The 68691-nt window shown below is 43.7% G+C and overlaps 2 protein-coding genes and 1 pseudogene across 2 annotated transcripts; all 3 read right to left on the bottom strand.

Moving 5' to 3' along the window:
- Nucleotides 1-30424: 30424 nt before the first annotated feature.
- On the bottom strand, nt 30425-31400 carry LOC111950979 (claudin-4-like; annotated as a pseudogene).
- Nucleotides 31401-44173: 12773 nt separating this feature from the next.
- On the bottom strand, nt 44174-45057 carry LOC111950817 (claudin-like protein ZF-A89). Its single transcript, XM_023968717.2, has one exon. It carries the CDS (start codon nt 44954-44956, stop codon nt 44336-44338), a length of 621 nt encoding a protein of 206 aa, XP_023824485.1. The 5' UTR covers nt 44957-45057; the 3' UTR covers nt 44174-44335.
- A 2313-nt stretch (nt 45058-47370) lies between these two features.
- LOC111950793 (claudin-like protein ZF-A89) lies at nt 47371-58488 on the bottom strand. Its single transcript, XM_023968680.2, has 2 exons — nt 57840-58488; nt 47371-48173 (listed from the first exon to the last, which is right to left on the bottom strand). Exons 1-2 carry the CDS (start codon nt 58313-58315, stop codon nt 47531-47533), a joined length of 1119 nt encoding a protein of 372 aa, XP_023824448.2. The 5' UTR covers nt 58316-58488; the 3' UTR covers nt 47371-47530.
- Nucleotides 58489-68691: the final 10203 nt, after the last annotated feature.

The raw sequence follows: 68691 nt of genomic DNA, 5'->3' as shown, positions 1-68691 counted from the left end.
CCTCCCCCCTCCACACCACTGCCACTCTCTGTTGTCATCTATGCATAGTCACTTTAATTAACTCTACATCACTTTAGTTAACTCTACCTCAACTAACCGGTGCCCCCGCACATTGACTCTGTACCGGCACCCCCCTGTATATATTGTTATTTTTTACTGCTGTTACTTTTATTTCTTATTCTTATCCGTATTTTTTGAAACTGCACTGTCGGTTAGGGGCTCGTAAGCATTTCACTGTAAGGTGTTGTATTCGGCACATCTGACTAATAAAATTTGATTTGATTTGTCTATCTGTGTGTGTGAGTGAACATGCAGCACATATGCGTAGGGGTGCAACTTTCACTGTGGACGGGGGGGACATGACCCCCCCATTCTTAAATTGCATTTTTGTCCCCCCCAGTTTTATCATTGCACTGTGATACAAAAAGTGGCTACAGTGTGCTTTAGGACCATGCGGACACCACAGAGTGGTCGGGAGGCAGATTTGCGGATTCAGGCGGCTGGATTTAGGTCCGCGTGAACACCACAGAGCGTGTCAACAGAGGCAGCTGTACTTTTCCTCTGTTGTAAAAGTAAGTAAAGGAGGAACTGGCTACTATTTATTTGACTGATGTAGCTGGCAGGGTAACTGATCTTCGACTTAACAGAAAAAAGTAGTTATTCCCAGTCCTAAGCTAGTAGTGTAATTGACATGTAACGGTAGCTATTGTTTCATCTCCTCTCGACTGAAGTTCTGTCTGAAGTCGAGAGGGGATGCTAGCTAGTAGCTACTATAGCCAGTTCAACTCTAGCTATCTGTCAGGTAGCAGTATCTAACAGCTGTTGTGTGAATGAAAATATTTTTTTGCCTTTGTTTTGTCCCATTTCAACAGAAGTGTCACGGTCGTCTTGAGGTGAGAGAGAGGACCAAGGCGCAGCGTATGCAAAATACATCTTCCTTTATTTTACTACGAAGATGAACACGAAACACTTATACAAACTATACAAAAACAACAAACGACCGTGAAGCTACAAACGCAAGTGCACACACAAACTACTTACGTTCAACATAGACAATTCCCCACAAACAGCTAAAGCCTATGGTTGCCTTAAATTGGCTCCCAATCAGAGACAACAATAACAGCTGTCTCTAATTGAGACCAAATTCAGGCAACCATAGACTTTCCTAGATCACTACACTCAACCATAGACACAGCTAGACTACTATACTAAACATAAACCCAACTACTCTAATAAACCCCTAAACCTTACAACCACCCTAGACACTACAAAAACCACATACATTCCCCATGTCACACCCTGACCTAACCAAAATAATTAAGAAAACAAAGAATACTAAGGCCAGGGCGTGACATAACCCCCCTTTAAGGTGCGAACTCCGGGCGCACCAGCACAAAGTTCTAGGGGAGGGTCTGGGTGGGCGTCCGTCCACGGCGGCGGCTCCGGCACTGGTCGTGGTCCCCACCCCCAATAGTCACTACCGCTTTCGTAGCCTCCTCCAAATGGCCACCCTCCACATTACCCACTGGATTAAGGGGCAGCACGGCTAAGGGCAGCACCGACTAAGGGGCAGCAGCCGGACTAAGGGCAGCAGGCTAAGGGCAAGCACGGACTAAGGGGCAGCACCGGACTAAGGGCAGCACCCAGGAACTAAGGGGCAGCACCAGGATAAGGGGCAGCACCAGGATTAAGGGGCAGCACGAGGATAAGGGGCAGCTCCGGACTGAGGACGGCAGCTCGCGGACTGAGGGACGGATCCTGGCTGGATGACGGCTCTGGCGGATCCTGGCTGGACGGCTCTGGCGGATCCTGGCTGGACGGCTCATGGCTGGCTGACGGATCTGGCTGCTCATGGCTGGCTGACGATTGGCTGCTCATGTGCTGCAGAGCTGGCTGCTATGGCTGGCTGACCGGATCTGGCTGCTCATGGCGGCTGACGGATCTGGCTGCTCATGGCTGGCTGACGGATCTGACGCTCATGGCTGGCTGACGCTTCTGGACGCTCATGGCTGGCTGACGGCTCGTGGACGCTCATGGCTGGCTGACGGCTCTGGACGCTCATGGCTGGCTCTGACGGCTCTGGACGCTCATGGCTGGCTGGGCGGCTCTGGCAGATCCTGTCTGGTTGGCGCTCTGGCAGATCCTGTCTGGTTGGCGGCTCTGGCAGATCCTGCTGGTTGGCGGCTCTGGCAGATTCCTGTCTGGTTGGCGGCTCTGGCAGATCCTGTCTGGTTGGCGCTCTGGCAGATCCTGTCTGGTTGGCGGGCTCTGGCAGATCCTGTCTGGTTGGCGGCAGATCTGGTCTGGCAGATCCTGTCTGGTTGGCGGCTCTGGCAGATCCTGTCTGACGAATGGCTCTAGCGGCTCCTGACTGACTAACGGCTCTGACGGCTCGGGACAGACGGCGGCTCTAATGGCTCGGGACAGACGGATGGCTCAGACGGCGCTGGGCAGACGGATGGCTCAGATGGCGCTGGGGAGCGGACGGCTCAGATGCGCTGGGGAGACGGACGGTCAGATGGCGCTGGGAGGGGACGGCTCAGATGGCGCTGGGGAGACGGACGGCTCAGATGGCGCTGGGGAGACGGACGGCTCAGATGGCGCTGGGGAGACGGATGGCTCAGATGGCACTGGGGAGACGGATGGCTCTGGCCGGATGAGGCGCACTGTAGGCCTGGTGCGTGGTGCCGGAATGGAGGCACGGGCTAAGGACACGCACCTTCAGGCTATGTCGGGAAACAACAACAGGGCACACTGAACTCTCAAAGCGTACTATAGGCCTGGTGCGTGGTACCGGCACTGGGTGGTACCGGCTGAGGGCACGAACATCAGGCGAGTACGGGGAGAAGGAACAGGGCATACTGGACCCTGGGGACGCACATTAGGCCTAGTGCGTGGTGCCGGAACTGGTGGTACCGGGCTGGGGACACGCATCTCGGGCTAGTGCGGGGAGGAGGAACAGGGCATACTGGACCTGGAGACGCACATTAGGCCTAGTGCGTGGTGCCGGAACTGGTGGTACCGGGCTGGGGACACGCATCTCAGGGCTAGTGCGGGGAGAAGGAACAGGGCATACTGGACCCTGGGGATGCACATTAGGCTAGTGCGTGGTGCCGGAACTGGTGGTACCGGGCTGGGGCACGCATCTCAGGGCTAGTGCGGGGAGCAGCAACAGGACACACAGGACTCTGGGAACACACAGGAAGCTTGGTGCGTGGTACCGACTGGAGACACGCACCATAGGGCTAGTACGTGGAGGAGAACAGGGCACACGGGCATCTTCGAGGCGCACTATAGGCCTGGTGCGTGGTTACCGGTATGGTGTTACCAGGTGAGGCACGCACCTCAGGAAGAGTGCGGGGGAAGGAACAGTGCGTACAGGGCTCAGGAGACGCACAGGAGGCTTCCCAACCTTACCTGGTTGTATGCTCCCCCATATCAACATCTCTCTCTCTTCGCTCTCCTCCAATAACACCAACAACTCCTCAAATGTCTCATAATCTCCCATCCTTTCACTTTCCTCCAATCTGTCCAATAACTCCTCCACATTCTCCGACTCATACCTTTGTTTAGCCAACTGCTCCTGATGGTAAGCACGGGGAACTGGCTCAATTCTCCCACTTGACCCAGCCACACTCCCCGTGTGCCCTCCCCCAAGAAATTTTTGGGGGAGCCTCTCGGGCTTCCAGCCACTCTGCCTTGATTTACGCTGCTTGGTCCCATGTTGGTGGGGAATTCTGTCACGGTCATCTTGAGGTGAGAGAGAGGACCAAGGCGCAGCGTATGCAAAATACATCTTCCTTTATTTTACTACGAAGATGAACACGCCACGAAACACTTATACAAACTATACAAAAACAACAAACGACCGTGAAGCTACAAACGCAAGTGCACACACAAACTACTTACGTTCAACATAGACAATTCCCCACAAACAGCTAAAGCCTATGGTTGCCTTAAATATGGCTCCCAATCAGAGACAACAATAACCAGCTGTCTCTAATTGAGACCCAATTCAGGCAACCATAGACTTTCCTAGATACCTACACTCAACCATAGACACAGCTAGACTACTATACTAAACATAAACCCAACTACTCTAATAAACCCCCTAAACCTTACAACCACCCTAGACACTACAAAAACCACATACATTCCCCATGTCACACCCTGACCTAACCAAAATAATTAAGAAAACAAAGAATACTAAGGCCAGGGCGTGACAAGAAGTAAATTAACTTAGCTAGTTTTTGACTGTTGATGTAGCTACAATTAGAGCTATCCAAAAGTTGGCTAACATTAGCTAGCTAGCTCATTAACTTTAGCTATTATTCTTGCCTCAATCACACGAGACCTGAATAAAACAATGAAACCAACGGCCAAACGATTGAAGACCAATATTCTGACGTTTTTTGACAGCAATTTGAGTTTTTATTAGAGTCAGTATAGCAATGTAACGTTATTGATCTGTCCGTTTATCTAGGTAATTCCCTACTTTTCACACGGTATGCAAAGCTCTACATGCTTCACTGTCATGGTGCACAGTCAGTACACAACACTATGCTCATCATGTCTTAGCAGGATCAGATGGTTATAGGTGTCCCAGCAGGGTCAGACAGCCAGGGAAGACCAGTCTACAGAGATCAGGTGAATTTTGTAGTATATCATAACAATCATTGAATGGATACAAAGATCCATCTTGAGTTGATGGGTAGATCTACAGTAGGTACAGGGCAGCATCTTAAGGTTACAGTCTGGGATCTGGGAATAATGGTAATTTCAATTATTGAACCATTGATTCTATTCTTGGTTAATATAATGTATAAATGCACACCAAGGTAATTCTTTGTCATGCCTCATCTGAGCAAGATCAGATGGTGACATGGGTCTCAGCAGGGTCAGGTAGCCAAGGAAGACCAGTTTGTGAGGTGAACTTTACCTGATTAGGCATATTGAAGTAGGACTAGTCTACCTGGCCTGCGTGCAAATTAAGGCCTATAAATGTGCCCATTTGGGATGTCTGATAGTATTTTTGATTGTCTTAATTAACTCACCACCACTAATGAGCCGTGTAGCTTCTTAAAAAAGAATACTCACCTGAAACAGCAAGTAAACAAATTCTGTTTTTGGAATCAACTGAGAATGATAATAGTTCTTCAAAGTATTTGAACAATATTTCCAGCTCTCTCCCTTTCGATAACCACTCGGCATGAAAGGGGAAAATGTTATGCTCTGTGGAAAAGCCCAGTGGAAACATCATAAAATAACTGATTACTTCTTATCTCTTGCACAAATAGCCTACAGCTGTGTCTGTCCCGGGCACACTGGCCCGGGAAACTGAGGGCCCAGAATATTTTATACAATGTTTCAAGTTTGCTAGCGGGAGTTTCTGGGCAACCCAGTTGATAGTTGATACAATGTTTCAAGTTCGTGGCAGACAGGCCATGCATAGCCAACGTGATTTATAGGATATTTATTTTTATCAGGATATTTTCTGCCTGCAGGCTGCAATGTTTTTATATGTTGGCTTTATGTAGGATATTTTTACATACTTGACAATGGCAATAAAAGTTACTTTTGGATTTGTATGATTTTCATTAGGATTTAGATAGGCTGTAGACTAACCACAGACAATGATTTTGAGATACAAAGACTATTATAAATGAAATGTAACTATTTCATGAAAATGTGCAACGAAAATCATAACTGGCATGCAGGTTGGTAGAAATTGTAAGATAAATTGGTACTCCAAATGGACAAGGTTGCCGATCCCTGGTGTAGCCTATTACCGGCAACTTCAGGAGCTTAACAGAATCTGTGAAGGCCAGCAGTAGCGGTTAGGCTATCTTGATCTCTGGATCCCTCTTGAGTCATTTGTGTGCTTAATTAGTTAATCAGCCTGCTCAAAGCATCAGACAAGTTCAGCACATTTAGTTGATTTTATTAAAACACATAGGGTTTGTCTATATGTGGAAAAATACACGTTTTAAAATGTTAACCAATCGATTGGTCGAAAGAAAAGACTACTCTTGGTCGACAAAGACTTTTTATTGTCAGGTACAGCAATAGTAGAAATGCAGGAAATTAGCTTTAGATGCCCAATACACACAATAATGTGCAGCTGGGCATGTTTATACATGACTCTAAGCATGATGGGATGTTAATTGCTGAATTTACTCAGGAACCACACCTTTGTGGAAGCATGTGCTTTTAATATAGGGAAGAGTGCAGTAAGTCAAGCCATTTTTTTTACAAAGATATCTACATATATTTCAGGATGTTGTGTATCCATGGAAATACTTAGAATTCATGTAAACATTACAGTTTTGAAAACAGACCTTGTCCAAAAAAGTGGTCTCTTGGCACAACTTACCCCAGGGATGGAGTAAGTTGAGCCGTGGGACAAATTCTGCCTACAAATTTCTGTACTGATTTAAGTATTACCACTCCCTTTTTAAAACCATGTATATCTTTATTTCCCAAACACATTTCGACACAATCACATTTTAACACAGGCTTAACACTTAACAAACACTTTGTACTTTTTTCACTTTTAACATAGGCCAGGCCCTGTTGTTACCTCATATACCAGCGACACTGCTTTGCATTACGCCTTGGAAGAAAACACTTCAATTTGCTTAACTTGCCATTGGCTCGAACATTGGCTCAACGTACCCCATGGCCATTAGCTCCACTTACTCCAAGGCAATGTTTTAAAACTATATTAGCCCTCAAAGCTACAAGGATGCACATTCATGCTAGATTTAGGACCTCATATTGAAACTTATAGTGACCCCAGAACAATCTTAAAAGTATCTACTTAGGTTTCATGATGCTTGTATATAAACCAAACACAATAAATGAATTTGACTTCGTTTTTTGGATCTAACACTTTTTCCATGTGGTTTCTTCCTTCACAGACCTATTGAAATGATGACCTCTTCCTAAATATTTGGTCAAATTGTTAATTTTGGGTATGGTTTCCTTGAAACAAGGATGGCTCAACTTTACTGAAGTGTTTCCTTTATTTTGGCAGTTATCTGTACATGCATGAGCATGTACGAATGCACACACACACAGGCACTGACACACATGCTTAAGTACAGGCAGGCATACATGCACACATACACAGGCAGAGACTCATTGTTAGACAGACAATTTGATCTCTCTCGTTCTCTCTCTCATTTTCTCGTCTCACACACACACACACACACACACACACACACACACACACACAACCACACACACACACACACACACACACACACACACACACACACACACACACACACACACACACACACACACACACACACACACACACACACACACTGACCTCCTAGCTCCTCAGTGGATATACTGGTGATTTGGAAGGCTTCGCTCCCTCAGACAGTGTCCGGCTCAGGAGACTTCCAGTGTAGAGCAGTGTAGACCTGACGTGGTGGAACGGCGTCTTCTCTCTGCAGAACACACGCATACAGTTTGAATGCTGAGGGTCTGTGTACCCATATAGGTGTGTGAAAGAGAGTGAACCCATCCATCTTTCTCTACCTCTCTTTCCCTCTACTCCTCCCCTTCTCCCTCCCTCTCCCTTAAGGGCGACAGGTAGCCTAGCAGTTAGAGAGTTGGGCACACACACACACACACACACACACAAACAACCAGGCGTTGTCACGCATGCTTAAGTACATGCAACCCACTCTGACAGTCATACATGCACACAGGCCCACATACACAGGCAGACTCATTGTCAGACACACAATATTCTTTCCCTCGTTCTCTCTCACACAGTATTCTCACAGACAATTTCACACTCTCACTCTCACACTTAGATTAGGGCACACACACAAACATACAAACAGTAACACAGAGCCTCTTCATGCATCAGCATCCTAGTGGCCACTGTGTCTCGGTGGGGATATGTGCATTCTTAATGACTTCCTGCTCTGGCTGATAGTGCTATTCACACTGGGCCAGAGGGGCAGCCATCTTCAGTTCAATACACGTTATCATTATCATGCAGCATAAAGTACAGAGGGTACACACACACATGAGACATGGGTATTTGAAATCTTTCATATACTTTGAGCGTATGCGCTAGCTTTCTAGTGCCTAGATTGCCAGAGTGGCGGATTTACAGTTTTAGGATCATTGTATTGGTCCATTAAAGCAGGCAAGCTCACTCAAGCAGAAGATTAAGTATTTTAAGTGATTTACTGCTGCTTATTACTGACATAATGCTCTCTGGTTCTGCTTCACTGTAGTCTGGCTCTGTTTCTCTCCCTTCTAGCAGAGGAAACAAGTTATCACTACTCAATAAGGTCGATGTTCGCATCCCTGCGGAAATTACATTAGCATAATACAAAAATATGTCAGTTAAAGCTAGACACATCTGTTTTATACAATTGGATGCGTCTCTATCCACCACATCCGCCTATGTCGTACTTCTGCATCCGCGGTGAAAAGTGACAGAACTAGAGTGTGTTTGTCAGACCATGAGACATCCCGAAAATCGGTCTTCTCACAAAATCATCTGTAGAGTCCTATAAAACTATTATGACCCCTCTATGGAAAGATGAGACTCTCATGAACCCATACATGTACATGTTTTGCTCTAGGACGCCCAAAGGCCTCACAAGACTCATCTGATGGTCCCCCGGTACCAGTTTAAAAATTGAATGATATACTGAACAAAGTATTCCCGAAGAAAAAATACAGTTCATATAAGGAAATCAGTCAATTTAAATAAATAAATTAGGCCCTAATCTATATATTTCACATGACTGGGCAGGGGTGCAGCCATGGGTGGACCTGGGAGGGCATAGCCCACCCACTTGGGAGCCAGGCCCACCCACTGGGGAGCCAGGCCCAGCCAATCAGAATGAGTTTTTTTCCCCACAAAATGATTTTATTACAAAAATAAAAACTTCTCAGTTTGATCAGCTGTCCGGGTGGATGGTCTCAGACAATGCCGCAGTTGAAGAAGCCAGATGTGGAGATCCTGGGCTAGCGTGGTTACATGTGGTCTGCGATTGTGAGGCCGGTTGGACGTACTGCCAAATTCTCTGAAACAACGTTGGAGGCGTCGTATGGTAGAAAAATTAACATAAAATGATCTGGCAACACCTGTGGTGGACATTCCTGCAGTCAGCATGCCAATTGCACGCTCCCTCAAAACTTCAGACATCTGTGGCATTGTGTTGTGTAACAAATCTACATATTTTATTGTACCCAGTACAAGGTGCACCTGTGTAATGATCATGCTGTTTAAAATCAGCTTCTCGATCTGCTACATTTGTCAGGTGGATGGTTTACCTTGGCAAAGAAGAAATGCTCAGTAACCAGGGATGTAAAAAAAATTGTGCACAATTTTATTTCAGCTCATGATACATTGGACTAACACTTTACATGTTGCATTTATATTTTGTTCAGCATACAGTGCATTCGGAAAGTATTCAGACCTCTTCACTTTTTCTAAATGTTGTTACGTAACAGCCTTATTCTAAAATTGATTATATTATTAATTTTATCTCCATCCACACACACAATACCCCATAATGACAAAGTGAAAACAGAAAAATTATTTACATGCTACGAGCTCATGTGCACACTGTTTCCATTGATCATCCTTGAGATGTTTCTACAACTTGATCCACCTGTAGTAAATTCAATTGATTGGACATGATTTGGAAAGGCACACACCTGTCTACAGTGGGGCAAAAAAGTATTTAGTCAGACACCAATTGTGCAAGTTCTCCCACTTAAAAAGATGAGAGAGGCCTGTAATTTCCATCATAGGTACACTTCAACTATGACAGACAAAATGAGAATTTTTTTTCCAGAAAATCACATTGTAGGATTTTTTATGAATTTATTTGCAAATTATGGTGGAAAATAAGTATTTGGTCACCTACAAACAAGCAAGATTTCTGGCTCTCACAGACCTGTAACTTCTTCTTTAAGAGGCTCCTCTGTCCTCCACTCGTTACCTGTATTAATGGCACCTGTTTGAACTTGTTATCAGTATAAAAGACACCTGTCCACAACCTCAAACAGTCACACTCCAAACTCCACTATGGCCAAGACCAAAGAGCTGTCAAAGGACACCAGAAACAAAATTGTAGACCTGCACCAGGCTGGGAAGACTGAATCTGCAATAGGTAAGCAGCTTGGTTTGAAGAAATCAACTGTGGGAGCAATTCTTAGGAAATGGAAGACATACAAGACCACTGATAATCTCCCTCGATCTGGGGCTCCACGCAAGATCTCACCCCGTGGGGTCAAAATGATCACAAGAACGGCAAAAATCCCAGAACCACACGGGGGGACCTAGTGAATGACCTGCAGAGAGCTGGGACCAAAAGTAACAAAGCCTACCATCAGCAAGGGCATTGAAGATGAAACGTGGCTGGGTCTTTCAGCATGACAATGATCCCAAACACACCGCCCGGGCAACGAAGGAGTGGCTTCGTAAGAAGCATTTCAAGGTCCTGGAGTGGCCTAGCCAGTCTCCAGATCACGCTGACCTGTGCCTGTTCAACTTTTGAATCGGATTTGACGCCATATGCCCACTGCCATTGAGGCTGCTAGCGATGTCTCTGATTCACACAGTAGGTGGCGGTAATGAACCAATGTCGGATGCCAACCGCCATAAAACCCAACCATAGAAGGCTGCTAGCTAACTAGGGGACACCAGTAAACAGTTTCCTTGGCACCCGCCTGCGGAGCACTGTTTTCCCGCAGTTCTGTTGATGTTACGGCGAGGGAAGTAGCTTGTTAGTGTAGCCAACTCTCGCGTAGCACTACCAGGTAGTGATTACCCTCGTCATAGCGTTAAAATAACTGCGGGAAAGCAGTGTTTTGCAGGGCGAAGGTCACTGTCAGTGTACATAACTAATTTAATGTAATTCTACACACAGGCTTTGCACAAAGTGCTTAAAATACTTGAATTTGGCAGTCTGAAATTCAATTACTGGAATACCTTAAAAATCTGACATTTTCTCAAGTTAGTACTTGAAAAGTACTTTAATTAAAATGAGAGAACAGATAATGATCAAATATGTTCATGAAAAATAAACAGATATAGGTCTTGCAAATTAATTTCCAGGCAGACTACCCTTACGAAAAAAGAATGCAGTCAGAGTGCAGCATAACTGCAGTTAAAGTGCAGTCTAATTGCAGTACGTTGCAAATACTGTGTCCAAAATGTTTTTTTTACTACAGTTACAGTGCAGTGTAACTGCAGTTCATTTATTCTGCAATTACTGTGTCCAAAATACCACAGTGGACTGCAGTTACTGCACTTTTACTGCTGTTTCAAAAGCACAATCTTTTCAATCTTCCACCCACACTGCCACTCAGCCAGGCAGGTACAGAACGTCACGTTGATAGCTAAAATGCCGGCAATCAATGCTGCCTTTTGTGGCAACATGAAAATGGGACCAACACTTTACATGTTGCGTTTTATATTTTTGTTCAGTATTTACCCACCTTCCCCCCCACTACATCACTGGACTCAACCTAACCCACCCCGTGTAAGGTGCAATAAAATGCGTCAGACTTTGCAAGCGTGGGTGAATCCGCCATGAAGAGCCACATGAAGGGGAAAGACGCAATGCTGGCGCCAGTTCTACATTGTGTGACTGTTTCTCTGCAACAACCTCCAGAGATTTTTACCAAACGCCTCATTCACGGGGCGCCTGCGATATTCCACTTTATCAAGCGGTAGCCGTGCTCCTGCCATTCTGGTGGCAGTTCTTTGCGCTGAGAGTCGGGAAGCAAGTACAGGGAGTGAGTGTTTTAATAAAAAACAAACAAACAGGAAACACTAACGACGCACCGACATGAAACCGAGTCAAAACACCTGAGGAAAGAACCAAGAGGAGTGACAGATATAGGGAAGATAATCAAGGAGGTCGCTGGCGCGCTTGACGATGGAGACAGGTGTGCGGAATAATCAGCAGCCTGATGACCTAGAGGCCGGAGAGGGAGTATACGTGACCGTTCTCATCCCGTTTTTCTCACAGAGCCCACCCGCCCTTCTCACGACGCTAAGCTGCAGTCGAAAGCAAGATACTTTTTCGTAGCTATGGAGTAGTAGATTCCCAAATGCCAAATAAAAACAGTAATTGAACTGGAATTGTGTAGTAATGCGAATAGGAAATGTGTGTTCACCAGTAGTCATGTCCCCAAACTCTGCTCTTCACTACTCAAATGACAAAATCATCAGTATTGACTTACCACTCATGTATATGTAGTAATTAAGTAGAAACAATTATTGAGTAGAACTTTTAAGGCAGTGATGAATACACATTTTTTCTTAATGAGGTTGTGGCAATATACCGGCCATTTGGTGGCAACTAGAAACAAGTGCATAATATACATTTTTACAAATTGATGGTCCTAAAATAAATATGAGTGCTTGAAAAAGTACTTGAAAGTCCTTGAATTTGAGTTGCCACTGTCTGTATGAGCCCTGCACAAATTTTGCCATAGGGTGGAGAGAAATGTTTGCCGTTTTTAATATGATATCTGAGTGAGACTGATTAACAAACTCAATGGGGTTCCCCGGCCAGTAATTCGACCATGATAACAAGTTTAGATTGCTAAATCAATTTAGTGGCCAGTTGTCTAAAAATGTTAGCTGACATGGGCTAATTGACTGACATAACAAGAGTAAAACTGCTGATCCCTCACCAAATTTCGAAGTTGCACCTTGTTTAATTTAATGTGTCTAGATTCTCACAAGGTTTGGGAATGTGCCAAGGGGAAATGCCCTCCAGGACGGCAAAGAATCAATAACTCAATAACCCAAAATATAGTATTTTCAGCTGTTTGAAGTTGGTGTACAAAACTTAAAGTAAAAGATGCAAAAAACAAAACATAAAAACTGGAAGCATAGAAATAGCACACAGAACAGATCTACAGCTTTTTAGATTTGCTTTCAATGAGAATGACATGTCTATAACTCACATTTCTATGTGCATTTTGTCAGGTTGGCCAAAATGTTACATATTGTAACTTTAACTGGTTCAGGTGGAATGAGATCTCAACTATGGCATGATATGATTAATGTAAGTTAAGCAGAAACCTGGAATACAATATACATTGAAATAAACATGTGCCCCCGAAAAGTGTGTGGTGGAGGCACACACACTTTCAGGGACACATTTACACCAGTGTTGCATTGTATACGGAAACTTTCATACTATTGGGATACCACAATTTGACAAAATGTTAATCTTGAGATTTTTCTAGCCATTTTATCAGTTACAGCAAAGTTGCAGCAGGCGTCAGTGACTGCACCCTGTGTTCTGTCTAAAACGTGCATCCTTGTGTTTGTACATCTTGTGTGTTTTGTTACTTAAAATATTTATTTGAACATTATCATGCCTCTGTGTTTCTTCGTCACAAATAGGAAAGACAAGTTTAAGCATGGTGATTGTTTCCCTTTTGCTGTATCTCCCCAGGTGCTCAAGTGTCAAATGATCATTTCAGTCATCCCAACAACATTTGCACATTTGGATATGTTGAGTGATTATTTCAAATTAACTTAAACAGTATTTCACTTGATTTAGATAGTAACCGTCTGTAGATATGCATTGGGACTAGTGTTAGTGTATGCACTGAACATGCTCATCAGTTGATACAGTGGCACGAAAAAGTATGTGAACCCTTTGGAATTACCTGGATTTCTGCATAAATTGGTCATAAAATGTGATCTTATCTTCATCTAAGTCACAACAATAGACAAACGGTCTGCTTAAACTAATAACACACCAACAATTATACTTTTTCATGTCTTTATTGAACACCGTGTAAACATTCACAGTGCAAAAAGTATGTGAACCCTTGGATTTAATAACTGGTTGACCATCGTTTTGCAGCAATAGCCTCAACCAATCGTTTTCTGTAGTTGCGGATCAACAGTCAGGAGGTATTTTGGACCATTCCTCTTTACAAAACTGTTTCAGTTCAGCAATATTCTTAGGATGTCTCGTGTGAACCACTCTCGAGGTCATGCCACAGCATCTCAAATCAGGTTGAGGTCAGGACTCTGACTGGGCCACTCCAGAAGGTGTATTTTCTCGTTGATTTACTTCTTTGTTTTGGGTCCTTGTGCTGTTACATCACCCAACTTCTGTTGAGCTTCAATTTGCGGACAGATAGCCTTACATTATCCTGCAAAATGTCTTGATAAACTTGGGAATTCATTTTTACAGTGAGGATAGCAAGCTGTCCAGGCCCTGAGGCAGCAAAGCAGCCCCAAACCATGAGGCTCCCTCCACCATACTTTACAGTTGGGGGAGGTTTTGATGTTGGTGTGCTGGGCCTTTTTTTTCTCCACACATAGTGTTGTGTGTTCCTTCTAAACAACTCAACTTTAGTTTAATCTGTCCCCAGAATATTTTGCCAGTAGCGATGTGGAACATCCAGGTGCTCTTTTGCGAACTTCAAACGTGCAGCAAGGTTTTTTTTAACAGCAGTGGCTTCTTCCGTGGTGTCCTCCCATGAACACCATTCTTGTTTAGTGTTTTACGTATCGTAGACTTGTCAACAGAGATGTTACATGTTCCAGAGATTTCTGTAAGTATTTAGCTGACACTCTTGGATTCTTCTTAACCTCACTGAGCATTCTGCGCTGTGCTCTTGCAGTCATCTTTGCAGGATGGCCACTCCTAGGGAGAGTAGCAACAGTACTGAACTTTCTCCATTTATAGACAATTTGTCTTACCGTGGACTGATGAACATCAAGGCTTTTAGAGATACTTTTGTAACCCTTTCCAGCTTTATGCAAGTCAACAATTGTCACGCGGGACTAGGTGGGTGAAGGAATCAGACGCAGAGAGTTCCACTTGGGAAAAGTGCTCCTTTTACTATTGCACACAAAAAATGATTAAAGTTTCCCAAACATACAGGGCGCAGAGAATAACTTGACAACCCAAAACACAGGGTGCCAAGTAAATAGCTAAATAATATACCTCTACCTAAAAACACACACGTAACATAAAGACAATCCCGCACAAAACAAGGGTGGGTCTACCTACTAAATATAGGGAAGGCTCATTAACCGAAAACAGAAACACAGGTGAAACTAATAAGACAAAACAAACAGACAAACGAAAAAGGGATCGGTGGCGGCTAGTAGGACGGTGACTGGGTGGCGCTCCCGCAGCGCGCCACCACCGGCCTCGAGGACAACCCGGAGGGCGAGGCGCCGAGCGATCCGGGTGGAGGCGGTGGAAGTCTCTCAGTAGAGAAGGATCCAAAATGTCCCCCACCGGAACCCAGCATCTCTCCTCCGGACCGTACCCCTCCCAGTCCACGAGGTACTGTAGGCCCCTCACCCGGCGTCTCGAGTCCAGAATGCCACGTACTGTATACGCCGGTGACCCCTCGATATCCAGAGGGGGCGGAGGGACCTCAGGCACCTCACCTTCTTGCAGGGGACCAGCCACCACCGGCCTGAGGAGAGACACATGAAACGAGGGGTTAATACGGTAATACCTAGGAAGTTGTAATCTATAATACACCTCGTTTATTCTCCTCAGGACTTTAAACGGCCCCACACACTGCGGCTCCAGCTTCCGACAGTGCAGGCGGAGGGGCAGGTTTCGGGTCGAGAGCCAGACCCTGTCCCCCGATGTGAACACGGGGGCCTCACGGCGGTGCTGGTCAGCGCTCCTCTTCTGCCGTTGTCCCGCTAACCTTAGCGATTCCTGGACGGTTTTCCAGGTGTCCTTGGAGCGCTGTACCCATTCCTCTACCGCAGGAGCCTCGGTCTGGCTCTGATGCCATGGGGCCATGACCGGCTGGTAACCTAACACACACTCAAAAGGGGACATGTTCGTTGAGAAGTGGCGGAGGGAGTTCTGAGCGAGCTCAGCCCAAGGAACATACATCACCCACTCACCAGGCCGGTCCCGGCAATTTGACCGCAGAAACCTGCCCACATCCTGGTTTACGCGCTCCACCTGCCCATTACTCTCGGGGTGAAAACCCAAGGTCAAGCTGACCGAGACCCCCAGTCTCTCCATAAACGCCCTCCAAACTCTGGACGTGAATTGGGGGCCCCGATCAGAAACGATGGCACCCCATAGTGCCGGAAGACATGGGTAAACAAGGCCTCCACAGTCTGCAGGGCTGTAGGGAGACCGGGCAACGGGATGAGACGGCAGGACTTAGAAAACCGATCCACAACGACCAGGATCGTAGTACTTCCCTGGGACGGGGGAAGATCGGTAAGAAAGTCCACCGATAAATGTGTCCACGGCTGTTGTGGAACGGGGAGGGGCTGTAACTTCCCTCTAGGCAAGTGCCGAGGAGCCTTGCTCTGAGCGCACACCGAGCAGGAGGAGACATAAAATCTAACGTCTTTAGCCAACGTGGGCAACCAGTATCTCCCTCTAAGACTCCGCACTGTCCTCTCGATGCCAGGATGACCCGAGGAGGGGAGAGTATGAGCCCAACGGATTAGCTTATCCCAGACCCCCCCCGGCACGTACTGAACCCCCGCTGGACAGTTAGGGGGGGTCTGCTCTAACCGTGAGGCTCTCTATCTCCGCGTCCACCTCCCATACCACCGGTGCCACGAGACATGAAGGTGGAATGATGGGAGTTGGCTCAACGGACCGCTCCTCGGTATCATAGAGGCGGGACAGCGCGTCGGCTTTAGTGTTTTGGGAGCCTGGCCGGTATGAGATGGTGAACTGAAACCGGGTGAAAAACATGGCCCATCTAGCCTGACGCGGATTTAGTCTCCTCGCTGCCCGGATGTACTCGAGATTACGATGGTCAGTCAAGATGAGAAAAGGGTGTTTCGCCTCCTCAAGCCAATGTCTCCACACCATCAGAGCCTTGACTACAGCTAACAACTCCCGGTCCCCCACGTCATAGTTTCGCTCCGCCGGACCGAGCTTCCTCGAAAAGAAGGCACAAGGGCAGAGCTTGGGTGGTACGCCCGAGCGCTGGGACAGCACGGCCCCGACCCCCGCCTCGGACGCGTCCACCTCCACTATGAACGCTAAAGAGGGGTCCGGATGCGCCAACACGGGCGCATTGGTGAACAGCTCCTTCAGACGACTGAAAGCTCTGTCCGCCTCTGCTGACCAACGCAAGCGCACCGGTCCTCCCTTCAGCAGTGAGGTAATGGGAGCAGCCAACGGACCAAAACCCCGGATAAACCTCCGGTAGTAATTGGCAAACCCTAAAAACCGCTGCACCTCTTTCACCGTGGTCGGAGTCGGCCAATTACGCACGGCTGTAACGCGGTCATCCTCCATCACCACCCCGGAGGTGGAAATACGATAACCCAGGAAGGAAACGGCCTGTTTGAAGAACTCACATTTCTCCACCTTGCAATACAGGTCATGCTCCAGCAGTCGCCCAAGTACCTTACGCACCAGAGACACATGCGCCGCGCGTGTGGCAGAGTAGATCAAGATGTCATCGATGTACACTACCACTTCCTGCCCGAGCAGGTCTCGGAGAATCTCATCTACGAAGGATTGAAAGACAGCTGGAGCATTTTTCAACCCATATGGCATGACGCGGTACTCATAATGGCCAGATGTAGTACTAAATGCGGTTTTCCACTCATCTCCTCCCCGGATACGCACCAGATTATACGCACTCCTCAGGTCCAGTTTTGTGAAGAAGCGCGCCCCGTGAAATGATTCCACCGCCGTTGTGATGAGAGGTAGTGGGTAACTAAACCCCACTGTGATGGAATTTAGACCTCGATAATCAATGCACGGGCGTAAAACGCCATCCTTCTTCTTCACAAAAAAAGAAGCTTGAGGAGACAGGTGATGCGGAGGGCCGAATGTATCCCTGTCCCAGTGATTCAGTAACATATGTCTCCATAGCTACTGTCTCCTCCTGGGACAAAGGATACACGTGACTCCTAGGAAGTGCAGCGTTCTCCAGGAGGTTTATCGCGCAGTCCCCTCTACGACGGGGTGGTAATTGGGTCGCCTTCTTTTTACTGAAGGCGATAGCCAAATCGGCATATTCAGAGGGAATGCGCACGGTGGAAACCTGGTCTGGACTCTCCACCGTAGTCGCACCAACGGCAACTCCTATACACCTGCCTGAACACTCCTCTCACCAGCCCTTAAGAGCCCACTGTCGCCAGGAAATCACCGGGTTGTGCTGAGCTAGCCAGGGAATTCCCAACACCACTGGAAACGCAGGTGAGTCGATAAGGAACAGACTAATCTGCTCCTTATGACTACCCTGCGTTACCATGTCCAGTGGTACCATGGCCTCCCTGACCATTCCTGACCCTAATGGTCGGCCATCTAAGGAGTGCACGGGGAAAGGTAGGTCTAACGACACAAGGGGAATCCCTAGCCTTAACGCGAGCCCCTGATCTATGAAATTCCCAGCTGCGCCTGAATCGACTAGCGCCTTATGCTGTAGAGAGGGAGAAAACCTCTTTCCCCGGGTTAACACATACATATGACCGACAGGAAGCTCTGGGTAAGTCTGGTGCTGACTCACCTGGGGTGATCGAGTAGTGCTCCGCCTGCCCTCCCGACTCCCAGACGAGTTCCTCCAGCACCGGTCGGCCGTGTGCCCTCGCCGACCACAACTGGTGCAGGAGGACACTCCTCCTCCGGTCCCCCTTGATGCTGTCCCCCCTAACTCCATAGGGATAGGAGCAGGAGGGCTAGGAGGTGGAAACGACAGGACCTGTTCCGAACGTCCGCGGGCAGCCAGCAGGTTGTCGAGACGGATGGCCATGTCAATAAGTTCGTCCAGCGTGAGTGTGGTGTCCCGACACGCTAGCTCCCTGCGGACGTCCTCCCTAAGGCTACATCGGAAATGGTCTATTAAGGCCCTGTCGTTCCACCCTGCTCCTGCAGCCAAGGTCCTGAACTCCAGGGCAAAGTCCTGTACGCTCCTCGTCTCCTGACGCAGGTGGAACAGCCGTTCACCTCAGGGTAATGATCCCTCGCCGAGTCTGGGCCATTCCACACTGCGTTGGCCCACTCGAGAGCTCGTCCAGTCAGACAGGAGACGAGGGCGCTCACGATCTCCTCTCCGGAGGGAGTAGGACGAACGGTCGCCAGGTAAAGTTCCAGTTGGAGAAGGAAACCCTGACACCCAGCCGCCGTTCCATCATACTCCCGTGGGAGCGCCAGCCGAAGAGCCCCGGAACCGGATGCGGTAGCAGGAACAGGAGGTGCTGGAGGAGGGGGTGCTGGAGATGAGGTGGGAAGGCCACTCCTCTCCCATCGATCCATCCTCTCCATCATTTGGTCCATAGATGAACCAATCCTGTGGAGAACACTGGTATGATGGAGGACCCTTTCCTCCATCGATGGGAGAGGAGATGCGGCTGCTCCTGCTGATTCCATGTTCGGGTGCGGGATTCTGTCACGCGGGACTAGGTGGGTGAAGGAATCAGACGCAGAGMGTTCCACTTGGGAAAAGTGCTCCTTTTACTATTGCACACAAAAAATGATAAGCCCAAACATACAGGGCGCAGAGAATAACTTGACAACCCAAAACACAGGGTGCCAAGTAAATAGCTAAATAATATACCTCTACCTAAAACACACACACGTAACATAAAGACAATCCCGCACAAAACAAGGGTGGGTCTACCTACTAAATATAGGGAAGCTCATTAACCGAAAACAACAGAACACAGGTGAAACTAATAAGACAAAACAAACAGACAAACGAAAAAGGGATCGGTGGCGGCTAGTAGGACGGTGACGASGACCGCCGAGCACCGCCCGAACAGGCAGGGGAGCCAACTACGGCGGAAGTCGTGACAACAATTCTTAAGCTTAGGTCTTCTGCAATCTCTTTTCTTTGAGGCATGGTTCACATCAGGCAATGTTTCTTATGAATAGCAAACTCAAATTTTGTGAGTGTTTTTTTTTTTATAGGGCAGGGCAGCTCTAACCAACATCTCCAATCTCGTCTCATTGATTGTACTCCAGGTTAGCTGACTCCTGATTCCATTTAGCTTTTGGAGAAGTCATTAGCCTAGGGGTTCACATACTTTTTTCAACCTACACTGTGAATGTTTAAATTATGTATTCAATATAGACAAGAGAAATACAATAATTTGTGTGTATTAGTTTAAGCACACTGTGTTTGCCTATTGTTGTGACTTAGATGAAGATCAGATCAAATTTGATGTCCAATTTATGCAGAAATCCAGGTAATTCCATAGGGTTCACATACTTTTTCTTACCACTGTATATATTTGAATGTGAAATAGATAGTCAGTAGACAGCCAACTAAGCTCAACTTGTGTTTCACTTAATTTGGATACTCACAAAGCATATCTACAGTTACTAGAATTACAACACAAAAGCTCATATGTTGTTACTGATTTGCAGTTGAGAAGCTGCTGAAAGTCTCCTGATTGTTTGTTGATAATCTATAGATGGACTTCAGTGGCGGTTGGTGACATTCAAAATTAGGGAGCTCCCATAAAAAATGTATGAGCGTGGCCGTATTTCTATTACAGCAGATTGGATGACTGTCATTCATATTCCATTCACCCAGCTCAATATAACATCGATAGGTTTAGGCTACTACATGATACTCGAATTTGCACATTGACACATTCAATTCCGACTTGCACACTCTTGCCTGCATCTAGCTGATCTGGGGTTAAATCGTTAGTCCAAACAATTGCAAAACATTCCGTTTTGAAACTAAAACAAGAGTTTCTACACCTGATGAACACAGCACTAGGTTTTTTCTCCACCTGTGTTTCTGAAAGGATGTGGACTGTGGTGTGCAGGGATGACAGAGGCTCACCTTGTAGGACACTGTTACTGATTACTACCGAGATGTGGTGGTCTCTCAGGCGTTTATACACTGAGTATACCAAACATTAGGAATACCCCCCACCTTTTGCCCTCAGAACAGCCTCAATTCGTCAGGGCAAGTTGAATCCTTCCCATAGTTGTGTCAAGTTGGCTGGGGCTCCTTTGGGTGGTGGACCATTCTTGATACACACGGGAAACTGTTGTGTGTGTGAAAAACCCAGCAATGTTGCAGTTCTTGACACAAACTGGTGCACGTGGCACCTACTACCATAACCTGTTCAAATACACTTACAGTACCAGTCAAACGTTTGGACTCACCTATTCATTCAAGGGTTTCTTTAATATTGCTATTTTCTACAATGTAAAATAATAGTGAAGACATCAAAACTATATGGAATCATGTAGTAACCCAAATATTTTAAAAAATCTATCAAAATGTATTTTCTATTTTAGATTCTTCAAAGTAGCCACCCTTTTCTTTGATGACAGCTTTGCACACTCTTGTCATTCTCTCATCCAGCTTCATGAGGAATGCTTTTCCAACCGTCTCGAAGGAGTTCCCACATATGCTGAGCACTGGTTGGCTGCTTTTCCTTCACTCTGCAGTCCAACTCATCCCAAACCATCTCAATTGGGTTTAGGTCGGGTGATTGTGGAGACCAGGTCATCTGATGCAGCACTCCATCACTCTCATTGGTCAAATAGCCCTTACACAGCTGGGAGGTGTGTTTTGGGTCATTGTCGTGTTGAAAAACAAATGATAGTCCCATTAAGCGCAAACCAGATAGGATAGGGTATCGCTGCAGAATGCTGTGGTAGCAATGCTGGTTAAGTGTGCCTTGAATTCTAAATACATCACAGACAGTGTCACCAGCAAAGCACCATCACACCTCCTCCATGCTTCACGGTGGGAACCACACATACAGAGAACATCCGTCCACAAAGACACGGTGGTTGGAACCAAAAATCGCAAATTAGGACTCATCAGACCAAAGGACAGATTTCCACCAGTCTAATGTCCATTGCTCGTGTTTCTTGGCCCAAGCAAGTCTCTTCTTCTTATTAGTGTCCTTTGGTAGTGTTTTGTTTGCAGCAATTTGACCATGAAGGCCCGATTCACGTAATCTCCTCTGAACTGTTGATGTTGAAATATGTCCGTTGCTTGAATTCTGTGAAGCATTTATTTGGGCTGCAATTTCTGAGGCTGGTAACTCTAATGAACTTATCCTCTGCAGCAGAGGTAACTCTGGGTCTTCCTTTCCTGTGGCGGTCCTCATGAGAGACAATTTCATCATAGCGCTTGATGGTTTTGGTGACTGCACTTGAGGAAACTTTCAAAGTTCTTGAAATTTTCCACATTGACTGACCTTCATGTCTTAAAGTAATGATGGACTGTCGTTTCTCTTTGCTTATTTGAGCTGTTCTTGCCATAATATGGACTTGGACTTTTACCAAATAGGGCTATCAAATCAAAGTTTATTTGTCACGTGCGCTGAATACAACAGGTGTTGTATTCACTTTACAGTGAAATGCTTACTTACAGGCTCTAACCAATAGTGCAAAAAAGGTATTAGGTGAACAATAGGTAGGTAAAGAAATAAAACAACAGTAAAAAGCAGGCTATATACAGTAGCGAGGCTATAGAAGTAGCAAGGCTACATACAGACACCGGTTAGTCAGGCTGATTGAGGTAGTATGTACATGTAGATATGGTTAAAGTGACTATGCATATATGATGAACAGAGAGTAGCAGTAGCGTAAAAGAGGAGTTGGCGGGTGGTGGCCGGGACACAATGTAGATAGCCCGGTTAGCCAATGTGCGGGAGCACTGGTTGGTCGGCCCAATTGAGGTAGTATGTACATGAATGTATAGTTAAAGTGACTATGCATATATGATAAACAGAGCGTAGCAGCAGCGTAAAAAGAGGGGTTGGGGGGGGGAGGGGGGGCACACAATGCAAATAGTCCGGTGAGCCATTTGATTACCTGTTCAGGAGTCTTATGGCTTGGGAGTAAAAACTATTGAGAAGCCTTTTTGTCCTTGACTTGGCACTCCGGTACCGCTTGCCATGCAGGTAGTAGAGAGACCAGTCTATGACTGAGGTGGCTGGGGTCTTTGACAGTTTTTAGGGCCTTCCTCTGACACCACCTGGTGTAGAGGTCCTGGATGGCAGGCAGCTTAGCTCCAGTGATGTACAGGGCCGTACGCACTACCCTCTGTAGTGCCTTGCGGTCGGAGGCCGAGCAATTGCCGTACCAGGCAGTGATGCAACCAGTCAGGATGCTCTCGATGTTGCAGCTGTAGAACCTTTTGAGGATCTCAGGACCCATGCCAAATCTTTTTTGTTTCCTGAGGGGGAATAGGCTTTGTCGTGCCCTCTTCACGACTGTTTTGGTGTGTTTGGACCATTCTAGTTTGTTGCTGATGTGGACACCAAGGAACTTGAAGCTCTCGACCTGCTCCACTACAGCCCCGTCGATGAGAATGGGTGCGTGCTCGGTCCTCCTTTTCCTGTATTCCACAATAATCTCCTTAGTCTTGGTTACGTTGAGGGATAGGTTGTTATTCTGGCACCACCCGGCCAGGTCTCTGACTTCCTCCCTATAGGGTGTCTCGTCGTTGTCGGTGATCAGGCCTACCACTATCTTCTGTATACCACCCCTACCTTGTCACAACACAACTGATTGCCTCAAATGCATTAAGAAGGAAAGAAATTCCACTAATTAACTTTTAACAAGGCACACCTGTTAATTGAAATGCATGGTACAGAGAATGCCAAGAGTGTGCAAAGCTGTCATCAAGGTAAAGGGTGGCTACTGAAGAATCTCAAATATAAAATATATTTTGATTTAACACTTTTTTTGGGTTACTACATGATTCCATGTGTTTAATTTCATAGTTTTGATGTCTTCACTATTATTCTGCAATGTAGAAAATTGTAAAACGTAAGTGAAACCCTAAAATGAGTAGGTGTGTCCAGACTATTGACTGGTAGTGTACATTTTCTGTCATGCCCATTCACCCACTAAATGGCTTTAGTTTTTAAGAAGGCTTAAAAATCCTTCTTTAACCTGTCTCCTCCCCTTGATCTAAAATTATTTGTGTGCTTAATGTTTTGTATACTCAGTGTAGCTGCCGAAGCATCACCCAGGTGGTTGCTACACATTCGTGGTGGATGTTCCAGCCTACCTACAGAGGAGTAGCTGTGAACTTCAGACAGCTTTCTGATGAAAACTCAGGCCTGCTTGTCTGACTGATGGCTCTTCCTGGCTGTACCTCTTTGAATATGCAGATTCAAAGAGTAGTCTGAAATTTGCTTTCTAATGATCATGAAAAGATCATGATCTTTAGAAAGCAAATTACACTCCTGTTGGAGTATGTGTATTTCTCCAAAACTCAGTTGCCCTGAGTCTGCACAGAACTACCAGGACCTAGGATCAATGGAGACACTCAAGCTTTTTAATCCTGTATCTTTCGACACATTCACGAAAATAGTCATGGCCTCTAAACCTTCCAGCTGCCTACTGGACCCTATTCAAACTAAACTACTGAAAGAGCTACTTCCTGTGCTCCCGATCCTCCAGATGTGTACCAAACTCACTAAAAGTGACAGTAATAAAGCCTCTCCTGAAAAATAAAAAGCTGTTGCGCAGCCTGCCTGAAGACAAATAATGTATACGAAATGCTCCTGTCTGGTTTTAGACCCCATCATATTACTGAGACTGTACTCGTGAAGGTGGTAAATGACCTTTTAATGGCATCAGACCAAGCTAATGGAGAAAGCTAATCCATGCTTTTTTCACTTCTACTGACTACTACTGCAATAGTCTCCTCTTCAGCTATCCGGATAAAGCACTAAATAAACTTCAGGTAGTGCAAAATACGGTGCTGTAATCTTGACTAGAACCAAAAAATGCTATCATATTACTCCAGTGCTAGCCTCTCTAGCTTCCTGTTAAGGCTAGGGCTGATTTCAAGGTTTTACTGATAACCTACAAAGCATTACATGGACTTGCTCCTACCTAGCTCTCCGATTTGGTACTGCCGTCCATACCTACAGGTACGCTACGGTCACAACATGCAGGCCTCCTTATTGTCCCTAGAATTTCCAAGCAAACAGCTGGAGGAAGGGCTTTCTGCTATAGAGCTCCATTTTTATGGAATGGTCTGCCTAGCCATATGAGAGAAGCAGACTCTTTCTCGACCTTTAAGTCTTTACTGAAGACTCATCTCTTCAGTAGGTCCTATGGTTGAGTGTAGTCTGGCCCAGGGGTGCGAAGGTGAACGGCAAGGCACTGGAGTGACGTACCCCCCCCTGCTGTCTGCCTGGCCGGCTCCCCTCTCTCAACTGGGATACTCTGCCTCTGACCCTGTCACGGGGGCTGAATCACTGGCTTACTAGTGGTCTTCCATGCCGTTCCTAGGAGGGGTGCGTCACGTCGTAACAGGCATTTTTTGCTATACTCGACTTGAGTGGGATGAGTCGCTGATGTGATCTTCCTGTCTGGTTTTGCTCCCCCTAGGGGTGGTGCGGTGGAGGAGATCTTCGTGAACGTTTGAACATCATGAAGAACGATCTGGCCTTAATGGCTATGTACTCTTATAATCTCCACCCGGCACAGCCAGAAGAGGACTGGCCACTCCTCAGAGCCTGGTTCCTCTCTAGGTTTCTTCCTAGGTTCCTGCCTTTCTAGGGAGTTTTTTCTAGCCATCATTTGGGTTTCTAGCTTGCTCTTTTGGGTTTTAGGCTTCATAAATGTAGGTTTATAAGCTTTATAAATGTGGAAGACCATCTCCTATGAGGGAGAGAGAGGGTCGAATACTGCAGGTCCGGGACAAAGGTTGAACGTCTGGTGAACAGGTCAGGGTTCCATAGCCGCAGACAGAACAGTTGAAACTGGAGCAGCATGACAAGGTAGCACATACTGTATTACCTATGTGGAAAAGTCTCATGGAGTTGGTGGAATCACCCTTTAATTCATGTCCACTTGTGTAGCTGGGCCAGAGTGCTTTAATTAGGTCAGGTGGAAATGTCAGACAGATTTCAACTCATTAAAGGAGGAAATCGCCAGCGCCCGACCTCGCTGCTTTCTCTCTCAAACTGCATCTAATCCAGACATTGTGTGCGTCCACAAATCAACGGTAAATGCACCTAATCTGTTATCTTCAACTGAACTATCTGTTGCGCTCAGGAGTGCAGGCTATCAGTTATTGTTTATAGTTACTACCACGGAGCGCACGCTCCAAGCTGCGCGCCAAACCTATTGTGTTATATCAATAGACAATGATCACCGCCCTACAGATCTTCACTGGACAAATATGGTTAAAATGTAACAGAATTATATGTACGTATGGAGAGAAACCGGGAAATATGAAACGTAATTATTATTTGCTAAATTGATAATCCTGAGAAAACTATTGAGATCATAGATCGAATAATTGATAATTGATTTATTTATTTGCATGATCATTATTATGATGAACGGTTATGATCCTAAATGACTCAATCATGCTTCATATTGAATTCATATTGAACTGAATTGAATTTTACTTTTGTGATTATGAATTTGATTTGATACATGTTATTTTGTTTCTTTTGTAATGCAGCACAGAAAACTATCCAGTAAATATACTACTTTATGGTTAAAAGAATTCCTCCGCCATTCCTCTGTCACCTGACCCGTGACTACCTGTTCACCTTCACTATTGTCAGACATCCTACCTGTCCGGCTACATACACAGATTCCAATAATCTTCAGCCTCAATTACCTCAACTACCTCGTACTCCTGCACATTGACTCTGTACTGGTACTCCTTGTATATAGCCTCGTTATTGTTATTTTATTGTTTCTTTTTTCTTTAGCAAATATTTGTCCTACTTTTTAACTCTGCATTGTTGGGAATGGGCTCGTAATTAAGCATTTCAGGCTAAAGTCCACCCCTGTTGTATTCAGTGCATGTGACCAATCAAGTTTGTGTGTGTTCCACCACTAGATGGCAGTAGAGAATAGGATAACAGACAAGTACATGGTTGTCTTTGTAGGATATTCAAAGATCTATGGTCTTTAATTTGACAGAGATCTGATGAATTCCATTCTAAAACACATATTTTTGCTAACATATACAGATACTATTGTTCTATGTCAATTCTACTATAAAGTTACTAGTACAACCAAAAGAGGTGCAGCATTAAGCTGCAGCTCATACCCCGATACTCACTCTCCAATAATAGAATCTGACATCATAATCTGCAGTAGAACCTACAGTAAAAGTCTAATAATATGAAGGTAACTAACATAAAAATGTTTGTTAATTGGTTCTCATGTGGTGTTAAGTATATAAACAGTTAAATGTATGTTGTCAATTACGTAAACCTCCCATAAGATGGCGCTGACAGAGATTGTCGCCTCACTTCAGGTCCTTAGAAAACTATGCCGTTATTTGTTTTTTTTATGTACTATTTCTTACATTGTTAGCCCAGAAAATCTCAAGTGTTATTACATACAGCCGAGAAGAACTATCGGATATAAAAGCAATGACAACTTACCAACATTATAACCAGGAATACGTCTTTCCTGAAGCGGATCCTTTGTTCGGACCTCCACCCTGGACATGGGATCTTATCTCAGAGGCCGACCCAAAACAACACGGTCGCCGCAGGAGAGGCAGACGGAGCGGCCTACTGATCAAACTCAGAAGGCGAGCACACCATCCACCGCTTCCTAGCATATTACTCACCAATGTCCAATCTCTAGATAACAAGGTGGACGAAATTAGGGCACGAGTTGCCTTCCAGAGAGACATCAGAGATTGTAACATTCCCTGTTTCACGGAAATATAGCTCACTCGGGATACGTTGTCAGAGTCGATACAGCCACCCGGTTTCTTCACGCATCTCTCTGGTAAGAAGAAGGGTGGGGGTGTATGCTTTATGATTAACGACTCATGGAGTAATCACAACATCATACAGGAACTCAAGTCCTTTTATTCACCTGACCTAGAATTCCTTACAATCAAATGCCGATCGCATTATCTTCCAAGAGAATTCTCTTCGATTATAGTCACAGCCGTGTATATCCCTCCTCAAGCAGATACCTCGTTGGCCCTGAAAGAACTTCACTGGACTCTATACCTCAGGAAGGAGGCTGAAGAAATTTGGCTTGTCATCTAAAACACTCACAAACTTTTACAGATGCACAATCATGAGCATCCTGTCGGGCTGTATCACCGCCTGGTACGGCAATTGCACCGCCCTCAACCGCAAGGCTCTCCAGAGGGTGGTGCGGTCTGCACAACGCATCACCGGGGACAAACTACCTGCCCTCCAGGACACCTACAGCACCCGATATCACAGGAAGGACAAAAAGATCATCAAGGACAACAACCACCCGAGCCACTGCCTGTTCACCCCGCTATCATCCAGAAGGCGAGGTCAGTACAGGTGCATCAGGTGCATCAGACTGAAAAACAGCTTTATCTCAAGGCCATTAGACTGTTAAACAGCCATCACTAACATAGAGAGGCTGCTGCCAACATACAGACTCAAATATCTGGCCACTTAAATAAATGAACTTAATAAAGGTATCACTAGTCACTTTAAATAATGCCACTTTAATAATATTTACATATCCTACATTACTCATCTCATATBTTTATACTGTATTCTATACCATCTACTGCATCTTGCCTATGCCGCAAACCATCGCTCATCCATATATTTACATGTACATATTCTATTCATCCCTTTACATTTGTGTGTATTTGTGTGTATAAGGTAGTTGTTGTGAATGTGTTAGATTACTTGCTAGATATTACTGCATAGTTTGAACTAGAAGCACAAGCATTTCGCTACACTCGCATTAACTTCTGCTAACCATGTGTATGTGACCAAATGTATTTTATTTTATTTGTTTGGATGTGACCATTCATAAAGGCACTAGCCTAGCGTAACATTTTTTCAAGCGTGATGAGCAGCTGTTTTTCAAAAACAATAGATGCTGTTCAAATYTGACATTTAGAGAAGTAGATCATGTTAAGTCATTTAGAGCTTGTGTTTGTAGCATCTGACCCTTAGAATGCTCATGTGGCAGAGTTGATACCCGCTTTTATAAACACAGGGTCGCTACAATACATAGTATAAGCATGTATTTGGTGTTTCTCTTCCACATCACAATGCAAACCATTGGTGTGAGCTCASCCTTAGCTCACTCTCTGTCAAACTGGTTTGTTCCGGACGAGGCTTTCCATAGCATAGCTGTGCCCGGAGTCACACAGTGTGGGGGGGATTCCTRGAATAGAGGAAGGACTACAGCAGAAGCAGCTATCGAGCCTGGTCCATGATCTGTTTGTGCTGTCTTGCAAACTCCTATGGCAAGACAACACAAAGAGATCAGGGACCAGGCTAGATAGCTATATAAAAGTCTTATTTCCAACAATAAAATAAACTCTATTTTTTTTTGCTTCGAAAATAAGCTGCCAGTTGAGGACTTGTGAGGCATCTGTTTCTCAAACTCTTGCATGGAATAGCCTTCATTTTTCAGAACAAGAATAGACTGACAAGTTTCAGAAGAGAGTTATTTGTTCCTGGCCATTTTGAGCCTGTAATCGAACACACAAATGCTGATGCTCCAGATACTCAACTAATCTAAAGAAGGCCAGTTTTATTGCTTCTCTAATCAGTACAACAGTTTTCAGCTGTGCTAACATAATTGCAAAAGGGTTTTCTAATGATCAATTAGCAACATTAAAATKATAAACTTTGATTAGCTAACACGACGTGCCATTGGAACACAGGAGTGATTGTTGCTGATAATGGGCCTCTGTACGCCTATGTAGATGGTCAATAAAAAATCTGCCGTTTCCAGCTACAATAGTCATTTACAACATTAACAATATCCACAATATATTTCTGATAAATTTGATGTTATTTTAATGGACAAAAATGAGCGACCCCAAACTGTTGAACGGTAGTGTATGTATTATGTTCATTAAGTAACATGCTACAAAGCTGTTTTCCTCCCCACACTGCTAAATGGAGCCAAAACATGGACCATCTACACTAAGCACCTGAAAGTACGAGAATAACACCATCAAAGATCCTTATGGAAAATCCTGAGGATCAKTTGGGAGGACAGACGCAGCATATGTGACAGACCCAACATAAACAGCTTCACCACTACCATAATGCAACACCATCTCCGATGGACAGGCCATGTCATCTTGATGCCCAACTCTCACCTCCCGAAATAGATCATGCACTACCAGTTAAAGGAAGGTCAGCTACAAAGACAACATCAAAATATACCTGAAGAAATTCGACATCACCTCTAACAACGGGGAAGACATTGCACTAAATAGAGGGAGCTGCACTACACAAAAAAGATCTCCACCGTACTGTAGAGGACAAGAGGCAGATATGCAAGAAGAGACTCAACACCTGGAAATCTCAACCACCTACCATAACCACCACCCCTGCCCACACTGCACCAAAATATGTGAGCTCCCGGATCGGCCTCTAAAGCCATCACAAATAGAAGACCCTATAGAGGACAATCATACTTGACTTGAGTGATGATGGTGTGTGTGTGTGTGTTTGTTCTCAGATAAAGATCTTTGTTGGSTTTTAGGATGCTTCCCCTCTGTGTTGAGGCTTGTCTGATTCTGCTAGAGACTCCAGTCTCTTCAGCTAAGACTTTGAAGACGCTCCCTCGCTCTCCTCGGACATGGCAGATTCCAGTCTCAGCTGAAACTTTGAAGACAGTGCTTAACTCCCCWCAGACCCCGRYCTGTAGTCCTGCTCYAGCACAGCCAGCCCCTCATCCTCCTCCCAGGGAGGCCTGGTTTTCCACACTCCCCTGGGCTGAGACTTTGCAGACGCTGCCTGGCTGCTGTGGTACCTGGTTGTGGCCGGGCCATTGGACTGGGACTTTGCTGACGGTCCACTGCTGCGCTGGAAGGCTGCTGCCTGGCTCGACGCGGCCCTGTTGGAGGAGCGGACCACCAGGTAGTGGATGGAGGGGCTCTTCTTGTCGTGGTCCTGGAGGGGGCAGGAGGAGCTGATGAACAGCCCCCCTCCCAGGATGAGCAGGATGGATGCCCCCCAGCCAATGTAGAGACACGCCCCAATCTCCCTCCGCTGTGCAATGGTGGTGGAGCTGTAGAACCACTGCCCTAGYGGCCCAGGACGTGGGGATCAGGCACAGAACCCCCGTGGCAATCAACACCGTGCCCGCAGCTACGGCAACCTGGCCTTTGACCCCTCCCGCTTGCTCGTCCAGAAACCGGGTGCACTTCCACCCGACAAAGGCTAGTAGGAGCCCGCTGGCGCCCGTCGCGATGGCAAGGACGCTAAGCACTCTTGCGGYTTGGAGGTCAGGGCTCAGGGACAGGAGGGAGTCATAGGGCTTACACTGGATCTGTCCAGTACTCTCGGCCACACAGCTCATCCATATACCCTCCCAGATAGTCTGAGAGGTGACGATGGTGGCGCCCATGAAGGCTGTGACCCTCCACATGGGCAAGGCGCAGGTCATGATGACCCCCACCCAGCCCAGCAGGCTCAGGGCGCTGGCCAATATCTGTATCCCCAAAGAGGCCATGATGGAGGAGGCAGAGGAGAGGACACACTGGCTCCCTAGTTGGTTGCTGTTTGTCAGTCAGAATACTTAGTCTGATGTTCACCCCCCCTCTGTCTCTCTGAGTACTTAAACACACTTCTATTGACTCTCTCGTTGGAGCCTTCAGGGTCTTTGTATGTCTAGCGTGAGTCCTGAAGTGAAAGACTGTAGTCACGTCCTCTAGTCTCTCAGTCCTTTAATGGCTTAGTCTTTTTTTTCAGCTGACCTTTCTTCAGTTCCAGACTCTTCTATTCATTCAATTCAAGGGCTTTATTGGCATGGGAAACATGTTAACATTGCCAAAGCAAGTGAAGTAGATAATAACCAAAAGTGAAATAAACAAYAAAAATTAACAGTAAACATTACACTCACAGAAGTCCCAAAAGAATAAAGACATATTAAATGTCATATTATGTGTATATATACAGTGTTGTAACGATGTGCAAATAGTTAAAGTACAAAAKGGAAAATAAATAAACATAAATATGGGTTGTATTTACAATGGTGTTTGTTCTTTACTGTTTGCCCTTTTCTTGTGGCAACAGGTCACACATCTTGCTGCTGTGATGGCACACTCTGGTATTTCACCCAGTAGATATGGGAGTTTATCAAAATTGGGTTTGTTTTCTGTGTAATCTGAAGGAAATGTCTCATATGGTCATACATTTGGCAGGAGRTTAGGAAGTGCAGCTCAGTTTCCACCTCATTCTGTGGGCAGTGTGCACATAGCCTGTCTTCTCTTGAGAGCCAGGTCTGCTTACTGCGGCCTTTCTCAATAGCAAGGCTATGCTCACTGAGTCTGTACATAGTCTAAGCTTTCCTTGGGTCAGTCAAGTTTGGGTCAGTCAGTGGTCAGGTATTCTGCCACTGTGTACTCTCTGTTTAGGGCCAAATAGCATTCTAGTTTGCTCAGTTTTTTTGTTAATTCTTTCCAATGTGTCAAGTAATTATCCTTTTGTTCTCTCATGATTTGGTTGAGTCTAGTTGTGTTGCTGTCCTGGGGCTCTGTGGGGTCTGTTTGTGAACAGAGCCCCAGGACCAGCTTGCTTAGGGGACTCTTCTCCAGGTTCATCTCTCTGTAGGTGATGACTTTGTTAAGGAAGGTTTGGGAATCGCTTCCTTTTAGGTGGTTGTAGAATTTAACGTCTCTTTTCTGGACTTTGATAATTAGCAGGTAATTCGTTAATATATGTTGTCATAGTTGTGCCTAGGGGGCATATGGGGGAGGGAATGCTGTCACCTCCAGGCAGGTGTTTGTCCCTCTGTGTGCTGAGGGTGTCAGGTTCTTGTCCGGTTCTAGCATTTAGGTCACCACAGACTAGTACATGTCCCTGGGCCTGGAAATCCCTCCAGGATTTAAAGGAGGTAAAAAAAAATGCTCATTGGACCTTCATGATTCTTTTTGCCACTTTTTGATGTCTTAATTTGGGTTTCAATTGAGCACAGTTATTGCATTGTGTGTGGGACAGAGAATATGTCAGATTTTGCATGTGTAAAGTGTTTGCGTGCGTGTTTTGAAAGGACACATTGAGCAAAAGGGGGGGACATGTAACAGGATACTGTACTTTACYTTTTGTTTAAACAAAAGATGGCGTTCAGAATAACCCGTTTTAAACCATATCCCCACCACTCCCAGACTTAAAAAAGTGAAAGAGAAGTGTTTTTTTTATCTCACTCTTCGTGTGAAGTTGTGAAAGAGGCTTTGTGTGGCCAGGGGGTGGTTTAGAGTCCATGCTGTCAATTAGGAGATTATGAAGGACCACCTACATATTAGAGGGACTGGTGCTGTGAATTACAGTAATTTCAAGTGTTATGGCGGCAAATAATCTCACTGCTGGTGATGGTGATTCAGACTGTGTGTGTGTGTGTTGGTTATGTGTGTGTGTGTGTGTGGTGTGTGTGTGGTGTGTGTGTGTTGTGTGTGTGTGTGTGTGTGGTGTGTGTGTGTGTGTGTGTGTGTGTGTGTGTGTGTTGTGTGTGTGTGTGTGTGTGTGTGGTGTGTGTGGTGTGTGTGTGTGTGTTAGGAAGAGTAATATGGTCAGGTCAGATGGCTTAGGAACGAGTTTCACCCGAAGAGAGAGAGAGAGAGAGATAATGACAAAACTCCTGTTCTGTCCCTTTTTCAAAGTAAACCTGATAATTCAGAGATGTAGAGGAAGTGAGCTTGTCATTGTCAAACTCTCCACTCTATACTCTCCTGTCACCCTTTCTCTCTCCTTCCAGCAGCTCAATCAGTCCATACTGCCAGGGCTCCACACACTGCAACTTTGTCAGAACATCAAATCCTCAGGGCTATATTCATAAAGCTTCTCAAAGTAGAAGTGCTGACCTACGATCAGTTTCCCCCTCTTAATGATTATGATTTAAAAATCAAAACTGATACTGGATCCGCACTGAGACTCTGAGTCCTAATCAACAAGAGTTGATTAACATAGACAAACCAGGTCTAAACAGCATGTTCACGAGAAGCCAGAAGAGTTTATCAACGCATAGAGGAAGTTCCCTCATTACTGTTATCATCTCTAACACTGTCTGTTGGTTAATTAGCCTCTCGTATACCTTTTTTCAATTCTTGATGCTCTTTTTTTGCAGGAATCTTCCAGCTTGGATGGAGGAGGGAACAAAGGGAAGGTGTACAGAAGTTATCCAGCCTGATGACTAAGACATGTAAATAGACAGCAAAACATAGGCTCTCTCTCTCCGTCTGTCTAGCAGACTGCCAGACTGCTGAGAGGCAAAATAGTCAATGTACTTTCTAGACCTTAGGAAATGGTTAATCATGATTCCTCTCTGTMTTTAAAGTTCCTGAAACATGTCAATGACCTAATGCATGGCCTCTACAGCAGTGCTTRGCCACCCACTCAGTTGCCAGTGACTTATTCTGCCACATCCCCTCCTTAAATCATTGAGTTGTGTGCAAAATGTTTTTTTTTTCTTTTCTGTTTGATATTCTGATCTTCAATGTGTATTGATTCCTACCAACCAGCTTTGTAAGAGCTAGGTTTGTACTTGCTATGCTGATGATCAKGAATGTTTTTCTCTGCATCAGGTCTCATTGAGAATGGAGTTCCCAAAAAAAGACATGCTATTCAACTGTCCTTAATTGTCTGATCTTACACTTTTAGKGGAAAAAAGGTAGTATCTAGAACCAAAAGGGTTCTCCTATGGGGACAGCCGAAGAACCCTTTTGGGAACATTTTTTTCTGAAAGTATAGTGTAAGTAGATCCAATTGAAATAGAATCAATTCTAATAATATGCTTGTAAAGCGAATAAAATACTATTTTAATTCACTCCCCCCCCCTTTGGAAGTATGCTTGGGGTCATTGTCGATTTGGAAGACCCATTTGCGACCAAGCTTTAACTTCCTGACTGACGTCTTGAGATGTTGCTTTAATATATCCACGTAATTTTCCTGCCTCATGATGCCATCTATTTTGTGAAGTGCACCAGTCCCCCCTGCAGAAATGCACCCCCACAACATGATGCTGCCACCCACGTGCTTCATGGTTGGGATGATGTTCTTTGGCTTGCAAGCCTCCCCCTTTTTACTCCAAACATAACGATGGTCATTATGGACAAACAGTTTTTWWWAAATTCATCAGACCAGAGAACATTTCTCCAAAAAGTACAATCTTTGTCCCCATGTGCAGTTGCAAACCCTAGTCTGGCTTTTTTTATGTCTGTTTTGGAGCAGTGGCTTCTTCCTTGCTGAGCGGCCTTTCAGGTTATGTCGATATAGGACTCGTTTTATTGTGGAAATAGATACTTTTGTACCTGTTTCCTCCAGCATCTTCACAAGGTCCTTTGCTGTTGTTCTGGGATTAATTTGCACTTTTCGCACCAAAGTACCTTCATCTCTAGGAGACAGAATGTGTCTCCTTCCTGAGCGGTATGATGACTGCGTGGTCCCATGGTGTTTATACTTGCGTTCTATTGTTTGTACAGATGAATGTGATACATTCAGGCGTTTGGAAAGGATGAACCAGAATTCTGAGGTCTTGGCTGATTTCTTTTGATTTTCCCATGATGTCAAGCAAAGAGGCACTGAGTTTGAAGGTAGGCCTTGAAATACATCCACAGGTACAACTCCAATTGACTCAAATTATGTCAATTAGCCTATCAGAAGCTTCTAAAGCCATGACATAATTTTCTGGAATTTTCCAAGCTGTTTAAAGGCACAGTCAACTTAGTGTATGTAAACAATAATAGCAAAAAGCAAAAATACATTTTTGCAAATTAAAAAATAAAACATCACATTGACATAAGTGTTAAGACCCTTTACTCAGTTCTTTGCTGAAGGACCTTTAGCAGTGATTACAGCCTTGAGTCTTCTTGGGTATGACGCTACAAGCTTGGCACACCTGTACTTGGGGAGTTTCTCCCATTCTTCTCTGCARATCCCCTCAAGCTCTGTCAGGTTGGATGGGGAGCGTCACTGCAGCTATTTTCAGGTATTTCCAGAGATGTTCGATCGAGTTCAAGTCTGGGCTCTGGTTGGGCCACTCAAGGACATTCTGAAATTTGTCCCGAAACCACTCCTGCTTTGTCTTGGTTGTTTGCTTAGGGTCGTTGTTCTGTTGGAAAGTGAGCCTTCGCCCCAGTCTGAGGTCCTGAGCACTCTGGAGCAGGCCACCACCATGCTTCACCATAGGGATGGTCCTAGGTTTCCTCTGGATGTGGCACTTGGCATTCAGGACAAAGAGTAAAATTTTGGTTTCATCAGACCAGAGAATCTTGTTTCTCATGGTCTGAGATTCTTTAGGTGCCTTTTGGCAAACTCCAAGCGAGCTTTCATGTGCCTTTTACTGAGAAGTGGCTTTGGTCTGGTCACTCTACCATAAAGGCCTGATTGGTGGAGTGCTGCAGAGAAGGTTGTCCTAACTGGACAGGTTCTCCCATCTTCACAGAGGAACTCTGGAGCTCTGTCAGAGTGATCATCGGGTTCTTGTTCACCTCCCTGACCAAGGCCCGTCTCCCCAGATTGCTCAGTTTGGCCAGGCGGCCAGCTCTTGGAAGAATCTTGGTGCTTACAAACTTCTCCCATTTAAGAATGATGGAGGCCACTGTGTTCTTTGGGACATTCAATGCTGCAGACTTGTTTTGGTACCCCTCCCCAGATCTGTGCCTCAACACAATCCTGTCTCAGAGCTCTACGGACAATTCCTTTGACCTCATGGCTTGGATTTGGCTCTGACATGCACTGTCAACTTTGGTACCTTATATAGACAGGTGTGTGCCTTTCCAAATCATGTCCAATCAATTGAATGTACCACAGGTGGACTCCAATCAAGTTGTATAAACTTCTCAAGGATGATCAATGAAAACAGGATGCACCCGAGCTGAATTCCGAGACTCATAGCAAAGGGTCTGAATACTTACATACATTTTGTTATTTTTAATAAATTTACAAAAAAATCTAAATTCTTGTTTTCACTTTGTCATTATGGGTAATAATCCATTTTAGAATAAGGCTGTAATGTAATTGTTTTTGGAAAAAGTCAAGGGGTCTGAATGCTTTCCAAATGCACCGTACTTCCTTTGATTTATTCAACTGGTACCGGGGCACCTTCAGGTGAGTCTTGTGAGACCTAAAGCAAAACAACCGACCTGTRCCCGTTTCTGAGAGTCACCTTTCCACAGAGGGGTCATATTAGTGTGTAGCACAAACATTTCGGACACTACAGACAGAAGTTGGCAGGTCTGCTGTAAACGACTTCAGACGAGTCCCCCGGTTGTGGGAGTCGTACAGCAAAACGGAGAAAACCACCGTGTTCGTGAGTCTCTCATCTTTCCAAACTTTTTAGACTCTAAAGACGATTTTGTGAGGAGACCGATATTCGCTATGTCTCATGGTCTGACAAACACAGCAGAAGTGCGACATAGGCGGATGTGGTGAATTGAGATGCATCCAGTGCAAAAAAACATATCTCTAGTTTAAACTGAAAGATTTTGATGTGGATTTTGTATCATGCTAATTTGATTTCAGCGGGGCTCTGACATCGACCTTAGGGGGTTAATTKATTTGATATTTTTATGCTTACAGTAAGTGTAATGAAAGCCAGAAACCTCAAAGGTTGATGTGTTGGCGTACCCTCTGGAAAGTTTAAAATATGCCCCTGACTGCCTTGGTGTGTATGTCTTGTAACGTTAATTTTAAAAATCTAATCAGCGGTTGCATTAATAACCAATGCATCTTTCATTAGCTGTCCAACCTGTATTTTTTTTGTCAATCTAATCGATAAATAATGTAACATAGGTGCCTTTCCAAGATGGCGCCGGCCAGAATGCATGCCATGTTTTGACAGATTACATTGCATAACCACGATTTGTGATGCTAAATATGCACATTTTCGAACAAATCTATATGCATTGTGTAATATGATGTTACAGGACTGTCATCTGAAGAATTCTGAGAAGGTTAGTGAAAAAATTAATATATTTTGGTGGCGATAACGTTATGCCCCTTTTGCATTGATTCAATGCTGGGGTGATGTTAGCTCATGTGGTATGCTAATATAAGCATATATTGTGTTTCGCTGTAAAACACTTAGAAAATCAGAATATTGTCTGGATTCACAAGATCTGTGTCTTTCGATTGCTGTATGCTGTGTATTTTTCAGAAATGTTTTAGGATGAGTATTTTGGTAATTGACGTCGGTCTCTGTAATTATTCCGGCTGCTTCCAACGCTATTTCAGATTGCAGCTGCAATGTAGAACTGTGATTTATACCTGAAATATGCACATTTTTCAAAAAAAACATATGCTATACCATAAATATGTTATCAGACTGTCATCTTATGAAGTTGTTTCTTGGTTAGTGGCTATATATATCTTTATTTAGTCGAATTAGTGATAGCTACTGATGCAGGAAAAAAATGGTGGAGAAAAAAATGGTGTCTTTTGCTATCGTGGTTAGCTAATAGATTTACATATTGTGTCTTCCCTGTAAAACATTTTAAAAATCAGAAATGATGGCTGGATTCACAAGATCTGTATCTTTCATCTGGTGTCTTGGACTTGTGATTTAATGATATTTAGATGCTAGTATTTACTTGTGACGCTATGCTAGGCTATGCTAGTCAGCTTTTTTACTGTGGGGGGTGCTCCCGGATCCGGGATGAGTACCAAGTAAATATTAACAAACAAAGTTTTCAGTATCCAACTTTATCGTCTGMAATACTTTTCACAGAAGAATTGGTTCTTCGGCTGTCTCCATAGGAGAACCCTTTTTGAAGAACCATTTTTCCATTTGCGATTGATTGTGCTGCGGCTGCTGCTTCAAGTTTCAACACCACAATGTAAGTTACATGAATCTGGCTTTGATACATCATGGGCAAGAAACATATYGTTTTTAATAAAATCAATTATAGTARTAGCAAGGTATCAAACTTTACCTCCGGTCCTCCTCATCTTCGATTCTCCTTCTCGAACTGAAGAGAACACAGGCTATAGGCTAGTCTGCTTCCCAAAATGATTTCCTGATTAATTTTATTTCCATGATCATTGCAGAATAACTTTCTCACCTTTTCTGACTGTGATGGTTTCATACTCCCGAAGTAGCTTATATAACAAAAAAGGATACAATTCGTCCCATCTCTTGTTTAATTGGACCTACTTCATAGTAGTAAATAAGCTATTTCAAGTATTTTGCTCTCTACAGTGCCTTAATAAAGTACACCTAAGCACATAAAGTATTGTGCTTAGGTGTATCCCATGTCCTTTGATCATCCTTAAGATGTCCCGACAACTTGATTGGACTACACCTGTGGCCAATTCAATTGCTTGGACATGATTTAGAAAGAAACCCACCTGTTTATATACAGTGCATTCGGAAAGTATCCAGACCTCTTCTCTTTTTCCACATTTTGTTACGTTACAGCCTTATTCTAAAATATATTAAGTATTTTTTTAACTCATCAATCTACACACAATGTCTTATTCACATCAGCCACGGAGAAGGAGAGCCCACAGTCAATGGTAGTCGGTGGCACTGTGTTATCTTCAAAGCGAGCAAAGAATGTGTTTAGTTTATCTGGAAGCAAGACGTTGGTGTCCGCGATGTGGCTGGTTTTCCCTTTGTAGTCCGTGATTGTCTGTAGACCCTGCCACATACGTCTTGTGTCTGAGCCGTTGAATTGTGACTCCACTTTGTTTCTATACTGACGTTTTGCCTGTTTRATTGCCTTACGGAGGGAATAACTACAATGTTTGTATTCGTCCATCTATCCACRGTTTCTGGTTAGGGTCGGTTTTAAGTCACAGTGGGAACAACATCTCTCAGTGTATCCCTGTTACATATCCCAGTCTGTCTGATCAAAACTATCTTGAAGCGTGGATTCCGATTGGTCAGACCAGCGTTGTGAAATCCTTAGCATGGGTACTTCCTGTGTGAGTTTCTGTCTATAAGAAGGGAGGGCGGGGGAGGGCCTTGTAGGCATCCAGGGAATTTGGAGCAGCAGTGGTCGAGTTTTAGCAGTCAATGTGTTGATAGAACTTCAGTAGCGTTTTCCTCAAATTTGCTTTGTTAAAATACCCCGCTACAATAAATGCGGCCTCATGATATGTGGTTTACAGCTTAAATAAAGTCCAGTGTAGTTCTTTGAGGGCCGTCGTGGTACCGGCTTGAGGATGAATATACACGGCTGTGACTATAACTGAAGAGAATTCTCTTGGGACGTAATAAGGTCTGCATTTGATTGTGAGGAATTCTAGGTCGGGCGAACAAAAGGACTTGAGTTCCTGTATGTTATCACAATTACACCATGAGTAGTTAATCATGAAACATACACCCCCTTCTTCTTCTTCCCGGAGAGATATTTATTCCTGTCTGTACTTGAGCTTGTGTCCTCAAACGTGAGTACACCTCAGTAATTTACACTGACCAAAAATATAAACGCAATATGTAAAGTGTTGGTCCCATGTTTCACGAGCTGGAAAAAAAAATCCCAGAAATGTCTCTCTCCTGTTAGTGAGCATTTGTCATTTGTCAAGATAATCCATCCACCTGACATGCGTGGCATATCAAGAAGCAGATTAAACAGAATGACCACTACACACTACACTTTAGAATGTGCAGTTTTGTCACAAAACACAATGCCACAGATGTCTCAAGTTGAGGGAGCGTGCAATTGGCATGCTGACTGCAGGAATGTCCACCAGAGCTGTTGCCAAATAATTAAATATTAATTTCTCTACCATAAGCTGCCTCCAACGTTATTTAGAGAATTTGTCAGTACGTCAAACTGGCCTCACAACTACAGACCACATGTAACCACGTCAGCCCAGGACCTCCACATCCGGCTTCTTCACTTGTGGGATTGTCCGAGACCAGCCACCCGGACAACTGATGAAACTGAGGAGTATTTCTGTCTGTAATAAAGCCCTTTCGTGGAGAAAAAAACATTCTGATTGACTGGGCCTGGCTCTCCAGTGGGTGGGCCTGGCTGCCAAGTGGGTGGGTCTATGCCCTCCCAGACCCACCCATGGCTGCACCATTGCCCAGTCATGTGAAATCCATAGATTAGGGCCCAAGGAATGTATTTAAATTGACTGATTTCCTTATATGAACTGTAACTCAGTAAAATCTTTGAAATTGTTGCATGTTGTGTTTATATTTTTGTTCAGTATATTTTTACCAGAAAGGTTAGATTTCAATCTTTCTTGGAGTATGCAGAAATAATAGTTATTGTTTATGGCCCGCTCATGATAAATGCATACTTTTGGGAATGTCTATTTAGGCGGAAATCAATATTTTTACATTACATTCAACACGTTAATGTTTGTTTGAAGGCCTATTATTTACATCAGTCAGTCTTTGACATAGCATGATGATTCAGCCGGACTATTAAGCTACCGTTTCCAATATGTTTCTGTATTTGTAGCTAAAACAACTATGAGTTACAACTGCATTTTAGTGCTAAGCTACTTTTCTCCAGCCCCATTCATGCTATACAAAAAGGTTTTTTATTATTATTATTATTGTTATTATTCATTCATTTGATCAAACGGCGGGGATGCTGCTGTGTTGTTTGTATTTTGTCAAAATATTGGGCCTCTATAATTATTTAGTTGATTAATTAATTAATATCCAGGTTGATGATAGGCCCAGTTCAGCTGCAGCGGAAGAGAGAGTCAACGAGAGACAGGATACCAGCCCAACTTTTGATTATTTCAAGTCAGACGACCTAAACACGTTTTTTTGTTTTGTYGTGGAAAATTACATAATTAGTCATGCTATCCCATGTTTTACTGTTTAAAGAATTGTCTCTTGTTATATGCTAGTTTTCTAACCTGATACAAACTTGTCTTTGTGGGACTTAGTCATAAGACTGGGCGAATAGCTAAGGTCCGTTTGGATGTGACCGCAGCATGTGACGTCCGGTGGGTTTACTATCAACAGGAAGTCACATGTACGGAAACTTGCAGAAAGGAGCACATTATAGTATTTGCTGTTGTGAATGCATTACATCTGCACAGACAATGAATTGCCGTATACACACTATCTGCTGACTGCCACGTATACAAAAAGGATGTGCTTCTCTACAAACGCTGAGAACCGACACTGTTCGTTGAGCTTTCAACTTTGCAACTGTTGAGTGGATGGTTGATTCTCCATTTTTGCAAATCTTATAATAAAATGTTGTTTCAAAGAATCTGCAGAATCTGCAGTTTCTCTCTTCCCATAGAATTGCTACCACAGTTTCCACCCTCAACAGAAATTTAAAAAAACTGTGATGCAGGTTTACTGTTTTAAAGATGGCACCAATCGGAAGTTGCTGTCATATAGTGAAGAAMGCCATGCTTTATACTGTTAAATATGTATGGCATTTGCCAAGCTCACTGACAGCAGTATTTTCATGAGTGGAATGACAGGTTRGAAACATACTCACCAAAGAGTAGAAGAGCATGAGAAGAGCAACATCCACAGAASTAGTGCTGAGGCGTACYGCCAAAGCAGACRTTGAAAAGCTGCTCAGTGGCAGTCACATGTCTGCTCACAGAGAGCAGGTTCGCAGGAGGTGGAGCGTGTAATAGATGTAATCAAAGTCATTGGTAAGAGGGGGCATAGTTACCAAGGATCATTTTGCTATTTGATTTGAATTTTAAGGCCCCTTAAAAGTAAAAAAAAAAGATTTGTTCTTAATTGCTATTAGCCCATACAAACGCATTGAGTAGCAGAATCTCTACATTGAACAACAGATAGTCCCCCCCAAAAAAATCTTAAGGAAGTTTGTTCTGAAGTGTCTGTCCTATATCTGAGCGATATAAGAATGATCAGGAAAACATYTTTGACGTGTATTTAACCGCTTATTTTTGGCTCTTAACCGTTTCCATACGGTTAAGAGCCAAAGGCAAGGATCTGTCGCATTCTTATATACTTCCATAAATTTTTTCAATCCTAGAGGAAAACCTGGTTCAGTCTGTTTTCCAACAGACTTTGGAAGACTAATTCACCTTTCAGTAGGACAATAACCTAAAACACAAAGCCAAATCTACAAAATGTGGAAAWAGTCAAGGGGGTTGAATACTCTCCTAAGGCACTGTACCATGTGAATTAGGCATGAAATAATTGTCAAAGGCACAAGCGATATGGTTGCATTTAGGTCTATATTATGTATGGGTTGATCATACAGAAATATCAAAACATTCTTTCAACAACTCCAAAGCAATCGCCGGTCTATCGCACAGGAACTGACTCGCTGCCCTTTTTCTACTATCAAGACACCTGTTGGAAACTCTTAACTGGTTAGGACAGCTCATAAGGTCCCCGAAATATCTGTTGACTAGCTGGGACTATGACTAAAAATGCCTTCATACATAGCKTTCACTGTTACCCATAAGAGTWSGAGTAAAATGTCTCTATTCTCAGCACATRTGACCAATTCTCAGCTCTGAGACACTGTGGATACGGTCCCAGACTTATCCATGTCTTTGAGGGAAGAGGAAATGTGATATCATTTTATCTCCTTTCTCCCCTCATCAATCCAGGACAAGGACAGCATTCMAGATTCTCTCTTTTTTGGYATCCATAACTAATGTCCTCCTTTCTCTCTCCCTCCAATGATCAGCTGAGCTCCAGCCGCCCAGCCTATGTAGACAGACGCCCCCAGCTCTCTTCTCCTGGATGGCAGAACCCCTGCATGGTGTGCRCCGACCAGCTGACAAGGATAACACKGCTCCCGCCACACTGCCAACCTCCGCCAGTCATCTCAGAAGTTGGTTCAGCGCGCACCGACCACGGTTAGGCCAATGGGGAGCACACTGAACCCGATGGAGACAGAGTCAGGTCCTGGGGCAAGGACAGGAGAAAGTGTAGACTTTGCATGTGACCTATGCTCTGGATCCTACAGTTCATCCATAACCATTCCCGTAACACCTGGGCGGTTACAATGTTGGCTCTGACAAAGGCTGGGACCTTCCACATGGGCAGGGCACAGATCATGATGGTGCCCATCATGATGAAGGCCAGGACCTGTCAGCACATTATTCCTCAAGGGGGTTCTGGACATTTGATGGCATCTTGTATTTCCTAAACTATTTGGAGTAAAGTTAAAACAATTGAAATTGGATGGAAAAGTCTGGTTGTCAATCTGTTCACACAACCCCCTAGAGAACCATTTAAATTAGTTTACCTACTTAAATGTCTGATTAAAATGATCATGATTAAATTGTGAGTGAAAACAAGTTAAACCCTTGTCTATACCATGAGACCGCACCTACTTGAAACAAAACATTTCAAATGTTGCAATTCAAGAACATTAAAATATTTATTAAAGCAGTTAAATGAAAACACTAGATAAAAAAGTGGATTACAATTGCCTTTTGACAAATGTCCAGGTGCACTGAAGTGAATCGAAGAACTTGAATCATTTGTACTGCACCAAACGCAGCCATGTAAAACAAGTGTTCATTTTGTCAGACGTAGGCCCCTCCATTGGGGGCKGAATATTTGGCAGAGTACCCCCGCTCTTCGCGCAGGGGGCACTGGCAGCAGAGAAGSACACCCCCGATGAGCATYAGGCCAGCAGAGGCCCAGCCGATGAACAGTGAAGCTCCCAGCTCTCTCCTCTGCGCGTCAGTGAGCAGYGGGTTGTARAAGTCCCTGATAACAGTGTTGGCGGACCAGGACACTGGGATCAGGCAGAGGACGCCAGCGACTAGGAARMACACGCYGGATGCGATGGCCACYTTGGACTTGGCCTCCTCGTCCTCRATGCAGTTGGTGCACTTCCCGCCTGCCACGGAGAGTAGGATGCCKATCACGGCCACGAGGATGGAGATGATCACCAGAGCTCTGGCAGCCTGGAGGTCCTGGGGGAGAGCTAACATGGAGTCGTAGACCTTACACTGCATCTGGCCCGTGCTCTGYTGTACGCARTTCATCCACAGGCCTTCCCAGAAGGTCTGTGCAGTCACRATGTTGTTGCCTACGAAAGCCGTCACCTTCCACATGGGGAGCACGCAGACGACAATGTCCCCAAGCCAACCAATAATAGCCAGGRARATGCCCAGAATCTGGAGACCAGCGGAAGACATAACTTTCACTCTGTAGTCAGCCAAGATTTACATAAAACCTAAAAGACCCGTGTTTAGCAGAGAAACACTTGCTGAAGTAGTAAAGCTACAGACTCCAACCTATATACCCACCTACCAGGGTGTGGTGATTAATTAAGCCRATTGAAAGCACCTGTTGATGTTTATTGGCTATACACACCCACMGAAATAATAAATTGCCCAGTCTGCCTATAGTATTGGTCTGAATTTCGCTGCCACCTGTGGAATGTAGCTTACATAATTAACCATAATTGATACAAGCTGTGAGGCTAATAGTACAAGCTCATTCATTGGAAGCATGTCAACCAAACACAGGCAGTTGTATCCACTGAGGAAGTTTGATTAAGCTGACCTGCAGTGCACCAGTCTATGGCTCRTGACTTGAACTGGGTAAAAGCGGTGAGGGCGGAGCGCCCATTCCAAATCAGACAGTAATCTGTCCTCAKTCATGTTGTCAACAAGGCAACGTGGTGCATTGTTCAGGACATAAGGCTACAACAATGTCTTTTACGTAAAATATKTTGGAATTTTCWAAACTAGTTTTCATTGGGAAGRCAGATAGTGTTTTATCAAAAGCAATCACTTTTGCGTGTGAAATGACAGAATCCTACTCATTACTCCATGTGCTTAACCATGTCACTTTTGTTKTGACTGGACTTTGTCATCGGCCAGAGTGGGGCACCTGTCTCATGCCTGGGTGGCAGCCCGGTTCCGAAACAAATGCAATCTCTTCCCACCAGGGCAACGTGGGCTAGATAATCGAATCCCCTCCTTGGTAGATCATCCATTTAACATCTGACAACCAAAATCACATTCCCATGTGTGCAAATTAGGATATGGCCCTGTTAGAATACTTTTCATATGCACCCATCCTTTCATCCCTTCCCACCTTTATAGGCCTATATAAGGCAACTGTAGAAAAATCAAGGATTTTCAAAAGAAAAGTAAACATACAAAGCAACAATTTTCTAGTAGAAACATTTGTTTGAGACTTTGGTTGTTTCAGAATTTGCATTCTTATTTTGTATACTAGGCCTACATTTCTTTGGGAAGGCCTATATTATTTGATAACAGCATGTTTGCCTGTACCTTACACAATCYTGATAAGGGCCTTTGCTGTCTTTTTGACCATCTGGCTTCCACTAAGTCAGTGGGTTGCTGTATATGCCAAAAATGTGTGGGGGCATTTATATATAAAAAAAAAAAACAGATTAAGAGAAATTGTAGAAACAGGAAGGGTTTTACTTTGTGGCTGTTAACTAGTGATGACCCCATATGGCCTGGCTCCAAGAAAGCACAGTGGAAATGCTCTAGCAGGGACATCTACACATCAGGGAGAGACAGTCACCCCGGTAGTAAAAATAAATACATTTGAGATTAGTGTCCTAACTGGGGATAGTTGGAACACTAAATATCACCAATCGGGAACAAGGTAGAACCAGACTCACTGTGCACATGCTGTTTAGTCCTCAACCGTCATATGAAGACGCTAGACCCTGAGATACTCTGATCTGATTGAACAAAAGATTGAGGTAAGTAGTTTGTTTTTGTAATGGCATTACCGGCTTTTTTAAAATTAAAACATCAGGTGTATAACCAGTATGTATAGATATGATTTAATTTAGCAATGCTAAAGTTAAAGCTAAATTGTAAGCTAGCTAATGGTCAGTTGTAACAAACCCAAGGGACCACCAAGCCTGTACCCCAGGACTACCATAACACTCAACTGTGACTGAAGGCCAAACTAAAAGGCAAACTAAAGGCCAAACATTTAGGTCAGATGAAGGGCCAGTTAATGGAGCGCAAGTCATTTAAATTCTRCCTCAAAGTTAACCAAGTTCTCAATTCAAACTTACATGTCACCCAAAGCCCTGTTACTGACCCAGGAGTAGGGGTAAATTGTAACAGTTCACCCTTTGTATTCAAGACAGTCACATGGTGTCCGTTTGAGAACAGCTATACCATTTTATAGCAGACAGATGTACATCCTTAACACATTGAATTTAGTGCAATTGAGAAATTGTCAAAAGCTGAAAATGTTACAGCTTTGTTAGACTGCAAACTATTTATTCACATTTACTTGAACTAATGTGCACAACTATATTTTGTCTGTACGAGTTTCAGTTACTTATAAGCACTGTGCTCATTGAGTAAAGACACAGAAAAGTTGTCGCCGTAGTGGTTCTGTCAAGGCTGCACAACAAATACCTGCGCAGAACCATTGAAGTGAGATACCTACTTACATTTGTCTGCTTTAGGGGACTAGTATACTGTTGCCTAATAGGCCTACTGGAGTTGACCATGAGCAGATTGTGACTGACACGCAGGTTAACTATACCATGAGACCTAGCCTACTGAAAACTACTCTTCAAATGTTACAATTCAAGAACGAATGATAAGCATTAAAATATAAATTTATTAAAGCAATGAAGCTGTTAAGCTAAAATATTCAAATCATCCTTGTCAAGTGTTGAAGAGAAACAGATTTACCCTCGTTCAGACTACACAAGCGTGAAATGTCCATAAAAAAAACTGTTACATTTAAGTGTTAATCTGTCAGACATGGGCCCTTCTACTGGCAGTGAAGCGAGGGGCAGAATATTTGGCAGAGTACCCACTCTCCTCACGCTGGGCACACTGGCAGCAGAGAAGCATACCCCCGATGAGCATCAGGCCAGCAGAGCCCCAGCCGATGAACAGTGAAGCTCCCAGCTCTCTCCTCTGCGCGTCCGTGAGCAGCGGGTTGTAGAAGTCCCTGATAACGGTGTTGGCAGACCAGGACACTGGGATCAGGCAGAGGACGCCAGAGACCAGGAAAAACACGCCGGATGCGATGGCCACCTTGGACTTGGCCTCCTCGTCCTCGATGCAGTTGGTGCACTTCCCGCCTGCCATGGAGAGCAGGATGCCGAGCAAGCCCACGAGGATGGAGATGATCACCAGAGCTCTGGCGGCCTGGAGGTCCTGAGGGAGAGCTAGCATGGAATCGTAGACTTTACACTGCATCTGGCCCGTGCTCTGCGTCACGCAGTTCATCCACAGGCCTTCCCAGAACATCTGCGCCGTCACAATGTTGTTGCCTATGAAAGCAGTCACCTTCCACATGGGGAGCGCACAGATGACAATGTCCCCTAGCCAACCGATAAGAGCCAGGACGATGCTCAGAATCTGGAGACCGGCGGAGGCCATAGCTTTCGATCTCTGTACGCAAGCAAGCCTCACGTAAACCCAGAAGGACCCGTGTGTAGCAGTGTTATGGTTGTAGTGAGGCTACAGACCCCAACCTATATACCCACCTGCCAGGGTGTGGTCACTAATTGAGCCGATTGAAAGCACCTGTGGATGTTTATTGGACGATACACACCCACTGAACTAATAAACGTGGCCAGTCTGCCTGTAGTGTTGCTCACAATTAACCAGGGTTGGGTAGGTTACTTTCTAAATGTAATCTGTTGCAGTTACTAGTTATCTGTTCAAAATTGTAATCCGTAACGTAACTTTTGGATTACCCAAACTCAGTAACAATCTGATTACAAAAGTTTGGACACACCTACTCATTCAAGTTTTATTTTTATATTTKACTATTTTCTACATTGTAGAATAAAAGGGAAGACATCAAAACTATGAAATAACACATATGGAATCATGTAGTAACCAAAAAAGTGTTAAACAAATACAAATATTTAGATTAGATTCTTCAAAGTAGCTACCCTTTGCCTTGATGACAGCTTTGCACACTCTTGGCATTCTCTCAACCAGCTTCATGAGGTAGTCACGTGGAATGCAACAGGTGTGCCTTGTTAAAAGTACATTAGTGGAATTTCTTTCCTTCTTAATACATTTGAGCTAATCAGTTGTGTTGTGACAAGGTAGGGGTGGTATACTGAAGATAGCCCTATATTTTGGTAAAAAAACAAAGAGATATGACTGTCCATCRTTACTTTAAGACATGAAGGTCAGTCAATCCGGAACATTTCAAGAACTTTGAAAGTTCCTTCAAGTGCAGTCGCAAAAAACATCAAGCGCTACGATGAAACTGGCCCTCATGAGGACCGCCACAGGAAAGGAAGACCCACAGTTACCTCTGCTGCAGAGGATAAGTTCATTAGAGTTACCCGCCTCGGAAATTGCAGCCCAAACAAGTTCTTCACAGAGTTCAAGTAACAGACACATCTCAACATCAACTGTTCAGAGGAGACTGCGTGAATCAGGCCTTCATGGTCGAATTGCTGCAAAGGAACCACTAMTAAAGGACACCAATAATAAGAATAGACTTGTTTGGGCCAAGAAACACGAGCAATGRACATTAGACCAGTGGAAATCTGTTCTTTGATCTGATGAGTCCAAATTTGAGATCTTTGGTTCCAACCGCCTTGTCTTTGTGAGAAACAGAGTAGGTGAACGGATGATCTCTGCATGTGTGGTTCCTAACGTGAAGCATGGAGGTGGGGTAATGGTGTGGGGGTGCTTTGTTGGTGACACTGTTTATTTAGAATTCAAGGCACACTTAACCAGCATGGCTACCACAGCATTCTGCAGCGATACGCCATCCCATCTGGTTTGCGCTTAGTTGGACTATCATTTGTTTTTCAACAGGACAATGACCCAACACATCTCCAGGCTGTGTAAGGGCTATTTGACCAAGAAGGAGAGTGATGGAGTGCTGCAGCAGATGACCTGGCCTCCACAATCACCYGACCTCAACCCGATTGAGATGGTTTGGGATTAGTTGGACTGCAGAGTGAAGGAAAAGCAGCCAGCAAGTGCTCAGCATATGTGGGAACTCCTTCAAGACTTTTTGGAAAAGCATTCCAGGTGAAGCTGGTTGAGAGAATGCCAAGAGTGTGCAAAGCTGTCATCAAGGCCAAGGGTGGCTACTTTGAATAATCTCAAATATAAAATATATTTTGATTTGTTTGACACTTTTGTGGTTACTAAATTATTCCATATGTGTTATTTCATTTTTTTATGTCTTCACCATTATTCAAAAAATAAAGAAAAAACGCTTGAATGAGTAGGTGTTTCTAAACTTTTGACTGGTGTCTACATAACAAAACAGTTGTTACCTGCATTTTGATTTMTTTTGGTTGTCATGGCAGGGGTCAGAGGCAGTTAGTAAAGCAACATGAGYGAGAGCTCCGCCCATGTTGAGGCAGAAGAAGAGGATGAACAGGTCATCATTTGGAATTTTAGTTATAAAGCAGTCTGGTGAAGCATGTTGCATAGCAATTAACATCGCGAAGAGATCGATTCGACTCCTCATCTTTGCTGACGGTAGCCCAAGTGCTTTCACAAACGTTTTTAACTGCATTCTAACTTAATTTGGTTGACATGGAGGTTGAASAAGTGGCTRCGCTCAACAATGACACAAAGCAGATTGACCATGTTGCTGTCTGTCATATCCACCAGGAGAAGCTGGATWCCATAGAAAGGAAAACAATATGCTCAAATKTTATTCCGGCAGTGGCAGGTACTTTGGAGCATGTAGGTGAATTGAGACGGAAGATCTGACCCCTCTCTGTAACACTATATTCCCACCTTTGTATAAGGTTGAAACCGGTTATTGACTGTTACTGAATGTTATTGAATGTGTATGTTTATGACTTGATGGTGAATGACAATAAGTTGCTGCTATGTATTGCTTGAGCATGATGCCATACTCATTGGTTTATTTTGAAGGYTGTTTCTTGATCCATATTGAAGATTCATATTTTGACTGTCACTTAATTATTTGATGAATTAATACTGCAATTAAATTGTGWAACCAATTAWGAAGTYGATGGACTCAGGTTGCCTTGACTTCTTTTAAGTTCATACGAGGTATAAGAAATTAATAATTCAAGACCATGTTCCAGTCGCAGTGGTCTAAGGCACTGCATCTCAGTGCAAGAGGCGTCACTACAGTCCCTGGTTCGAATCCAGGCTGTATCACATCCGGCCRTGATTGGGAGTCCCGTAGAATGGTGCACAATTRGCCCAGCGTCGTCCGGGTTTGGCCCGGGGTAGGACGTCCTTGTAAATAAGAGTTTGTTCTTARCYGACTTGCCTAGTTAAATAAAAACTGTAACAAGTGTGGTAAAGGGTACACACATAGAATAATGGCTTTTGACATTTAAATGTAGTTTTTAAGAAGGAYGTATCGATTTTTGTAACASATTTGAATTATGCATTACCRTTCAAACRTTTGGGGTCACTTAGAAATGTCCTTGTTTTTGAAAGAATAGCAMATTTTTTGTCCATTAAAATAACATCAAATTGATCAGGAATACAGTGCAGAAATTGTTAATGTTGTAAATGACTATTGTAGCTGGAAACAAGATATTTCTTTATGGAATATCTACATAGGTGTACAGAGGCCCATTATCAGCAACCATCACTCCTGTGTTTCAATTGGCACATTGTGTCGGATATTCCAAGATTATCATTTTAAAAGGCTAATTGATCACTAGAAAACCCTTTTGCAATTATGTTCGCACAGCTGCAAACTGTTGTCCTGATTAAAGAAGCAATAAAACTGGCCTTCTTTAGACTAGTTGCGTATCCGGAGCATTACAATTTGTAGGTTCGATTACAGGCTCAAAATGGCCATAAACAAAGAACTTTCTTCTGAAACTCGTTAGTCTATTCTTGTTCTGAGAAATGAAGGCTATTCTATGCAAGAAACTGCCAAGAAACTGAAGATCTCGTGGAATGCTGTGTACTACTCCCTTCACAAAACATCGCAAACTGGCCCTAACCAGAATCGAAAGAAGAGTGGGAGGCCCCGGTGCACAACTGAGCAAGAGGACAAGTACATCAGAGTGTCTAGTTTGAGAAACAGACGCCTCACAAGTCCTCAACTGGCAGCTTCATTAAATAGTACCCGCAAAACACCATTCTCAACGTCAAACAGTGAARAGGMGACTCCGGGATGCTGGTCTTCTARGCAGAGTTGCAAAGAAAAAGCCATATCTCAGACTGGYCAATAAAAAGAMAAGATTAAGATTGGCAAAAGAACACAGACACTGGACAGAGGAACTCTGCCTAGAAGGCCAGCAACAACAWAAAACGATTGTTAGTCTAGCCAATTATATAAACTTGTAGTTATCATGGCTGAATACTGCCCGGGCACACAGTGAGCATGCCCAGGGGGCCCCCATTGATTTTGTTAGTCACTCTCACACAGATCATGAACGTAGCATAAGTCATGGCAAAATGTGTAGAATTGCAAGAAATTAGCTGTAAAACTGTAAACTTTCTCTCTGCCCAATGGCAAWATGAGGAGAGTGGCATGAAAAATGTCCRAATGACATCARTTTGTTGACGGGTTTTAAACAAATGAAAAGCTGTCAAAACGACCCAACATGTTTCTGATAGTATTTCAGTTCATCTTGGTTGCATATTTCATGTGGTTGAAAGAGGAAAATCCAGAGCATTGTTCAGATTGTCCCTTCGTAAATTCAGYGTTCCGCTCTCKGAGCGTTCAGAGTKCACACACTGGACGMTCTGGCCAAGRAGTAGGGTTSATCAGAGGGTTCTGACCTYACAACAGCAGTCAAGCACCCAAGCTAACKGGCTAACGTTGRCTAGCTTGCTAGCTACTTCCAGACACAAATGAGAGAACACATCACTCTGACAATTTGAACCACCCTAGCAGAGCTGGTTAGGCTGTTTTCATGTTATCCAGAGCGTTGGTGACTGTAACTGTGCTGCTGGCAACAATTGAATAACTTTTCTTTTGCCAACATTTACTGACACCGGCTATATTCTGCAGGGTGTTGAGCGTTTGTAAATTCATCAGTTCAATTCATCACACTCAGAYGAGAAGATAGACAGAATGAACAATGWCCATTGAGAAWGCACAACAACTATACCACTTAGTTAAGAATGACGTGAATAATCAAGTCAATAAACGTTGGGTAGTTAGTTAGATGGCATATGGTTAATATACTGCCTGGTAAGGTTGATATATTAGTAGCCAACTAATGTTAGGTAACTAGCTAACATTTATTTATTTTTTATTTCACCTTTATTTAACCAGGTAGGCAAATTGAGAACACGTTCTCATTTACAATTGCGACCTGGCCAAGATAAAGCAAAGCAGTTCGACACACAACAACACATAGTTACACATGGAGTAAAACAAACATACAGTCAATAATACAGTGAAAAATAAGTCTATATACAATGTGAGCAAGTGAGGTGAGATAAGGGAGGTGAAGGCAAACAAAATATATAAAATATATATATAAATAAAAATATAAAAAAGGCCATGGTGGCGAAGTAAATACAATATAGCAAGTAAAAAAAACACTGGAATGGTTGGTTTGCAGTGGAAGAAAGTGTAAAGTAGAGATAGAAATAATGGGGTGCAAAGGAGCAAAATAAATAAATAAATACAGTATTTATAGATGGGCTATGTACAGGTGCAGTAATCTATGAGCTGCTCTGACAGCTGGTGCTTAAAGCTAGTGAGGGAGATAAGTGTTTCCAGTTTCAGAGATTTTTGTAGTTCGTTCCAGTCATTGGCAGCAGAGAACTGGAAGGAGAGGCGGCCAAAGGAAGAATTGGTTTTGGGGGTGACCAGAGAGATATACCTGCTGGAGCGCGTGCTACAGGTAGGTGCTGCTACATACATACCGGTACATACTGCTGTAATGCTATGCAGTTCATAAGGATAGCATAGCTAACAAATTGTCAGCCAATATAAAGTGTAACGTAACTTATTTGAAAAGTCATTACTTTATAACATTCCTTAACATTTGTCATAATTAGTTAAAGCATTGAATTTGTATCCCCTCGCGCTGGACTTCGGCTGCATATTTTCTGCCATTTTCATCAAATCTGAAAACATTGTGAAGCCACGCCCATTTTTTGAAGAATTGCATTATGGGCTTTATAGGCACGGAAATAGCGTCCACTSCTTGTATACTTTGTATTTTGCCGAATTTAGAACGACATCTGGGAACTTTTGGCCTACTAACTATATACTAAGTACTAAGCTAACATATGGATTTTTTTTTAAGATGGTSATCTCTATCAATGATTTTCGAATTTTAGGACCCCTTTTAGGTATCAAAAMAATATATAAAACAATGATTTGATGAAATATTGATTTTGGCCTTTACTCCTATAGCCCATAGAAACGCATTGAATGACACGTTCATAAATGGCAAAAAAGACAGTCAAAAAAKAAATCATAAGGAATAMGGTTTTGAACAATTATCTCTAGTTTATACTGACAGATTTTGATGGGGATTTTTTTATGTTACTTAGATTGATGCGCCGGTGTGTCAATAGACTCTTACGGATTTGAATGCCAATTCACTTTTGCAGACTGAGAATAGGAACGCAGCACTCACTTTTACTCTGCTAAAAATACACCGGTTGTAGTCAGGTATTCATTACAATTGACTCCACTCAACCCATCTCTCTCTCTCTCTCTCTCAAACATCACCTGGCATTTCAATGTAGACTCTGTAGACACATTTTTTTTATCAGATCATTATATGCAGTGTTGTACTTATTCAAATACAACCCCAACCCCCAGTCCTGTTTGCAGTTAAAGCTCCCTATTTGAACAAAGAATGAGTTTGGAACTATCAGTACCACGTGCTCCCATACTCCTCTGCTGTGCCACACCTAGACCTGATGGGTGAGTCAAGACAATGGATCCTTCTCAAGTTCTATTTTATTGCAAACAGGCTTTGTTCACTTTAAAAAAGAGTACTTCACACACACAATGATATTTCCAGGTGCATGGAGGAAAAATAGTATATATCAAAAAGACGAAACTACAACACACTCGTTGGGTAATCTTGAATATTCCAAACAATTTGAATTCAAGATCGATACTAATGGGTTGGAGTGAGTTTCATATTCTTCAGGCTTTGTTCAAAATGGTTCCCAAAAATCCTGCTCTGCAATTTGACTAGGGAAATAGTGTTCGTTAGCTGATACATGCAAAGCAACTTCCCTTAGGTTATGACTAATAGCCAGTCATTTAGATAGTACATCGAAAGAAAAATTTCTGAGAAATACACTGAGGGTACAAAACATGCATCTTACCATGGCATACTGTAGACTGACCAGGTGAATCCAAGTGAAAGATATGATCCTTTATTGATGTCACTTGTTAAATCCACTTCAATCAGTATAAATGAAGGGGAGGAAACAGGTTAAATAAGGATTTTTAAGCCTTGAGGCAATTGAGACATGGATTGTGTATGTGTGCCATTCAGAGAGTGAATTGGCAAGACAAAAATATTTAAGAGCCTTTGAACGGGGTATGGTAGTAGGTGCCGGGCACACTGGTTTGGGTGTGTCAAGAACTGCAACGCTKCTGGGTTTTTCATTCTCAACAGTTTCCCATGTGTATCAAAAATGGTCCACCACACAAAGTACATCCACCCAACTTAACACAASTGTGGGAAGCATTRGAGTCAACATGGGCCAGCATCCCTGTGGAATGCTTTCGACACCTTGTAGAGTCCATGCCMTGACGAATTGAGGCTGTYCTGAGGGCAACAGGAGGTGTATGTTGTTTTTCGGTCATAGTTGAATATTTACTWGCTAGTTACATGTATCTAATAGAAATAGAGCTAAAATAAGTTTCCATGTTGAATGTGGTGTTGATGAATGAAATGCCATCAAAACATAAAATCAAATTCATTTGAAAAATATTTATTTACAGTTTCAAAACCCTCTACTGTAACTCATACGTGTTTAAAAAAAGATGAAGACAAATTACAATATTAAAGGGAAACATTATCTTTAGCCCTTTATCTACTTCTCCRGAGTCAGATAAAATCAAGGATACCATTGTATGTCTCTGTGKGTACAATATGAAGGAAGTTAGAGGTTTCCCCAGCCAATAACAACTAGTGTTGGCACAATTAATGGAAGTCTGTGGGTATCTGCTAGCATGCTATCAGATRCTCATRTTCTTTCAGYCAYTGCGCTAAAGCTAGTTAGCAATTGCGCTAGCACTAGTTAGCRAMTKCCTTCAAATCACAYGCASAGACAAGTTCATATGAATTTGGGGAGGTAGATAAAGGGCCTCATTGCCAAAATCCCAAAGTATCCCTTTAACAATARCATGTATAAATAATAATGTACAACCGTAACAAACATGGCTGGGATAAAACAATTAACAAAACACACTGCCAAAAGGTGTAAAGGCACACACACACATGCTTTCCACCTGGCTACCCCTGGCCCAGTCAACTGCCCGGCACCCTCCACAGCAACCAAGCCAAAGCCCCCACCATTTCTCCTTCACCCAAATCCGGATAGCTGATGTTCTGAAAGAGCTGCAAAATCTGGACCCCTACAAATCAGCCGGGCTAGACAATCTGGACCCTCTCTTTCTAAAATTATCTGCCAAAATTGTTGCAACCCCTATTACTAGCCTGGTCAACCTCTCTTTCGTATCGTCTGAGATTCCCAAAGATTGGAAAGCTGCCGCCGTCATCCCCCCTTACAAGGGGGGAGACACTCTAGACTCAAACTGTTACAGACCTATATCCATCCTGCCCTGCCTTTCTAAGGTCTTCAAAAGCCAAGTGAACAAACAGATTACCGACCATTTCGAATCCCACCGTACCTTCTCCGCTATGCAATCTGGTTTCAGAGCTGGTCATGGGTGCACCTCAGCCACGCTCAAGGTCCTAAACGACATCATAACTGCCATCGATAAGAGACATTACTGTGCAGCCGTATTCATCGACCTGGCCAAGGCTTTCGACTCTGTCAATCACCACATTCTTATTGGCAGACTTGACARCTTTGGTTTCTCAAATGATTGCCTCGCCTGGTTTACCAACTACTTCTCTGATAGAGTTCAGTGTGTCAAATTGGAGGGCCTGTTGTCCGGACCTCTGGCAGTCTCTATGGGGGTGCCWCAGGGTTCAATTCTCGGGCCGACTCTTCTCTGAATACATCAATGATGTACTCATATCTCCCTCACTAGCTTTAAGCACCAGCTGTCAGAGCAGCTCACAGATCACTGCACCTGTACATAGCCCATCTGTAAACAGCCCATCTATCTACCTACCTCATCCCCATACTGTATTTATTTATTTATCTTGCTCCTTTGCACCCCAGTATCCCTACTTGCACATTCATCTTCTGCACATCTACCATTCCAGTGTTTATTTGCTAAATTATAATTATTTCACCACTATGGCCTATTGATTGCCTTACCTCCCTTATCTTACCTCATTTGCACACACTGTAAATCTACTTTTTTTCTATTGTGTTATTGACTGTACGTTTGTTTATTCCATGTGTAACTCTGTGTTGTTGTATGTGTCGAATTGCTATGCTTCATCTTGGCCAGGTCGCAGTTGCAAATGAGAACTTGTTCTCAACTAGCCTACCTGGTTAAATAAAGGTGAAATAAAAAATCAAGAATAAACACATATTTACATAAAAATACATACAAAACACACAAAACTGCAGACTACATGGGGTTGGTTTAAAGGAATTCAGTTCCTCTTTGGGTTTGGTTCTCTTTCAATGTTAAGTTACATGGAATCTTTAGTCACTGTGGTTCGCTCATCACCGTTAAATATTGTCCTCAAACCTTCGTAATACAGAAGCACCATAGTGACTCAGAATACATATATACACAGCTGGATCAGACAGTCTCTCATGGCAAACAGACTTCTCTCCCTTTCTTCACTCCCTCCCTCTCTTCTCTCTCTTCCTCACTCAGACAAAGTCCTTTCCAGTGGTCGTTGCTGAGGTCTCGGAGCGAGGAGCCTTGTTGTACCTGGCGGTGTAGGAACCCTCATCCTTCTCGGGGCAGTTGCAGCAGAGCAAACCCCCTCCAATCAGCAGCAGGGCAGCGGCCCCCCAGCCCACGTAGAGCGCCCCCCCTAGCTCCCTCTTCTGAGMGCTTACCAGGAGYGGGTTGTAGAAGTCCTGGATGATGCTGTGGGCCGTCCAGCAGACAGGGATCAGGCACAGAACTCCGGCAATGATGAACACYACCCCGGATGCCACACCCACTTTAGCCTTGGCCGCCTCGTTRTCCACACAGTTGGTGCACTTGCCCCCGGCTACGGCCAGCAGAATGGCAATAATGCCGGCGAGGATGGCAATGATGGTCAGAGCTCTGGCGGCCTGTAGGTCAGAGCTCAAGGCCAGCATGGAGTCGTAGACCTTACACTGCATCTGGCCCGTGCTCTGGACCACGCAGYTCATCCAGATACCTTCCCAGGAGGTCTGCGAGGTGACTATGTTACTGCCGATGAAGGCGGTAACCCTCCACATKGGCATGGCACAAACAATGATGGTCCCAATCCAGCCTATGATCCCCAGGGCAGTGCCCAGCATCTGTAGCCCAGCCGACACCATCTTAGATCCGATTGCCGTTGGTTTGTCTGTGGGTCTGAGTGATACTGGACAGCCTTTTGTCTTCCTTTCTGTGTGATGTAGAGGTTCTTTGTCTTCTCTCAGTCTAATCTGAATACAGTGGGTGGTTGTGTTTCTGTGTGTGCTGCTCTAGGTCTGAGTCCCAAGTGGGGAAGGACTACCAGGAGAACAGGTTCTTCTGACCTCCCCCTCTGGGAGGGAGGGAGGGAGGGAGAGACGGGAAGGGCCGGGCTTGAAATCAGGTCTCTCTATCTCACTTTTTCACTCTCTCTATCTCTCTTAAAGGTCTTCACTTCTCCAGTATTTCAATTAAATGTTTCAAGTTTACAATGACATGTGTTTAAGTATTTCTTTTGTTTTAGTGGGGACAGTAACATTAGTAATAAAAAATATACTTTAAGGAAAATGATTTAATAAATGTTTTCATTTTTTATTTGTATGTTTAGCTCACGTAATATAATTTAAAAGTATGCATTAAGGTGTCTGTAATTGAATACATGTGGCAATTTTTTTTTTGTAGATTCCCAAAAAATGTACAATGGTGAGGGAGTGCCAATATGGAGGCATGTTGGCTTCAACATAGAGCCCCCAATAAGTCATCTAGTGTATATATAAATAATTTGTCGGGTCTAGGTCGGGTTGTCCTCAGGTCCATTCGAGTTCGGTTTTGATTGTTCTAGAGTCCATTTAGTTCCGGGCTCCAACTTTTGGAACCTGGGGAGACCTGTAATCTCTCGCTCTCTCCAGGAGCCGCTGCCTAAGCGGGGCGGGGCCACCCTCCGTGGCCCTGCTGTTTTCAATATTATGTCCATCTCTGATAGCTACCCAGGAAAGGGCTGAAAATAGCCCATATTAATATATGTAGCCTTATAAATAAGGTTCATGAAATCAATAACTTGTTAACATCAGATAACATTCATATATTAGCCATTTCTGAGACTCACTTAGATAATTAATTTGATGATACGTACATCAGTAGCAATACAAGGATATAACATTTATAGAAGAGACAGAAATGCTTATGGGGGAGATGTTGCTGTATATATTCAGAGCCATATCCCTGTCATGCTTAGAGAAGATCTTATGTCAAGTGTTATTGAAGTGTTGTGGTTGGAGGTTCACTTGGCACATCTAAAGCCTTTTCTTTTGGGGTGTTGCTAAAGGCCACCAAGTGCTAACAGTCAGTATCTAAATAATATGTGTGAAATGCTTGATAGTGTATGTGATGTAAACAGAGAGGTCTACTTTGTTGGGGACTAATATTTTGATTTTTGTAAAGTTAGTGTGGAAGAGGTGGAAAATTATTGTTAATAATCAATAATGACTAACCCCTTGCATTGACAAATTAGATGGAAAGCTACTGAGGATGGTAGCTGACTCTATAGCACTCCTATTGTCATATCTTTAATCTGAGCCTAGAGGAAGTCTTTGTCCTCAGGCTGGAGGGAAGTCAAAGTCATTCCGCTACCAAGAGTGGTAAGCGGCCATTACTGGTTCTAACAGCAGACTATAAGCTTGCTGCCGCTCTTAGCCAACTGTTGGAAAAAATTGTGTGTTTGACAAATGCAATGCTATTTTGCTGTAAACAAATGAACAACAGACTTCAGTATGCTTATAGAGAAGGGCACTCAACATGTACTGTACTGACACAAATGATGATGATTGGTTGAAAAAATTGTAATAAAGAAGATTGTGGGAGCTGTACAGTTAGATTTCAGTGCAGCCTTTGATATTATTGACCATAACCTGTTTTTGAAAAACTTACGTGCTATGGGCTTTTCAATCTCTGCCATATTGTGAATTCAGAGCTATCTATCTAATAGAATCTCAAAGGTTTTCTTTAATGGAAGCTTCTCAAATGTCAAACATGTAAAGTGGGTGGTACTGCAGGGCAGCTCTCTAGGCCCTCTACTCTTTTCTATTTTTACCAATGACATGCCCCTGGGCATTAAAAAGCATGTCTGTCCATGTATGCTGATGATTCAACATATACGCATCAGCAACACAGCTAATGAAATCACTGAAACCTGAACAAAGAGTTTCACCATCTGTTTTGGAATGGGTGGCCAGTAATAAACTGGTCCTGAACATCTCTAAAACTAAGAGCATTGTATTTGGTACAAATCATTCCTTAAGTGCTAGACCTCAGCTGAATCTGGTAATGAATGGTGTGGCTGTTGAACAAGTTGAGGAGACTAAATTATTTTTGCGTTATCTTAGATTGTAAACTGTCATGGTCAAAACTTTTTTGACAACACACTCCAAAAAGCAAGTTCTGCATGCTCTAGTTTTGTCTAATCTTGATTATTGTCCAGTCGTGTGGTCCAGTGCGGCAAGGAAAGATCTRGTTAAGCTGCAGCTGGCCCAGAAAAAGRGCGGCACGTTTTKYTCTTAATTGTAATCAGAGGTCTGATATAAATACTATGYATGCCAGTCTCTCTTGGCTAAGASTTGAGGAGAGACTGACTGCATCACTTCTTCTTTTTATAAGAAACATTAATGTGCTGAAAATCCCAAATTGTTTGCATTGTGAACTTACACACAGCTCTCACATACACACTTATCCCACCATACATGCCACCAGGGGTCTTTTCATAGTCCCCAAATCCAGAACAAATTCAAGAAAACGTACAGTATTAAATAGAGCCSTTATTGCATGGAACTTCCTTCCATCYCATATTGCTMAAATAAACAGCAAACYTGGTWTMAAAAAACAGATAAAGCAACACCTCGCGGCACAATACCTCTCCCCTATTTGACSTASATAGTTTGTGTGTATACATTGATATGTGGCTACRTGTGCCTTTTAAAAAATATACGTAGTTCTGTCCTCGAGCTGTTCTTTTATAATGATGTTCTGTATTATGTCATTCTGTATTATGTTTCATGTTTTGTGTGGACCCCAGGAAGAGTAGCTGCTGCTTTTGCAACAGCTAATGGGTAACCTAATAAAATACCAAATACCACCGTTTCCAAAACTGCAAGTGACAGCAGAGACTAGATGAACCTCAAAAATGTAAAGGAAGTGAAGGAGCATCATTGGCAGTAGGTACTGGAGCCTGAGAGCTTGGCATGGAATACAGTGCTTAATTTATCAAATGACTCCCGCGAATTCGCTATAGAAAAAAACGATATACCTCCGGTAATATGTATAATATATTTCGCTTATTTTTTTTACTATTTCTTAATGTTGTTGCATTGTTGAGAAGGAACCTGCAAGTAAGCATTTCGTTGGATGTGCGTATACCATGTGTATCCCGTACACACGAAWAATAAAACTTGAAACTTCATTGGTTTGGGGTGCTCAGTTTTTCTATATAGYATACTTCTTAGCGTGTATGGTGTTGCGCCAGTATGCAAACTATCAGACATACCGCCTGGAATTTCTAAATTCTCTCACCATCAAAATTTGGGTCTGGACCAAAAACATTGCAATAAAATRATATATGATTTGGCGTTTTATTTTTGCCATACAKTTGAATAACATTTTTATTTTTTACAAATACATTTAAAGTCATGTTGGAGTATATTTCACAMAWCATTTCCAAATACATTTGAAGAGATATATACCCAGAAACCCAGGTCTAATAACGCCTATGGGTAACACTACACTCCCTCTTCCTTTTCTCTCTACCTCTCCCTTCCCCCTCTCTTGTTTAAGTTTAGTTTAGTGACAGGGGAGGGATGAGGGGAGGGGAGGAGGGGAGGGATGAGGGGAGGGGAGGGGAGGGGGAGGGGTTGTCACCAAGCGAAGGTTAGTGAGTCATTCTCCTCCAAATACTAGTCCCTCTGACAAACACCTAATATGGTCACCTTCCACTCACTGGGACATTTTGGGAGGTGTGTGTTTCTGTGCGTGTCATTTTAAAGGTCACAGCTTAAGAATTGTAATCACAATGCTGTATTGCAAGAACTCTGTAGGAATGCGGATTCACAAATTAAAACATTTATCAGACAACAGATTGAGGCAATCAGTGACCGTGTATGCGAGAGAGAGTATGTGTTCATAAATGGAGGGTCTTAGTGGAACCCAGGGACAATTAAAAACAATTAGCTTTAAAGGTGCTGTGTGTTGAGTACATACATAGAATTAATCGTGGTGTGGAACGCTTGTATGTAAAATGCATATCAAAATATAACCGAACAAAAATATAAATGCAACATGCAACAATTTCAATGGTTTTATTGAGTTACAGTTCATAGAAGGAAATCAGTMAATTTAAATAAATCCATTAGGCCCTAATCTATGGATTTCACATGACTGGGCAGGGGCAAAGCCATGGGTGGTTCTGAGAGGGCATAGGCCTACCCACTGAGGTGCCAGGCCCAGCCAATCAGAATTAGTTTTTCCCCACCAAAGGACTTTATTACAGACATATATACTCCTCAGTTTCATCAGCTGTCCAGGTGACTGGTATCAGACAATCCCCCAGGTGAAGAAGCCGGATGTGCTATGAAGATCCTTGACTGGTGTGGTTACACCTGTGCTGYAGTTGTGAGGCCGGATTAACTTACTGCCAAATTCTCTAAAACGATGTTGGAGGCGGCATATGCTAGAGAAATGAACATACAATTCTCTGGCAACAGCTCTGGTGGACATTTGTGCAGTCACCATGACAATTGCACACTCCTTCAAAACTTGAGACATCTGTGGCATTGTGTGACAAAACTGCACATTTTAGAGGGGCCTTTTATTGTCCCCCAGCACAAGGTGCACCTGTGTAATGATCATGCTGTTTAATCAGCTTCACCTGTCAGTTGGATGGATTATCAGGGATTTAACAGGGATTTAAACAAATTTSTGCAAAACATTTGTGAGAAATAATSTCTTTCTGCGWATGGAACATTTCWSKGATMTTTTATTTCAGCTCATGAAACATGGGACCAACACTTTACAKGTTGTGTTTATATTTTTGTTCAGCATATGATAAATGCATCTGGAAATGTATTTAATGTATTYATCAATATAGTTGGTATATATCTCTTAAAATGTATTTGGAAATGTTTTGTGAAATATATTCCAACAATGTATATGTAAAAAATAAAAATGTCATTCAAATGTATGGCAAAAATAAAACGSCAAATCATATATTTTGTCAAAATGCATTGTTACTGTACATGAAARAGTTACTTTTATTAGTGAACCTAAAAACAGGTCTAACAAGCATAGAATACATGTTGTGGAGCAGATGTGGAACAGTATCATATAAGCTGTGTGTGTGGATTCACAATGTTCTCTTTAAAAAGAGAAAAAGTCAAAGTTCATACCTCATATCAAGTCTGTCAATCAAATTCCAAGATTCATTGTAAGTCCAAGGCCAACTGTTCTTGATGCAGTTGACACTACAAACACACATTTAAAGCCAGCAATTGTAATATGTTGACTAGTATGTCCTTTGGTTTACAATAACAAAAACTACACAAACCTGTTTCAAAAATCACAATCTATGCATCCAACATTCCACATGTTTTTTTGGACTTTCAAGTAGGAAAGTGTCATGGCACATCATCATGACTCACTGTTTGTGTCATTATTTCAACCTAGCRAGCACAAGCCCTGGCAGCGTCGGGTCCTCTGTTCTTCTCAGCATCCATCCTACAGTCCATTCTGAGAAGCAGCCTGATCCTGTGCTCCGCTGCCTCYCCTGGGTGCTCAGTCTCCTGCAATTTATATTATTATTTTATTTAACCAGGTAGGCCAGTTGAGAACAAGTTCTCATTTACAACTGCGACCTGGCCAAGATAAAGCAAAGCAGTGCGACAAAAACAATAACACAGAGTTACACATGGAATAAACAAACGTACAGTCAATAACACAATAGAAAAAAAAGTCTATATACAGTGTGTGCAAATGAGGTAAGATAAGGGAGGTAAGGCAATAAATAGGCCATAGTGGCGAAATAATTACAATTTAGCAATTAAACACTGGAGTGATAGGTGTGCAGAAGATGAATGTGCAAGTAGACATACTGGGGTGCAAAGGAGCAACAAACAAAAAAAWTACAGTATGGGGATGAGGTAGTTGGATGGGCTATTTACAGATTGGCTTTGTACAGTTGCAGTGATCTGTGAGCTGCTCTGACAGCTGGTGCTTAAAGTTAGTGAGGGAGATTGGGGGTGACCAGTGAAATATACCTGCTGGAGCGCGTGCTACGGGTGGGTGCTGCTATGGTGACCAGTGAACTGAGATAAGGCGGAGCTTTACCTGGCAAAGACTGATAGATGACCTGGAGCCAGTGGGTTTGGTGACGAATATGAAGCGAGGACCAGCCACGAGAGCATACAGGTTGTAGTGGTGGGTAGTATATGGGGCTTTGGTGACAAAACGGATGGCACTGTGATAGACTGCATCCAATTTGCTGAGTAGAGTGTTGGAGGCTATTTTGTAAATGACACCGCCGAAGTCAAGGATCGGTAGGATAGTCAGTTTTACGAGGGTATGTTTGGCAGCATGAGTGAATGATGCTTTGTTGCGAAATAGGAAGCCGAGTCTAGATTTAATTTTGGATTGGAGATGCTTAATGTGAGTCTGGAAGGAGAGTTTACAGTCTAGCCAGACCTAGGTATTTGTAGATGTCCACATATTCTAAGTCAGAACCGTCCAGGGTAGTGATGCTGGACGGGTGGGCAGGTGCAGGCAGCGATCGGTTGAAGAGCATGCATTTAGTTTTACTTGTATTTAAGAGCAGTTGGAAGCCACGGAAGGAGTTACAATACATTATGTTGTATTGTGTGTGGATTGATGACGATTTGTATTTATTTAAAACATTTTAGAATAAGGCTGTAACGTAACAAAATGTGGAAAAAGTCAAGGGGTCTGAATACTTTCTGAATGCACTGTATCTAACAGGACAGTAGAGGGTTGGCGGAGAGTTCTGAATGGCACCCTATTCCCTATATAGTACACTACTTTTGAGCCCAATGGGCCTGGTCATAAGAAGTGCACTATATAAGAAAGTAGGGTGTCACTTGGGACGGAACCACCCTGCTGGAGGTTACCAAGCAGCTCTCTGACTGAGCATCTACTTGCCTATACACAGACTAGCAGGCCTGCTAGTCTACATGCCAGAAGGCACACATAGCCCATAGAAACACACAACCATGCACATGCACTCACTCTCTCTCTCACACATACACACACACACTTACACAGTCACTCAGTCACTCACACACATGCACTCAGTCACACAACCACACACAGTTTCGTAATTAGCCTCCTATTTGCCTGCTGCTCCCACCAGAACAAAGGACGACCTCTGCTATCTCTCAGGTCCGGGGAACCTTACAAGCAAACAAGCGGAACACGGACAGAGAGTCACGATAATCCCTCTGCCAACTGAAACTCGTTTATCATTCTCCAGAGAGAGAGAGAGAGAAAAAGAGAGAGAAATTGATAGAGAGAGAGGAGGGGGCGGGGGGGCGAGAGAGAGCTCTATGGCTGACTGAAACTCCCCGTAACAACTACAAAAGGGTAGGGAGGAGTAGGAGTGTTAGAGCAGTAACATGGTACAGTTGGCTGTGTTTCAATAGTGTTAGGTTTCAGACAGGACCCATATCTCCTAACATTGATTGTGTACACTAGGCCTTTTAGGATGAAAGTGGCATCTTCACTCGCAATTTAACTCTCAGGCCTTTTATGGGAGGAAGCATAGAAACCCCTGTTTTGGTACACACTTTGTATAGATTTTGATTAATTAATTCAATCAACTGTGTTAGTGCTGGGCTGGAACTAAAGCCTGCACATCTAGTTCATTTTTGGGTTGTCGAATTCTGGGTAATTCTTTATTTGGATAGTCCATCTGTAGATGCTCCACAGACAATATACAGTAACATTTCAACTCACTATCTAGTAACCCAGGCCTTAACCCTTATCCTAACCCTAAACTGAACCCTTACCTTAACCCGAAACTTAACGCGTACACCTATTCAAAACCTAATCCTAACCGTAACCTTAGCAAGCAGTTGATTATCAACATATCATTTGTTGATAGTGTGACAATCTGTAAATGGACAGATGAACAATCCAGACTATCCAAATAAAGTGTGATGAATTATGTTATGCATGAATGCAGTCCAGGTCATCAGCAATTCACTTTACTATTGATTCAGAGTCAAACTATAATTTAATAATTTAGAGGGCCGGTTTCCTGGACACAGATTAAGCCTAGTCCTGAATTAAAWYWTTTTTTTAATGGAAATAATTTTTTTGTCCAAGACTAGGCTGGGAAACCAGCAATACAGTATAACAGTCAGTAATACAAGTCTTCTACTCTTCAGAAGTATTGACCAGCATTCATCTAAAATCGCAGATTAACGGTAACGTCCCAAAAGGCACCCTATTACCTACAGTAATTGTGCACAACCTCTGACCACGACCTGGACAAAAGTCATGCACTAGGTAATAGGGTGTCATTTGGGATGCAGTCCAGGTTATCTTATCACTGCTAATATATGATTAGTTTGTCCAAGGTGGAGTGGCCTGTCTGAGTGATTCTAAAGTGTGTTGAGCGATAACGTGTACAAATAAACAAGATCATATTCTACACCTGTTTTCTTCTGTGGCTGTGCCAGTGCTGGAGTAACCAGTCACACACACATGCACCCTGAAGCTTACACAAGTAGGTACGCATGCACATACAGTACCTACACTGTATATACCAAAGTATGTGGACACCCCTTCAAATTAGTGGATTCAGCTATTTCAGCCACACCCGTTGCTGACAGGTGTATAAAATCGAGCACACAGCCATGCAATCTCCATACACAAACATTGGCAGTAGAATGGCCTTACTGAAGAGCTCAGTGACTTTCAACGTGGCACCGTCATAGGATGCCGTCTTTCCAACAAGTCAGTTCGCCAAATTTCTGCCCTGCTAGAGCTGCCCTGATCAACTATATAAGGGCTGTAAGTGGAAATGTATAGGAGCAACAACGGCTCAGCCGCGAAGTGGTAGGCCACACAAGATCACAGAACAGGACTGCCGTGTGCTGAAGCGCATAGCGCGTAAAAATCGTCTGTCCTCAGTTGCAACACTCACTAAGAAGTTCCAAACGGCCTCTGGAACCAACGACAGCACAATAACTGTTCGTCGAGAGCTTCATGAAATGAGTTTCCATGGCCATGCAGCCTCACAAGCCTAAGATCACAGTGCGCAATGTCGAGCGTTGGCTGGAGTGGTGTAAAGCTCACTGCCGTTGGCTGGAGCAGTGGAAATGCATTCTCTGGAGTGATGAATCACGCTTCTCCATCTGTCAATCCAACGGAYGAATCTGGGTTTGGTGCCAGGAGAATGCTACCTGCCCCAATGCAAAGTGCCATCTGTACAGTTTGGCGGAGGAGGAATARTGGTCTGGGGCTGTTTTTCATGGTTCGAGCTAGGCCCATTTGTTCCAGTGAAGGGTAATCTTAACGCTACAGCATACAATGACATTCTAGACGATTCTGTGCTTCCAACTTTGTGGCAACAGATTGAGGAAGGCCCTTTCCTGTTTCAGCGTGACAGTGCCCACTTGCACAAAGCGAGGTCCATACAGAAATGGTTTGTTGAGATCGGTGTGGAAGAACTTGACTAGCCTGCACAGAGCCCTGACCTCAACCTCATCGAACACTTTTGGGATGAATTGGAACACCGACTGTGACCTAGGTATAATCGTCCAACATCAGTGCCCGATGTTGGTCCCGTGTGGCTCAGTTGGTAGAGCATGGCGCTTGCAACGCCAGGGTTGTGGGTTCATTCCCCACGGGGGGACCAGGATGAATATGTATGAACTTTCCAATTTGTAAGTCGCTCTGGATAAGAGCGTCAGCTAAATKACTTAAATGTAAATGTAAGTCCCTGCAGCAATGTTCCTGCATCTAGTCGAAAGTCTTCCCAGAAGAGTGGCAGCTGTTATAGCAACAAAGGGGGGACCAACTCCATATTAATGCCCATGAATTCTAAATGAGATGTTTGTCAAGCAGGTGTCCACATACCTTTGGTCATTTGTACAGGAAAGGCACTTTTTTGTCTCTCTTTTATGCCATTTCTCAGTGTGTTATTCAATGCATATCTATGGGCTATAGTAGTAATGGCCAAATTCAATATTTTATCAAATAATTATGTTATAAAAAAATGTATACCTTCGTATAAACCCCCCCAACAGCATAGACTTTTAAAGGTTAACAATATATGAATAAAATCATCCCTTTAAAGCCCGTGGAGAATATACAACGCTGTACCATGAAATAGTCTACAATGGCCCAACCCAAAAAAGTTTTTACAAAATCACAAATTCTCAGTTTTACTATGGCTCGCTCAGTTGTGGTTTGCAAATTAAAAATGAAAACATACTGTAGCTACAAAGAGACGACCAATAGG

This window comes from Salvelinus sp. IW2-2015, linkage group LG23, assembly GCF_002910315.2.
Source record: "Salvelinus sp. IW2-2015 linkage group LG23, ASM291031v2, whole genome shotgun sequence".
Taxonomy (NCBI): Eukaryota; Metazoa; Chordata; class Actinopteri; order Salmoniformes; family Salmonidae; genus Salvelinus; species Salvelinus sp. IW2-2015.
Note: the sequence above shows the minus strand (reverse complement) of the source record. Positions and strands in the feature narration are given on the sequence as shown.